Source organism: Acyrthosiphon pisum, chromosome X, assembly GCF_005508785.2.
Source record: "Acyrthosiphon pisum isolate AL4f chromosome X, pea_aphid_22Mar2018_4r6ur, whole genome shotgun sequence".
Lineage (NCBI taxonomy): Eukaryota > Metazoa > Arthropoda > Insecta > Hemiptera > Aphididae > Acyrthosiphon > Acyrthosiphon pisum.
This window is the reverse complement of record NC_042493.1, coordinates 15,579,564-15,651,652: the sequence shown is the minus strand read 5'-3', so window position 1 is coordinate 15,651,652 and position 72,089 is coordinate 15,579,564. Positions and strand designations below refer to the sequence as shown.

The following is a 72,089-nucleotide window of genomic DNA, read 5'->3' as shown; positions in this document are numbered from 1 at the left end:
GATATTGATGCGTTTAGCGTTAGATCTATATGCAGAATTAATAATTTTCAGATTGCTTGTTTATGAAAACCAAGCTCCTCTCAAAGTACTTTCAATTTTTAAAAATTCCAATGGTTCATTTCCAAATATTAATATGTTACGCTTCGGATACTTCTTACTATTCCTATCACTTCAGATAGCGCAGAGAGAAGTTTTTCAAAGCTAAAAATTATAAAAAATTATCTCCACAATAGGAGCAGCCAAGAAAACTATGTTGGCGTCTATATGGTATCTATTGAAAAGGCAATATCTGATAAAATAAATTATGATAAAAGTATAGATGACTTTGCTGCAGCAAAATCTAGGAAAAAATCATTTTAATTTCACTAACCTATGTATGTAGACATTTGACATTTTATGTAGGTATTTTATTTAAAACAAAATACGAATAACCTTTGATTATATTTATTTTATTATATTTAATTTACTCACTACTTACATTGATACATGAATATATAAATATATTTTTTTTTATGTAGCCAACTTTTTTTATTTTGTATGCATGTTTTAATTTTGATGATATATTAATATCTAATAAATTATATCTATCCTCTCATCAATTAAGAATAATAAAATATATCACTGCTGGTAATTGGCAAAGCTGGGCAAGTTAACGATTTTTTTAACTTGTTAAGTTAAGTTATTTTAAAATAATTAAGTTAAGTTAAGTTAAAAGTTACTTGCATTTTTTTTCGTTAACTCGTTAAATTAAAAGTTAACTTTGAAAAAAAGTAACTTAACTTAGTGTAAAGTTAAAATTTGCTTATTTGCAAAAAAAAAAGTTCCAGTCATATATTATATGGTTTATTAGATAATTTTTCTTTACGTCCAAGAAAATTACTGGGTACATTTAAAATGATACATCAAAGTAAAAACACATTAAAAAATTTGCGTTATTCTTCGGACGAAAATTAACTTAATTTAGATATTTTTGGAAAAAAATTAACTTTAAGTTAACACGTTAATCTTGAAAAAAGTAACTTATTAAGTTAAAAGTTAATTTGAAAAAAAAAAAGTAACGAGTTAATTAACTTTATTAAAATGAACTTAACATTTTAACTTAATTTTAATTTTTAACTCGTTAATGCCCAGCCTTGGTAATTGGTATCTGAAAAGTGTCTAAAGATTGTCAGCTCTTAAATAAAACAAAATATCAAATGTAAGTAGATACAATCTAGTTCCATAATCAACAAGGGCCCTACCAAAATATTGCCCAGGGTCCCAAAATATGTAGTGCCGTCACTGCCTATTGAAACTAGCGAACAAATATTTGCAATTTCGTACATGTGTAAGACGGAGACAACACATGTGGGTACGACGTGCATCTATTTCTTAAGTTATTATTATTTGAAATGAGTATAAGCAAAATCTATAAAAAAAAAATAGTTTATTGCCAGCTACGGGTAAGGAACCGTAAAACTGTAAAAGTAGTGCGAGGTAATTATATCTGTGACGTAACCAATAGACCTTTATCGGCTCCAACGAACTGTTATAATAATTACTCATCAACTATCGACAAATAACAATCTCCACTGCAGCTGGTCTCTTTTTTATGGTCTCTGCTCGCTCGAATGATGGATATATCATGCCAAAATAAAATATTTAATAAATAATTAAATGTATTGGTGGACTCATGGGATCTACATTCTACAGAGTACAAATTATTTTACCCGGGGCTGGCGTACGACCACCATAGTACTATGATAATATAGTTATACGTATTACTATAATATTATGTTATGGAAATATTTATTTTCAATAAAATATAAAATAAAGACGTAATTCAAACTTTCGAGATTTTGACGAAATTCGTCGAAATACAAAGAGTAATCATATATTCTGATTTCTGAATACATTCACTATACTTATATGCAGATTAATAAATTAGATCAGATTATGTTATAAACCAGTCGGGTCGAACTCAGGATTTTTTCAACCAATAATGGAACTTTTAAATTACTAAAGAACGAATTAATAATAATTTAGGTACCTAAGTATTATTAAATGTTAATTTTTTATTTATATAATACAATCTGTCCGTGCTTTTAATTTATATTTGCTAGTTACTATTGTTAATTAATAGTTCAAGTTGTCCAAGTTAGTAAGTATTAGTAGGTATATACCTAAGTAAGTATATTTAGCATATTATCATTATTTTTCGTTTTAATATCCAATTTTGTCAAAATTTTAACTTAATATTATGTACAATGTACATATATAAAAATAATTTTTCCCATGTATTTCACATAAGTACTTATACATTTTAGTTCTATATCACTTTTATCTATAATGCTTGGTAGTTGGTACTATCTACGCATGTGTGCTGTGTTTTTGTTATTTGCTTCGGTCTGATTTTAAAAGCAGCCCGATGGACCGGTGCCTGGTTGTTGCCGTTTAACCATTATTATATTTTATTGGTGCAAAACATGCCTATTTTTATAATATTTTCAGAAAATATTATACTGTGTACGTCAGAGACTGGAACCGAACTTAAAAGAACTATTTATTAAGTACTATTTTGTTATAGGTTTTTTGAAGTACATAATATGTACCTATATTATACTCAACAACCGAGTCGTCTGAACTCTAAAATATAATTGCATATTTTGTGTTATCGGTTTGAATTGGTATTTCAAAGTTCAAACATAACAAATTGGATTCTTGGAAAATAACTAATTAATTTAATTCAGTTATATGTTCATATTATTATATTATAGTATTATTATAAATGTGTTGTTTTGCCTACTATAATAAGGCAGCGATAAGACGGCGTGCATTTCGTAAGTTCATAACCCGTAAAAGTAAAATATAGTTATAATATTAATAATAATACCTAATTATACAAACATGAATGTAATTTTACAATCATTTTTATTTTGTTTTACGATTCTCTTCGTCTCGTAAATTCGCCCGGTCAACTATAAATCGATTTGTGATAATAGTGCGCTCATTATTTTTACTGTAAAATTCTATTAAATATAGTTAATACATCATTCATCGGAACATTACAAACACTCACGCATATACTACCAATAATTTCATACCAATGGCCAATCTATAGTATAGGTACCTAATTAATAGTACCTACCTAACTTGGTTTAATATAGAGACATACCTAGGCAATAATAATAGTTACCTATATTATTATAGACTCATTGTTCACGAGCTGTAATAATATTATTGTAATCGGAACTAACAATTCAGAAAACCCCATTGCTAATTTTTTTGATTATCAAAATTTGATCGACCGTCATTACCTATACATATTGTACCTTCAATATAAAAAAAATATACTATTATGTTTGGAACGTATAATATTATCTTGACATAATGTTCCTTGAATAAAATTGATCGTGTCCGGGTTGTATATAAGTATATTTTAACCCAGGGACTGGAACCGGACCAAAAAGAACTGGTTCTGAAACCGGAACCTTTATTTTAATAAATAAAGTACCGGAACTGAAGTGGAATTTTTAAATAAAATGGGTTCTTTTAGGTTCAAAAGTAAAATAATTTTATTTATTATAATTTAATGGTATTACTGTTTTGTGTATAAACTATGTATTATTATAATATGAGTTTTCTAATATTTCTCATACTATTAATTAAACCCGCATTCGGCATTTACGGATAGATATTTAAAATTATTATACTTTTCGGTAGGTGCCTAAATTATCTTTAACCGGTACCGAAGTCCGAAATTATTTGGAACCGTAACCTTTTATTTTTTTTTATCAAACCAGAACCGAACCGGAACAATATTTTCTAACAATTTCTGATATGTTTAATGCTAAATAAATAGACACAACTTGAACCAGTAAGTAAACAATATGTAATAAATAAAATATAATTTTAACTTGAAATAATAATATTAATTTATAAATATTACATTATATATAGGTAGGTACCTAAAGTGATGTATCGTGTTAAATTGATTTAGATAATGCAGTTGATATATTTTCAAAAATGAAAAAAAGAAGATATCCTTTAATAAGCTAATAATAAGTTGGTTAATCAATAAAAAATGTCATTATAGTTTGCCGAGTTTTAATGGGTATATAATATTATATACAATTGTTTTTATAAAATATATGCTCACTTTTATTTGATGCGTGTAGAATCATATCAGTCCAATCCACAAAAGTGTAACTGTGCAGGATGGGCATAGTTTTGAAATTATATTGTGTTAGGTTAGCTGCCCAAACAATTATATGCTGCTATCTAGCGGAATAATTTTTTTAGAGTTTGGCCAGTAACATATTTTCAAATAAAAACACAATTTGATTTCTTGTGGGATGGGGCCGATATGGTTCTACACGCCTCATTTGGAAATGATGTTGTTACCTAGTTCATAAAAAGGGTTGTACAAATTAGAGTACAATTTAAACTCTAAAATAATAGTGAGGCGGGAATGGTAATTTTATTAAAATGTAAGTAGATATGTGGATGTGAGCGAAGCGATCGGTTTTTTTTTAGCCATTCGGGCCGGTCAAAATATTTGCCCCCTCTATTGAAAACTGAAATGACGCCATGGCTCAGCGCCATTATAAGTGCAATTCGTATTTTTTTTTTATGATCATAATATATATATATGTATCTGAGTAACCTTCCCGTCCTCGACACTTCGCAAACCGGTTTAGACGACCGCCATATTTGCAGAATCTTCATTGGTGCAAAACCGCAGTGTTTGGAAAGATCGACTATTTTATGTGAGCGATTCATGAACGTGTTCAATCGAGGGACATTTGAACGTGTTCGATTATTACACGAACGCAAATGAATATTTTCGTTCATTTAACATTCATTAACTTTTTTTAAAGTAAAGGTAGGTAGTATATAGGTACGACGGAAATACGAAATCGGATTTAGGAAGTCGGCGTCGGCTGGTATTTATACACATATAATAATATAATATATTTTATTATATACAATGTATTATTGTGTTTTTGAAATCATCCACTTTCCACCCTCGTCCACGTCACTACTCCGTAGTCAGCCAAAGGCATTATAGATGGACAGATATATACTGTCGAATAACGATGTGAACACATTAAACAGTATATCATTAGCATATTTGAGGTTGGGGATTTGTTCATTGTCTCATTTTATGGAAGTTGATACTTGGCATTCTTTATGTGATATTATATTGAATACTAATAAGTAATAAATAATTAGACATCTCCAAGTTTTAATTTTTGGTTTTGAGATTATACAAATTTGATTTTAATAATCTATACAATTTTGCTTACTACACTGGCAATAGTGTCTACCTACTATACGAATATATGATAACGTCTATACTATACGAATATATGATAACGTCTATACTATACGAACAGAACAATTGTATGCATTGGAGATGTCTTGTTGTTGCTCCTTGCCCCCAAGTCTTAATTTGTTTAGTACAATATTTAGACGAGCGGTTCCATTTTCTTCCAAAAACAAGATACCGTTTTCCTCCACAAAAAAGGGTGGTTTCCATTTTCCTTCACATTATTTTAGACTGTAATTATATCTATTTTCCTTCAATATTTTGGCCTGTGTTGTAGTATTGCGTTCCGTATTATAAAGATAGAGTAAGGCTAGGATCCATGGCTTGCAAACATTATAATAACGTTATATTTGACAAAAAACGATTTAAATTTGTAAATATAATTATAATGGAAAACGATAATCAAAAATAATTACATACTGCAAAACAAAACATAACTATTAACAAAATAATATATTATATGTATATCATTAAACAAAACATAACGCAAGACGTAATTTATAAAATATCATTAAACGAAAAATAGGGCCATTATCTATCCGAATTAGTTATTATTTTTAAATTGTGTATTATGTATTAACACCATTTTAAATAACGATAAACGCAAAACTTGTATAACATTTTAGTTCTGAATAACGATAAACGCACAAGTTGAATAACATTTTAATTCTAAAATATAACGATAAACGCAAAAATTGCGTAATGTTTTAATTGTAATTAACATAAAACAGAATTTTTTTTCAAATGCAATTCTACTAGGATTACATTTTCGGTTGATACATTCTGGTATCGGCTATATCTATATCAGTATTTTATGTAATTGTACTTTGATTGCATTTAATTACATTCAATTAATAATATAATATTGTAAGTAAAAATTCAAAAATATTTTGTAGTATAATATGTAAATCTTTGTATTTAAAGAAAATTTATGATTTTTAGGCACGCGTGGCTTAAACGAGGATTCTAAGACACCGCGGGCCCGTCTCGTGGGCCCCGGTAACACCGGCCTTAGGGCGTCCCTGCGTGCAGTGACGTATTTACGGGGGTATCAAGGGGATCGATCCCCCTCCATAGGCTGTTTATAATATGCAAAAGTTTTCGTACTTCTAACTCAAGGCCTCTAAGTTTAAAGGCTGTGCTATTGCATACAATCATATCCCCCCCTCCACCAAGACAAATAAATAAATTCGCAACTGCCTGCGTGTGGATATACTATATAGTGAAGAATATTCAGTGTAGTGTGCCAGTGTATATATTTAAACCTTATTTTCCAACCTTTTCACCCCAGAAACTGTCGGACCGAACATAATATATTATTTGCAGCTGTCTGTTGCGAGGACAATAATAATATTGTATAGGTAGGTAGAAGGATATTATTTTCTACCCCCAAACCTTCAACACAAAAGAGACTGGCTTGTACAATATTATTGTCTGTATACTCAAACATCTGCCAGTGTTAGTGCGCATTAATGGTCGTAAACGGAGAACGACAAGTCCGAAAATCTGGTAAAATTCCGAATTCGTCATGGCTCGTATAGAGTCCACCAGTTGTACAATGTAGGTAATATTTTATTGTGTGGCACACTAAGGATCTTAGGTATTTTTAAAACGTGTCACATAGAATATACGAGTTCAAGAAAAATATCTGTGTAAATGCATAATATGTGTGTGTGTGTTCGCTGAACGAAAAGGACCTCACGCCCACAAAAGGTCTTAACCGAAATGATAATAGTTATAATATATGTTTGGCGTCGTATACTACCGTCGGATGTATACCACCTGCTGTAAAATATTATGGTTTTGATCGCATATTTTAGAGTTTGTAATTTATAATATTGTTTGGGCTGGGTGTATATAAATATATAATTATAATATATTAATTTGCTATACCGTGTGTTAGTAAGTGTGTAATATTATATGTAATAAATATATCACACAATAATTATTAAAGTAATTTATTTTAGTAATACAGTAGGTTTAATAATTTTTGATGAAAACATTACATTTGAAAATGTTATTATGTATATAGTATTATCTTTATAATACTGTATAAAATATTATAATACACTTTAAATTTTCAAGTACCTATGGGCTATGAATAATATTTTTATACTACAATAAAATAATAATTAAAATCTTTATTCTTCGTTTTATTATCAAATTCCGTCTTAATTTGAACTTTAAATATCTATAAAAAAAAAAATGTATTTATTAATTATTTGTATATATATTTTATTTAAACCAAACACTGAATGGTCTCTTTAAAATGTATATGCATGAACTTTAATTTTTTTAAGCCAATAGAATAGATACTTATTTAATCAGTCAAATATATTATATAATATTAACATTACCTTAACCAAAAGTACCTACTGCATTATTTATTATTATGAAACTGTCGTGTACTATATAATCATAAGTTTCCACGAACAATTAATAGGATTGAAGTATAGACATTAGAAATTAGACACACTAGAAATACCTTTATTCAATTATTTATATTTTGAAAAATTCATTGAATATAACTGAAATGAAATATATTTTTAAAAGACTATTCGACACAATGAAATAAAATAAGTAATAGAAAAAAACATTTCTGTGTATTTTTATAAATATCGAAATTTATTTGACAAAACTATATTTTTCTTTTATTAAATAACATATTATTCAACGCCATCTATTGATTTAATATAACATTAGTATCCATGTTGGACGTTGAAAGGTAAGCGATTAAAATTCATGTGATATATCTATTATAAGTCTTCAGATAGTACTGAATATTTTTAGTAATTAATTTATACCTATATAATATAAATGGATTAAATACACAGAGGACTTAAAAGTCCCGTTGTCAAATTCCGTCCTAATTTGAACATATATATACTATATAGGTATATAAAAAAACTGTGTACCTATATTTATTTATTAGATTTTTTGGCTATAGTATGAACTACAAAATAAAAACTTTGTCTTACATTTTCAATCCTCAGCTATGAAATTTGAATATTTTCTAGTTTTTAACTAAACACGATATTTGTCAAACTTTTGAGATTTCGATGAATTTTGTAAAAATTTTATCTTTAAATACTTTAAATACAAATCATGCTTATATATTTATCGGTCAAAATCGTTTTACGTATATAATGTTTTATTATTGGATTCAAATTGAACACATACCGATACCTACATTACAGGCTACTGCAGTTACTTACTGAATGACCCGGTAAATTCATATTGTTTTTCTCGGAACTTCCTATACATATATGGTGTAACTTTTAAAATATTTTGAATCTTTTTTTGCTATTTATTGATATTTAAAAAAAACTTTTAGTTTTTTTTTATAAATATCATTAAAAAATGTTCGCTCCGAGAAAAAATTGAGAAAACAGGAATTTTTTTTTGGTTTTTGGTGTAACTCTTTAAAATATTAACGTACATGTAATTTTAACTGAATGTTTATAATTTATATTAGCTAGTAATTTCTATGCGCCATAACATTTTAAAAATATTTTGACTCATATTGCTTTTTATAGGCACATGAAATGTTTGATTATTATTATAAATTTTTTTTTAAATTTATGATGACAATAAATTGTTCGCTCAGTCAAAAAACTTGCAAGTGTAATAAAAAGTTCCCTTGTAAAGTTAGTGGAAATTAAAAAAAATGTTGAGCGTAAATCCACAATTTTTTTTCATGAGCATCTAAATAGTTGTAAGGTTTGTTAAAGCCACGAAAATTTGGAAATTATTTCGAGTTAGAAATTCATAATAATTTTTGTTTTTATATCTGTGATTTCAAAATGCAATACAAGATTCCTCATTAATTTGTCTATCGTTATCAAAGAAACAGAAGACAATAAAAAAAAAAAAAAAATGTTTACTAGAATGTCAAATTAAATTTTTAATGAGCATTTGAAGTTCAATTTTTTACAACATTGGATAATATTGGTACCGAGGGGTTATATATATAAACGGTGTCGTTTTCGTTATAATAGAATTTAGTCTGTTAAAAAAACTCAAAACCCTGCACATTTTTGGGCGTACAATAACGTATTTGTTATCGCTTATAATGCTGCTTGCAGGACGTTGCTCACATTGTGTCTTTTTTTACATAAAAAGGGAATTTAATCTTATAAAATGCCTATCCTAACTATACCGTCGCGTTTCTTTGGGTGTGTCACCAATGTCTAGACACATTAAACAAGTGATTAACGTATAAAATACATGTATGTTGTATTAAGCACTATGATATATCCATTAGGGCTGATCATTATTATAGGTAGTTTAATGTTCAGACATTTACATACATTATAGATATTTGAAAAATGTAGTAAAATCCATTAGATTAGTATCCACATACAACATTTCGACAAAAACACTGTCGCCATGACGTCAATGTTATCTTGGCAGATATATATTATTATGTCTGCTGCGACCTTATCTGCAGGTTAAAAAGCATACTGGCGCTACCACTGACACATTTTAGGATACCTACACATATATTTATATTTATAAAATCATATCACATGTACACATAAGAAAGATGCTTTTTTTATGTGTAGTGTGTATGTACCTACATACCTATATATATATTATACAAACCGTAAAACCACGCGACGACCAATATCCCTGTAAAATGTAAATATTAAGTCTATAATATAATATTATATAATATTATCTTCTTGAATAACATCGTTTTTAAAACGTATAGGTATCTATAGTAAAAATAAGTAGACGGTTTTAGAACTACCTACCACTAGATACTATATAATAGCACGATTATATTCGTAATATTTACGACACGATAATATACTCGTAGTATTACGGCAACATTATAAATATGATATATAAAATTCATGAATGAGTTTCTTTTAACATTTGTGTTCGTGAATACTGAATAATTATAAATATATTATGTATAATAATAATTAAACGAAATATTCCTTATCATTCACATTTTCGTTGTGAAATATAAATATAAAAAAAAACCAAAGAACTCGCTCTGATGTTGTGGGTTCGAGTGTAACCACATCATTGAATAGATAACGGTAATATTATATTATAACGTGTTCAATTTGAATTAAATTATAAATCAGTTATTAGCGGAGACGATCTACATTAATTTGTTGACTGGGAAAGGGGAAAAACGCTGCTAGAGTGGATGACTAACTTTTTCTAAAGTATGAACTATATAAGCACTTTTAACTTATTATATTATCATCATATGAATTTGAAAATGTTAACCATCTGAAGTCTTTCATGTACAAATAAGGAATTGAGACTACCTATCATTTGGGTAATCTGATAGCTGGTCCTGAAGTCTAATAGCAGCTAATAGGTACTTACTAATGACTGACTTCTGTGTAATAAAATGTATTGTTATACAGGGGGACGACCGTTATATTCATTTAAGATTTTTAAATTTTTTATTGTTTATTTGGTACAATTGTACCCAGTCTCCCTAATTTTTAATACAAATTCAATTTGTTATATAATGTTGTTAATATGTATAAGCATGTACATTTTAATTACCCAATAAATAATATTATGTTATTGAAAATAATAATAAATAATTATATAATATATGGATAGTACCTATACTAGCCCATGGGATGTTGTACAAGTATACAACCATTAAATAAGATATAAATAATATGTTTAGGTACATACATTTTTTTTAATGTTTTAGTTCTGTTTTATTAAACTTTTATAATATTTTATTAAGTAGGTACCTATTGAAGTTTATTTATTTATCTTTAGATAATAAAAGCCAATAACTTCCTTGAATTTAAGTACATAATTTTAAAAAAGGTAATATTCTAATATTATTCTTTATATTAATTAATGAAAGTGTTTAAAATGTTTGCTCCTAAACTTATTTGATCGACAATACATTTTCTCGATTATGTTTACTCGATAATACATTTAAGATGCTTACCGACCATTGATTAACCACTAGAGTTAAACTCTAGAGTTATTATTGAAATTTACATTTTTACCATATTCATATTTAGTTTGCATAGTTTCTATAAACACTGGTACGTGTTTCAGATACCTATACATATATTGTAATTTAACGTTATTATTTATAAATTATAAATAATGTCTTCTCGCAGCCCATAAGCAATAGTTTTTTATAAAAATATTGTCGGCTGCATAATATTCAGCTATGATTTGTCAATACGACTGCAATGCTGTTGTAGTCGCGTTTTGTCGATTGTTGTTACGGCCACAGCAAACTAATTAGGTACCTATAGTTCGCGATATCTTTGGTGCTGTATACTTGGTTATTTATTTATTTATCCTAGTGAATGTGCGCAATTAATTTATAATTATTGATCATGAAACGTATATTATTTACTAAATTATATAGTAGTCTATTAATGATTATAATAAAGGTACATTTTATTCCATATTGCTAAAAGCTGCATAGGTGCCTATACCTACATTTTTTGGGGGGCCGCTTAAAAACTGATCCACGGGCGTTTGGTGTGCCAGGCTGACACTGATATAAGGATGGAAATCGGAATGTGCACATTGCATGATTCGAACGTTTCTGTGTATAAATTATGATCTGGCGACTTACATAATGTAGAGCATTTATGTCATACCATTGTGATAAGTAGGTACCTAACAACAGCGGCGCCAGTTGAAAAAATCCTATAGAAATTGGAAATTAATATTTTTATTTCGTCTGCAGTTCCGTCTTATTATCATTGATTTGAAACGACCGTTTAATTTCCACAGTTGCTAAACGGAGACGTCTGAGCTATGTAATAGAAATTGAATGTAGGTTCCTACCTTTTAGATTTTATCATTTAAGAGCATCATGCGATTAAGGATATAACGACACTCGATCGTATAAAATGTCAATATTCTAACTACCGGCGCGTTTCCATGGGTGTGTCTCCTATATAATTTCAATTAAGATTTTAACAATGATTGTTTCTTGTCTAGACGCATTACAAGTAATAAATGTATCAATTAGACACTATAGGATAAAAAATATATGGGTATTATTTTTGCCGCCTAGTGTGCAGTGTTCAGTGGCGTCGTGAAGACAGTTCTTTTGTCAACATTGACCATAGGTACCTGCAATGAATATTTTATAACAATATTACTTAAGTACCTATTTCGTCGTATGAAGTTTCCTGTGTGAAAAATAACCCATAATGGATTTAATATGATATATATATATTTATTTTCCTTATTCTTATCGACACATTTATCACTTGTAATGCGTTTATACGAGAGACTAGCATTGTTAAAAATTGAGTGCATACACACCCATGGAAACGTGACAGTAGGTTGTTAAGATATTATATTTTCAATTTATAGAATACATGGAATTTTTTCGACCGGCGCCGTTTTTGTCACAACGGTACGATGTTAATGTTCTATATTATGTGAGTCATCAGATCGGAATATTCGGAATTCATACACAGAAACGCTCGTAGCACATAAGTACCTATCCAATTTCTGTGGATATATATTTATAATGTACTTAGTATTTATTTATTCAACTCTTATAATATTCTAACGCACTAGAATTTTAGATGGACGAATATCATAAGAATATATTATATAAGTACTTTTTACCTCCATTCCTATATATGTGTTGCTGGAGTCATCTAAAACATATGCGTTCCAAATTATACGGTTGTGTGTTCGTTTTCATATTATTTCAACCTAATAATATATATAGTTCTTGTTTCGTATTTTTCATATAAAATATTTTTACTGGGTATAACCATTTTTATTTTTTAAGTTGGTAATCCACATCAGTGTAAAAAAAAATCGTGGTATGAATCGTAGGTAAATGTACGTATTTACAATGGACAATGTGCAGATTACTGACTCGTCGCTTATTTCGCACTCAGTGATTTTTCCAACTCAAGAGCATATTAGGTATATATTTATTTGCAGAGTGCTTAGTTCCAGTAGTCGAGTTTTTAATTGCGACGTGGAGACCAACAGTTTTAACAGACTGTTAAGTGTTAGTTTATGAACGCAGGTCATACGTTTCTAGCACCTGTACAATATGCATACATATTGTCAACTATGGTAAAGAAATATGTACCTATACAATCTACGACAAAACCTATGTCCGATATGATACATATTATATCAACTGCGGCAATTTATTTTATAGACATACGTAGGTACATACGTAGGTACATACTATAATATATTATATATACATACCAATACAGCAATACTATCAGTCCTGTTTAAGTATTTAAGTAAAAGTATTTGAGTAAAAGTATTCAGATACTTTTTTAAATATTGAATAACTTTTTAAATACTTTCAGCATGAAGTATTTTGAATAGTATTTTAAATACCTTTTTTTGTATTAAATACTTTTTGGTATTGAATACTTTGGTTTTTTATTTCGAACATTTTATTTTTATTCGAAATAATTGGTTGGAAAAATATTATTGTCAACTACAATAATAGAATAATAGTTTTATTTAGTATTCTGTATGTCTGTGTTAGCTGAAGCCCGAAGGTTTGTGAAAACCAGATTTTTGAAAATAGTTATTGAATAACAATGTTCCCTTTAAACTATTAGACAACCTACTAACTATGTGTTTATATTACGATAGTTAGAAACCCACTTTAAAAACCAAAAGTATTTGAAAAGTATTCCAAATATTTTTCTAAGTATTTGAGTAGTATTTGAAATACTATACAATTAAAGTATTTGAGTAGTATCTTAAATACTTTAAAAAAATGTATTTGAGTATTTACTCAAGTACTTTTTAAAAGTATTCTTTACAGGACTGAATACTATTACATATTATTTATATATTATGTACGTAAGTTTATCGTTTAATTAATAATGTTATGTTGCGTAAAAATTGGTAAGGTGAATTCAAATTTATTTTTAACGTAAAATACTAAATTGTCGTTTTTTACCTGTGAATTGAAATGATACCATTTATACCTACTACTTAGTACTTACTAGTATGTTAGATCTTAGATGTCGATAAAATAAGTAGTTTAATAAGTTCCGTTTCGTTTCACATTTAATTTAACATGACATTTACAACAATTCGCTATAGCCAAGGTAGCAGACAATTAATAATCTTAAATCATTTAAATTTAAAAAGGTAATAATAAAATATGTAAATGCTAAAATAAAAAATTGGCTAAATTGGTTTTATATTATTGCAGGTACAAGAAAAATAATTTTTGGTACATATAATCACGAACTATTATAATATGCATCATGCATAATATTTAAAAAAAAATTGTTTTATGAATAAACGACAAAATATTAAATAAATTAGAGTAATTACTTCTAAACAATTTTTAATTCATTTATTTTTTAAATTTGTATTCATCCGAAGCCCAATCAAGTCACCAAATTATAAAGAAAAAACATTACTTATGATTATTATACTATTTTCATATTGTTTAGATAGTATCATTTCTAAATTAAAAATAAAGAAATAAAACAATTTAATCTATTTTTTGGATTATACGATCACTATAAAAATTCCCTACAATCTATTATAATAATTTTTAAAATTAGTTAAATAACAATATTTTCTATTTCATAATTTTAAAATAGTTTCTTTTTTCTTTTTACGCTTTTAGTCTCTATTTCTTTAAGAGTCTAAGTGACTCCTATTGACTATGCATCATATGCACATCATAGACTTATATAACAATATATATTCATGATGCAAGATGGCGTACAAATTTTCTCGATCGTGAGGTAAGTCGTCAATCAAATGCTACGTATGTAGCTATGTCAAGTATACCTATAATTACAAATGGTATAGCATAATAATATAGTGGGTACAGGTCGACTGGTCGATCTTTACAGAAATATTTATCGATCGTATTAAAATTAATTATACAGATTGATCACGTGCGTAATCTTAAACACACGTTTATGCTTTATAAAATTTATAATATACAAAACAAAGTATTTATTAACGACGAAAATAATATAATTTTCCAATGGAGAAATAATAATAGAAGAGTATTATTATACATTTTATTATTATGCTGCATGTAATAATATAAATTATATACATAAATAAATAGTGGATGATTATCAGACAGGTAGGAACTTAACATTTTCAATGTAGCGAAAACCATTTTCGGAAAACCTTGGCGACCCCTGAATAGTAGGTATATAAAATAAATATTGCCACAGCTTTATAAAATGTATCCAATCGGTTTTATCGCAGGTTATATTATAATGTTAAATTTCTTTTGCGCAGCTTACAAATTGACTTAGAAAAATGGTAATTTTGCCGCAGTTTAACAGAATGTAACTTAGAGAATTTAATTTATACCAGATAATCGTCCCAACCACCTAGTTCTCAAGACCAGTTCGTAGTGTAGTGAGATCTGACATTTGAGAATAGCTAACTAACTAAACTGAACGTAATATAGGATAGTGCATAAAATATATCAAAAGCAACTTGGTTTGAAAGAACTAAGGAAATATGCATGAAAAATAATTTATACACGACATGCAACATAACTGGAAATTATCAAAACCATAATATTATAAATTGTACACACCACATAATATTCCTACCTATAATATGTTACCGTCAATGATTTAAATTGGGTAATATTACGTAAATTCCTAGCCAATATATAATAAATTCCTAACATTAATAGGTAGTCGATATCGTCAATGCCTAGGTATTAACTGATAACATTATAGTCAAGGTTGTAAAATTCGAATATTTTGTTAACACATTTACAACTATGACTAGGAAATTATTTGAATGTCTAATACTGCCATAAACAATGTTGATCATTTTGCTAAGCAAAATATTTAAATTGGGTCAGAAATTTAATAGGTAATACATATAAGATAAATAATTATACATTTATAGGTACTTACTTAATATTAATATTAGATAAAAAAAATAAATAGAATCATTTATTTTGACAATTTGATGTACCGTAAAATTTGAAAGTAGGTAGATATAGGTACTATAGATACATATTATGCGATGTGATAGAGTAGGCATGCATGTTTACAAATATTATAATTCAATTGATATAATTATGAATTAATTATTATAACAAATAAGTGATCGCAATTTATACTGTAAACCTACTATATAGATGACATATTATGTATATTTTACTTAAAATGTACCTAATGTACGACCATCGATATATTAGAGTAGGAAATTAAGTATTATTAAGTGTTAGTACTTAGTATCAATCATAGATAAATTGATATGTTATGGACTTTACGACACAAGGCCGTTTCTAGTTATTGAAATTTACAAAATACATTATTTAAACTTTTACATACATAACTGTTTACAACTTATAATAAATACCTACATACAATTAAAGTCCACCTAATAACCAGTTCACAATATTTTTTTGATTTGAATTGATTTAATATTTTTATCAATTATGTCCGAAAAAGTTCGGAGATATCGTCATTATACCTAGGAAATATTTCTAAATACTTCATTGCCTGAAAATAATGGACATATTAGCGTTATTTCATAGTCAATATAATATTATACTGTCTAATGTGATCGGAATATCGTTATCGGCTAGTCAATAACCTTAATTCTTTAATTTACGTCTTTGCCGGTAACATGTACTAAAAATCCGCTAAATTAGACAGGTTTAAAATTATTCCACATTATCCCGCACCGGGATAATGAACCATGTAATTGATATGGTCCAAACATCCCCATGAATAAATTATTTTTCACACCGGTTTAGTTTAGCGAATTTCTAGACACATTTATATTATTATCATCTATTGGATCAAATCGCGCGCTGATCACTTTGTATGCATATAATATTACACAGCTATTTTTTTTCGAGGTTCGTATATTTTGTAAGTGGCACGTTTTATAAGTAAATCCCTTGGTATACGACACAACATAATATTATTACTGCATTGTGTACCCAGTGACGAATTCTACCAGATGTTGGATTTTTCGTTGTACAATGTAACACAATACACACACACACGCACACTTATATAAACATTTAAGTATTATTAATTATTTTACACGCATCCACTTTGTGTTTAAGATTTTACAGCACAAAATATAACACTGAAGTATATTATCGTCTCCTCGGCAGACGCTGTACATGTCCGGTCCTGCAGCTCGAGAGCCAAGGGCAGCACCCAGGGTGGTCCAACCCGCAGCTCTCGAAGTCATTTTTTTTGTTCCTTGCCCTAGAAGACTTCTTTAAAAAAAAATAATTACAAAACGTAGGTATGCGTGCGATGAGCAACGTCCTACGTCCATGTTTTTATAATAGCCACAGCGAATCCGAATACTCGTGGAGAGATTTTTTTTTTTTGACAGCCCCCAGTGTATTTATTAAAGTGTAAATTGGCTCACAAATTATCGTATGTAAGGTAATTTTTTAGCTTTAAATATTAAAATATAATTTTTAATTCGAATGTTTTACTTGCAAAAACAAAACTGTTCAGAATAAAAACTTAAAGTTTGTTAGTTCAAAAAAAAAGTAGGTACTTCCTAATAAGGTACTAAGTTTAGTAATACACTCGGTTAAAAAAAAGAAGTCTGCGTCGCTAAAATGTTGGTTCCACTGTCGTAATATATACATTATAATTTATATTACATACAAAGTCCAGAATTATATATTTCACAATACCTACAGTGATTTTTGTACAGATAGCAAACTACAGTATAATTTTTCTGTACGACATCGATATAGGTTTTGTATAATATAAAGATAGATTAATTTTAACCCAGGCAAAGTCAGGCAATACCTACGTGCGGCTGTAATTGATAAATGCATCTAAAACATAAAATCAAAGGCTTAAACCAGATAATTGCTATGCGTTTCGACAGATTTCTATAAAATTGTTGTCAATAGATTCAGCAGATCCGTAGAATGTCATAGGCTACTTTTTACTTTTCAACACATAAATAGGGGAAGGTGAGGCAAAACGGGAACCATCAGGTATCAGCAGCTATAGTTAAAGGTCAAAATAGGTTTAAGTATGATTATTCCCGTTTTGCCCCATACCTAGGGCAAAATGGGGACGTCTCTTAAATATTATTTATTTCACATAAATATTATTTCATTTTACATAGATATAATTGCATTAATCAACATAAACTTGTTGTTTTTTTAAATATTTTGTATAACTTGCATATACATAATGTAATATATTATATTATATTTATAGGAATATATTTTAATATAATAATTGTACAATTACAAAAAATAATAAGTGCTTGTAAATTTAAACTTTGACATTTATTAAATAGGTACATTTTAATTGAATACTTATTATAGATGTAGTACCTACCCAAGTAGCTAAATCTAAAAATTAAATAAAAAAAATTAACGTCGTATCAAGAAAGGTACACAATTATGCACCAATGATTACATTTAACTTCAGCCATTGTTGGGAAACACAACAATTATTTTTTTTAATAATTAATATTATAAGTAAATCATAAAAATATTTTGAAATAAAATAACAGTTTATTATATCAATCAATTGATAAGAGACACGTGTAATGATTTTAATTTATTACTGATAAAATAATTGATATGGAAACATGACATTTTTATTACATGTTATTGTTAGCCCCAGGAATATATATATTACGTTTTTAAATCAGTATGAACATTGTAAGACATAAATATTAGAATGTCCCTGTTTTGTCCCATGGCCCCAGTTCGGCCCCACCTTCTCCTATGTTAATTTAGACTCACAAAAGTGATTGAATAAAAGGTTTTTTATTATAATTATTATATTATAAGTATTGGTTACAGAAAATTAAATATTTATCATGAATGTATACAGTTTTAGACCTATACTTATATGATCAAAGCAACCCAAAATATCTGTTCTTAAAAATATTCGCTGTTTACATTTAACGGAGTTTAAGAAATGGGAAATTCACGGATTTAATTTGTTACAGGCAATGAGCTAGTATGTAATATCGACCGAATCGCTAATAATATAATATATAACGTTATACGAATTAAATTCGCAAATATTTCCACAAAACTACAGTACATATTACAATGTATCATCAGACGTTGAAAGTTGAACTTAGAAAAATACTTTAAAGTATACCTAATAATGTACCTGGGCATTAACATTTATCGAGCAACCATTTATATTATTAAATATATTTTTCACAAAGATATACGGACCTACAGCGTCGATACTATTGAAATAGGGCTCAACAAATAGTCTATACAAATATTTAATCCTAAATTTACTTGTTATAGAAATTTCTCGAGTCGCCACTCACCAATAATGTTATTGTATCTATATTTTTCACAACAATAATACGGACCTACAGCATCGACATTTCTGAATTCCTTATATACAATACATATAATAGGAGGAAAAGGGACGATATAAATAGCATGTGACAGACGGACCTGAACACATATAGAGATTATCTACCTACACATCCATTTTATGGTTCTTTCCGGACCCGAAGGTATTTATATTGTCTGTTCGGTCGTATATTATATAAAATATAAAGGTATAGCCAGGACGATATTGAAAGCAGACTTATGATCTGCGGGACGTCGGCGTCGGCCGGGCCGGTTACTATACATATAATACATGTACCTACAATATTATATATAAAATAATGTGTTTGAAATCGGCTACTTTCCACCCTCGCTTATCCCACGACCCGGATTTCGTTTATACATTGTTATATTGTATATAAGTAAACGGAATGAAGATAATAAAAAAAAAAAAAATTCAAAAAAAAGGTACCTATACGGTTCCCATGCAGCGTCAAACAGTGGAACAGCACCGTCGCATCAGGCTGGTAGTGACGCTAGACGCCGCTGTTCAGACCTTAAGAATATATACCTTAAATCAAAAATAAATTCACAGTTTGCTAAACATTTCAGCACACAAAGATTATTATTTATCAGAGTCATTATATTAATAATAGCAATGAATATGTTTTTTTGAAAAGTATGTAGGAATATTTTTATATTATAAAACTACATAGGTATGTATTACCGAAAAAAATATAATATAAATTCAACCTAGCTTGTGGAAATTATATTACCAGCGCGAGAAAGTTATTGTTTATTCTATAATTATCAAGATACGTTTTTGTACGAATACATATTTTATTAGTAAATATAATTATTTGTATAAACTACCTATTTAAACATTATTTCATATTCAATATCACATACAAATATATGTATAGGTATTAGTTACTTAGGTAGGTACTATCGGAGAGTACAGCGAGAGTTGCATAATACATTTTTCTTATGATATAATATGTGTAGATACATTTATATTTAAATCATCTCCGGATACAAAAAAATATTTCAAAAAACCTTGTCCTTAAAACATTGATTTTTTCTTATTTGCAGTTCTTTGTGAAATATTATCAATGGATATATCGTTTATAAATTAACTAAACAAATTGCAATTTTTTTATGAATTTGACGAATTTTATCAAAATATAAACTCTAAATGCTCAAAACATGCCAATATACATTTAATATTTTTTAAAATGGCTATAACAAAAACCTTTTTTAATACTTACCTTGTATTAAATTTTCAAGCTTTTTGGTTTTGATTGACAGTTTTTTTTTATCGATATTTATATAGAAAAAAAACAAAAAAAAGTCGTTTAATCTTCACGAAAAGCTCAAAAAGAGTCAAAATATTTTAAAAATTAAACCATATTCCATAGAAAATTATGATAAAAATGTCAACCTACTTTGTCATTCAACAAGTAACAATATGCATAGTTACCTATGATGTTAAATTTGAATCCAATGACAAATCATTGCATATACTAAAAACGATTTTGAGCTAAGATTTATATTACTAAATAGGTAGTATATTTATATTAGGTATATTTTATGATACTATTATTTTAATTTTTTTATAATTAATACAATAATACGGTAGGTCAGTCTCTAGGTTGAATTACTTTTGGCCAAAAACATTGCATTTACTATATTATTTAATAATTCAATTGTTATGACTTATGATAGTATATTTTATAATGAATATCATATATTATTTTTCATTTTTATTAATTTTCGAATGTATACCGACTATAATATTATAAAATAATATTATCATTTCTTAAATTGGTATTTAAACACTACCAGGGCCGGCTGAAGGTAATTCGAGCTATGCAGTGACACAGGGCCCTAAGCATTCGAAAGGCATCGTAGGCCGCGGTCTGTTGCAAAAATAAATTATTGGATATTAATTTAATACGAATGTGTTTGGTCACCATATTACTATTCGTAAAAAACGTATACCAAGGTATATCAATACATCTTGGTTTTCACCCGTCCTTCTTAAGCGGATCGGTACCTATAGGGTGGGCAGTGTGGCTCGACTCATTTATTCGTACCCGTGAAAACGACACGTATGACATAGACAAAACGCGTTTACGCAGTAAACGTTATTCAAGTTTACCAATCACATTTAGGATTTATAACAATGACGTAAGCAGATTAATGGACAAACTATATTGTTTTCGTTCTGTCCCGCCAAACTGTGATGATGTGTCTATTTTGCTTATAATATTATACCTTTACTTTTTATGTAAATATTATGTCATTTTTTGGGTAAAAATTGTGTGTTAATATTATAACCCACAATATGAATTGGGTTATACACCCTGGCTATTATAATTTATAATGACGAATTGTAAGCTTTATATTGCATTATTTAGCTACCTAAACGATTTTATACATAATAATTATATTTCATTATATAGGAAAATATAAATATTTATTTTCTTTTATTGATATTTGAGTTATGAGGGAAAAATGTGAGTATTGTAGTTATATTTAATTGTATCAACTATTTAAGTGTGAACTCTTGTGGGCTACCACATGAACATGTTTTTTGGAGTCCATTATCTTGAATACAAATAAATAAGTAAATAAGTATATAATATACAACTATGCGGTAGGTATGTTATATTATTTATCACGCATGGACGCATGGTAATAATATAATAAAAACGCGTTTTCGTCGAAAAAAATCTTTTACTGAACGTCTCTGACACTGGTATTTATTTATGGGTAGTACCGACCTACCTTTATGTTGATTGGTAACACACACACACACACACACACACACATGTATATTGTATAGATTATTATCGTATAGGTACCGACAAAAAATAAGGATTACCGACCCAGCACTAACCACCACACCCCAATGCACACCACAGTACTCAGATAACAAAATTCTTGGTTAACGACTTTCATCTACCTGATTTATCGAGTAATGGATTTACCCGGCGGGTTGTCGTTTATTTAATACCTACATTTATTTGACGGTCCGATTATCTGTTGTAAAGATGCATCTTCCCCGCCGTCGCCACTGCACCCTGGTGCTACATAGGTATGGTATATAGGTAGGTACATGATAAATGCGCCAAGCCGACGCCGAAGTCGTCACTGTTGCATTATATTATACTTTTGTGTACAACTACATCGTATAGGCTGGGCTCCGGGTCTTCGTGTGGCGGGTGGTGGGGTCGAGGGTGGAATGTGGCCGGTCTGAAACGCATTATATTATATTTTATACCCAGGTATAAGTACCTACCCGACCGACGCCGACGTCCTGCAGGTAATATGACTAGCTTCGTTATAGTGCACACGTCATGTAGGTTTCTACATTAATATAAAATATACGATCGAACAGACAAAGATTAACATCTTAGGGTCTGTACAGCACAGAATTCCTTTATAATTGACTTTAGATGTACTTATATGTCCGTCTTCGACTGAAGTTAATAATTTATATTTCCTATTAAATTGTACGAGTTTCTACCAGAACAAACCTTTTAAATTATAAGCCAACACGCCTTAAAGCATTGCTTTTTTATTGCGTGAACACACAGTTCGGTATTGAAGTTTATGATGCTTCTTCTCTTTTTATTAATTCTATGAATGTTTTCTATGGGAAAAATAGGTATCTATTTCAGTTATGTGATTATCCAATATAATTTTCATTATATGGTTATCGAGTTATTGACATGTGTATGCGCGTACGAGAGAAGTAAGTTTCCGTCGTCGGCTTCACCCCGTGCGTGGCAATAACTTACTGCTGATACCCGCATTTAATTCCACTCACACTAATAATTATTTGCAACTAACACATAGCTGATCCCGGGCGACTATGACAAGATTAGAAATTGCCTAAATGTTGCCCCTTAATTTTGAATATTCCTATTGTCCAGAAAAATATTTTGTTTATTACGGATTTTCGGTTTATAATAATTATTATAAGTTTGCAGAAAATAGAAAATATTACCAGAAAAAGAATAGGATATATTATTTACAAAGAATATTCATATTTAAGTTTAACTATAAAAACTAATATATTGTATTAAGGGGCCTCGCCATCACATTGATTTAAGGAGAATAATTTAGGCAATTTCTAATCTCGTTGTCGCCACCCGAGATTTATGTGTTAGTCGTAAATGATTATTAGTGTGTGTGGCATCCATGCGGGTCAATTGTAGCGGTACAGAGGGCTCTCACACGCACTCGCACAAATATGTCAGTATGTAATATTGTGATCATGAAAAAATGTTTATTTTTCACTCAAACACACGATTCTAATTCCAATATGTCGCAACAATTAACTCGATTTGCATTCTGAAAAAATATTCTTTTTTTCCACAACATCTATGAGGCAACGGTCGAGGTACATTTTTAAAATTGTATTTAGTTAATTAAATATTGATGCTTGAAATTCTGAATTTTTTACAATTTTTATTGCATTTTAAATTACAAAAATTAAAAATATGGCTCGACCGTTTTTTTGAATATTTTTTCAGAATAAAAATCGTGATAATTGTCGGCACGTACCGTTGGAATTAGAGACAGTAGTTTTTGACAAAAAAAAAGATGTGGTGGCAAGGCCCCTTAATCAGTTACTTATAAATATTAATATAGGGGTAGGTAACATTAGTCGCCCGTATGAAAACATCGATGCCACGAATTATATCCATAAACCATAATATCTAGTAATTACTCATTAGTTATTAATTATTTTTTTAAAGTACAATAATGATTACCATAGATTGTTTGAATAGTAATATATACCTATGAATGACGATTACTATTCAAGTGATTATCACTCATTTTATTAAATAATAGATCATAAATGCATTTTTTTTAGATTCTGAGTGGAACGATGAATGTATTGATTTTACAATGATGTGTGTTTTTTTATTTTTTTTATTTTTGTGTCTGTCATCACCTTTTAGGACGGTAAAAATGCATAGATTTTCTTTGACAGTATTTTTTCTGATAGGAAATTGAATCTATTTGGTACTTTGGGGGGTCAAATTTCCCAGTAGTTTTCAAAAGCGCCGTGAAAAACAAAAGAAAATTTAAGGAAAAACGGGAATTTTTACGCAAATTCTGTTTTCAAGAAAATTGATTTTGGTTTTTGGTTGCAGTTTTTGGTTTTTGGTTCAGGTACATGAAATTTTTACTGAATGTTTACATTAGCATTTTCTATACACCATAACATTTTCCAAATAGTTTGACTTATTTTGAGCTCTTTACGGATATTTTCAGTTTCCATTTCTATTTGTTGGTTAAAAAAGCTTGACAATTTAATAAAAGACTCCTAGTATATTGTTTCAAAGACAGATGAAAAAAATTAAAAATCCAATCACAATTTTTTTTTATAAGCATTAAAGTTTAAATATTGACAAAATACGTAAAAATTACGAAAATTTGCAAATTATTTTGAGTTAGAAATCCATAAAAATTTTTCTTTTTAAATCTAATATTTGAAAATGTAATACAAAATTCCTTATAAGTTTGTCTATCATTATAAAAAAAAAAATTTCTTCAAGCAAATCAAATTAAATTTTTATGAGCGTTTGAATTTCATATTTTTACAAGATTGAATATGCACTATATTTAATAACATAACGGATTTTGTTACTTCCTTGTAATTCAAAAACGAATAACTGTTCAATAACTGGCAATTTCACTGAATGTTCATATTTTTATTTTCCATACACCATAACATTTTCCAAATAGTTTGACTTATTTAGAGCTCTTTACGGACATTGTCAGTTTTCATTTTTTTTTTGTTTTTTTTCTATAAATATCAATAAAAATTTATTTGTTGGATAAAAATCATGAAAATTTAATGCAAGGATCCTGATATATTGTTAAAATAACAGTTGAAAAACATTGAAAATACATAGGCACAATATTTTTTTATAAGCATTTAATTTTGACAAAATATATCAAATTTAAAATTTAATAATTATTTTTAGTTAAAAATGTATAAAATGTTCAACTTTAATAGCTAAGGATTGAAAATGTATAACAAGGTTCCATGTAAATAGGTTACATATAAATTACTTTGTTTATAATAATATCATCAAATATACTTAGCAATATCATACGCTGTCTGACCGTCCTTGCTCAGAATCGTTTTTCTTATACAATTATATGATATCATTGAATTCAAATTTAACACCATCCATTATAGTGACTCACTTGTAACCTTCTGTACAGCAGAGCAACACCTACTTACCCACTTTTTTTTATTAATAACTCAAAATATTAATTGAAGTTTAGTTAAGTTAACCGTATTTGTTCACATTATGATATATTAATATAATATTATTATCTATTGTACACAAACTCGAAGTAATTTGTCTGACTTAATATACTTTGAACATTACAATGGACGTCATATATTATACGTTTAATATTAACGTAAATGGTGGGAGGATGTCAGAACAATATTTGTTTTCTCTCTCTGACACACGCACATCATAGACAAGACACATTAACGCAGAATCATTTTTTCTATGTTTATGAGTAGTCTTAGAGTAAAATCACCCATTAACAAAATGATAGATAATAGTATATTTGAGGGAATGATATATCAATTTTATATTTTATTGTTATTTTATTTAATTTGTATTTGACTTTCAAAATAAACAAAAAAATGTTGTACATTTAAATTATGTTTAAATTGTTTTGAGACAATATTTAGACACATTGATATGATATTTCTTAAAAAATATTATTCTTTATCTTTTTTGAAATGGGCGATTTTACTCTTAAAGATTACTTAAAAACATAGAAAAATGATTCTGCGTAAATTCGTTTTGTCTATGTTGCGCGTGGGCCAGAGACAATAAACAAATAGTGCGCTGACATCTTCTTAATAAAATATTAAAACTATAGAACCGAACCAATGTTTTTATAATTTTCATGTCTTACATTAATTTTACACCATATATATTCTGAGAAAATGTACTATTTATATATGAAAACTGTAAAAAACTTGGTTTAAGTTATTGGTTACGCCACTGACCAAACCTACATATTATATACAAATTACGGAGTGATCCAGAAAATCACTAATAGTAATTAAATTGTTTTTTTTTTAAATATTATATACGATACTATTTCATATTATTATGTATAAATGTACTATTCATATTTCTTATTAACCAAGAGTTGATTGTGATAATATTATATAAGAAAATGTTCATCAAACAAAGACTCAGAATAGAATATCATTACTACATTATATCAAAAATCAAAATGATTATAATAATGAATAATTCATTTTCTCGTTTTTATTTTTTTAAATAAATAGAAAGTATAGATACTAATTAAATCTAACTTCGAGTTATCGCATTCACCGACGATGACACTTTTTATATACAAAAAAAATAAAATATTATTCCCCACCGTTGCACTGAGAATGTGTCAGGTCGCGTTTTCGTGTTTCTAAAGTACTATATAAAATAATATGTGTTTATTTGTGTTTGTGGGCCCATGTTTTTAAAATTGGAATTTAACCTTGAGTTACGATACCGACGAGGCGTACAGTTTTTTCCTCCGTCATTTTGTCGAGGGGTGAACGTCAAATAGGCACCGACTCTTAAATTATCGCCGGGAATCAGAGGAACACACGACCGGTTTTATGGTGCCGAGTGCGTATTATTTAAGTAATTTATGGTGCACGTGCAGCTGCATCGAACGCATGGATGACCCGAATAATAAACATGTTGGCCTAGGGATAACGTGGAGTCGGTTTCCCGGTCCAAACTCGAAAATGAGACGCCCGACATCACTGTCGTTGTCGTATTTTATGATGATAATGATAATAATAATAATAATAACTTTAATCCCAATGCGAAGGTCTATCCGACAGCGATGCGGGATAAAAAAAAAAAAAAGTTGTAACCAAGTAATTTATTGACCTACGTATAAAGAAAATAATTTATTTTATAATAATATGATACGACCGAAGTTTCCCACGATAAAATAATTTTACGTTTCGTGTGTTAGGGCCTTATTTATAATAACAATTACATACGGTATAAATGTAATGGGTATTATATTAGATTCATTAATTAAAAAATAAAAATTTGTATCATTGTTTTTGTTTGCGGCCGGATCTACCTTTTAAATGATTATAATGTATAATTAGGGCTCTTTTGAGTCGCAAAAGCTATAAACAATCAACTATTCCCTAAAAATTCCTATTCGATGTTATAATAGGTACTCTTAAAAATTACATTTTGTAACGCAACTGCGCAATACTATGTAGCAATAGAAAAATGAAAAATGTTCTTTCAGCACTTTTGAAGCTTTTTTATCTAACTTAACCAAAAATTATACAAAAACAAAATACCAAACTTAGGTACGCAAAATAAATAAACCGTTTACTGGTAATAAATGCGATCGAAATGTATCTAAATGCAATGTATAATGTATATTAATAAAATTACCAGAAAATTCTAAAAACTACAAGGTAAAAGTTTCAGCTTTGAAAAGTACCAACCTGTTACATAAAACAAATTATGTACTTTGAATTAATTGTCCTAGAGCACTGTATATCTATTTGATTATATTATTATTATTGTTTGTAGCTGTTTATCGGTGATTGGTATGTTAAGACTAGTCTTAAATGTATAGATAAATATTATATAGGTCATTGGCTGACAGCGGCCTATGTCTATGATAGACCAGTGTAACACACGCACAATAGGTCATTTATAATAATATTTGGTTGCCGTGAATTATTTTTATATTAAATTGAAAATATCGAGATCATTATTATCATGATAATAATTACATTTTATACAAGTACCTAGGTAGGTACTACTGTACTTTTAAAAAAAGCAGTTTGCCTATGTATATTTTATAAGCTTTTTCTTTATCGTTTATAATTTATTTTCCATATTCGAATCAATCTCGTTTAGTGAAAAAAATTTAAAATTGAATATGTGCATTTGATTCAGTAAATGCAATTAATATATAAATAAAAAATATTACAAATTTGGAAGAAATTTTATTTTTATTTGTACATCGTTTAGAGTTTAGACTATGATTTTATAGTGTGTCTAGGACGCACTTCCTATACAATATTATCACAATCAACTGTTGGTTAATAAAAGATACGAATCATAAATTTATACATAATATGAAATAGTATATATTTAAAAAAAAAAATGTATTATTATTGCCTATTGGTGATTTTATGGATCACTCCGTAATGCGTTTATAACATGTATGGCCAGTGGCGTAACTATAATAACTTAAACGAAGTTTTCTTAATAATTTTTGTATTTAAATATTACATTTTTTTCCAATATATATGGTGTTAAATTAATGTAAAATATAAAAATTATAAAAATATTGGTTTGGTTCTATAGTTTTAATATTTTTTAACAACTACCACCATTTTCGATATCGTCAATATTAAACGTATAATAAGTACACGTATAAATAGACATTTATACGGTGGTATTATAGGAAGGTACTTTAAATTCTAGTCTTATAGTTAAACTAACAAACGTTAAATAAGTTAATTTCCTATAGACTCGCATGCAGCTCGTATTAGTGTCCGTCAGTTTTACAATATGCGTATAATATTATCATGTATCATATTATAATATGATAATAACCAAAACAAATAAATAAATTAGATTTTATATGCTATTCGGTTCTTATCAATGGCAAAAGTATAAGACTTCTTATAAGAATAAGGTCGACCATTTTCTAGGCTTTACATCATTATCATTACATTGCAGGAAGTTATATGGTCGTATATATGGTTGTATTATACGTAAATCAATGTTATGAACTAACACGTTGACATTATTAAAAAAACTATATTGTTAGTTTCTAAATGATTTTTGTAAATGCGTGCTCGTTTCGTGGAGGATCAGAGAAGTGCGTATTTATGCATACAGTCGAACCCGAGACCCCTGCATTGGTATTAATTAAATAATTAAAAATATAATAACTATGTTAATTATTAATATAGGTAATTCATGTTTTAAATTAACAAAAACATAAAATTAATGTGAATAATTAGTTTACATGTGAATATTCGACGTTGAACAAATGTAAATTTAAAACGCCCATAAAAATGTATTTGACTTTCCGGTTAGCTTTTTTTTTTTTAAGTAGACAGACATGATGAATCTTATATTCAATTTCCAAATGTTAGCTATGAAAAGAAAAATTGTTTTTATAATAAAACCTTGCTCTGTCTATTGAATAATGAGCGATAAAATAAGAAAATACTAGTGCCATCTATCTTATGAAATTAAATTTTTAAATTAAAAAAATAATTGGTAGGTATATACTAGCCTACCAAGCAACTATAATGATCAATTTTGACGAAAGTTTCATAGATTGTTCTTAGAATTATCGGGAAAGTTTAGAGAGTAGTTTGAACTACATTCCAAAATATAACAAATAATATAATCAATAATACTCCACAGGGAGATTGAAAATTGCCTTTTCGATTGAATATATTGGTTCACAAAGAGAAATATCTACATCGTAGATGCCGATCATTGTTTTACTAATGGTTAGTTTTCTGTTGCTTGCTCACATGTAAGCTCAAAAATATATATATATTTATACTCCAGAACAAAAAACTAATAATATTGTTTACAAAGATAAAGAAAGTCAATAAAATAAAATATTTAATATTAATCATTGTTATAGGTATCTACTTTTTAACAGAAAAATCCACGTAAAAAAAAAAAATATTTAACTTTGTACTCAATCAAATTATTTATAGAGAGCACTATTCTATTTGATGCAAATTACTTTTAGGTATATAATTATTTATCTGAAAGCAATAAGTGCTCTTTGGTTCAAAAAGGCTAGCAAACGTTATAATAACGTTACGATTATAACGTTATATTTTACAAAATACGATTGAAATTTGTAAACGTAATTATAATAGAAAGTGATATTCAAAAATAATTAAATACCGCAAAAGAAAACATAACTATTAACAAAATATATTATATACCATTAAATAAAACATAACACAAAATGTAATTTATAGAATATCACTGAACGAAAAATAACGCAAAACGAAATAATTTAAAATAAATTTATTTAAAAGGTATATTGGTTTCGTTAAAACATTTATTTCGTGCAAACAATCTATGAATCGATTATATTATATTCCGCATCCGGGCCATTACCTACCCCATTAGTTATTATTTTTAAATTTAATAGGTATTAACACTATTTTAAATAAACGCAAAAATTGTGTAACGTTTTAATTGTAAATAACATACGACGGAATTTTTTTTCAAACGCAAGCCCTGATTATAAGAAAAAACTATACGGTGACCCTCCGTGCATTTATTGGAGGTGTGTTTGCTTGGCTGGTTGCAAGTGGGTGGGTAGAGGAGCTATGGGGATGTAGGTGGGAGAAAGTGCAGTTCCACCAATAGAATTGTCGTTCGTCAGATGCTCCCTTGATGGTAACTATCCACTTGACCACCGTATCAGTCTACCTGTGACTGTAGTTCGGTCGCGACACGGCTAGCACCAGACAGAAGTCCGGAAGATCTAATAAAAAGGCACACAGAGTACGTCTCTCCATCATGGTTTATTAACGCATCGACATACGCGAGTCGATAAATTTTCTCAATCACTGGATTAGTAATTTCAGCATTCAACGTTACAATCAATCAAAATTCAATTGCAAGATATCTGGCAAAGGATTTGTTAATTATTCACAAGTTTTTGGTAAGTACCATAATATATTTATTTACAAACAAATAAGTAGGTAGGTACTTGCTTATAAATTATAATAGAACACTCGTCGCTCGCTGGGTTAGAAAAACTACATAAGTACCTGACTAAAATATTTCAATTGTATCCTTCTTCGTATTACGTTTACTCATCTCATTCACCAGCGAGTATATTACATTATATTGTGATAGATAAATCGTAGCTAACGGAATGAATAATTTTTTGGTATAGCTAACATGTTCGGACAGGTCGTTTTATTCAAGAATTTGTGGTTAGTCTTTTTTCTAGTTTCGGGGGGGGGGGGGGGGGGGGGTGTCAAGTATCTATAATTCATCTTACCTCTTATTGTTAATAACTACATATATTACAACTATTAGGTTCTTTTGCATAAAAAATCATTGGACATTCACTAAATTATATAGAATAATATATGGATAAATTCGATTTATAGTTACATTTTAACAAATTATAACTGCTGATGTATTGGTGACTAATTTATTAGGAATAATTGTGTAAATATATTTTAATGCAATCAATATTACAACTCTAAAATAGTTAAATGAATATATAATATACTGTTATAGTTAATAATTATACATTTTGTAATATGATTACAGTTTATAATATTAGCAGAATGGGTATTGTACTGAATTTTGTACGGCTGTTCATTTGTACGGTGGCATTCGTACCGTTGTGCTGTAGAGGATTATTAATAGATCCTTGTTTGTCTAACGATCGTCAAATTCTTGATTTGTGCGAACAAGGTATAAAATATAATAACTTAAAGGTTTAGTTTTGTTATTTTTAAAACAAATTGGTTGTAATGATTAAATTACCTATATTTTATAGCACTGGAGATAAACTCAACAAACTGGTACAAAAATCTCAGGATCCCTGAAGTAAACGAAGAAATTGTAGACGTTATCGATGAACATGAAAAATATTATCGTTCGGAGGATGTACTATCGGAGATCAGTCGTTTTTCTGCTGGAAGCCCAAATCATGGACAGCTGATTGATTCTCAGGCAACCAAAGTCAGTGTTTCAAGTTCTCGAAATGCTGAAGTTATTTTTGATGTTACACGCAATCTAAAGAATACCTATTGTAAAAAGTAAAGTATAATATAAATATTTAAATAAAAAAAATATATATATTTTATTATAATAATATGCATAAATGAAACCATAATTTCAGACACGGGTTAAGTGATATACAATGTGTCAAAGACTTATCGAAGGTGAAAATAACAAGGACAAGTTTGAGTGACTTGTGTTTGCCCGAGTATTACAACGAAACTATGTGCATCTGGAAGAACTTAGATTATCCTAGTATTGACGGTTCTTGTAACAACTTGAAACGTTCCTCATTGGGAAAGGCAACCATGCCATATAAACGTTTGCTGTTTCCAGCCTACGCCGATGGTAATACATTTCTTAATTATTTATCGGTATACTTTTTTTATTATAAAAATATTAAATAAAATAGCACTCCTTCTTTCACGATATTATTTTTTATATATGACATATTGTAATTTAAAATCTCGTGGATCTAATGCTGTTATTTTATTACTCGTTCATACAGGTATTTACAATATGTCAGAAGAACTACCCAATCCTAGATCATTGAGCATAAACCTTGTCAACGATGAGGACTCTATTGACCAAGCAAAAACGATGATGATGGCGTACTGGACGATTTTCATAGGCCATGATCTATCGCAGACTGTAGCTTCTAGCATGGGTAAACACATTAAACTCATAACGGTTTATATAAATATATATATTTATCAATTGATCGTAACTAATGCAAACTGACGTATATTATATTCATATAGGGAATAATAACGCACCTGTGAAATGTTGTTATAATGAAAGCAGTATTCAATTTATCATGAATAAAACCGTAAAGTCCTGTAAGCCCATATCGATACCAAAAGACGACAAAGGTTTTCCACAGGAACCGTGCATGAACTACGTGCGTTCGCAGTCAGCGATGCGTCCCGATTGTTCATTTGGACCCAGGGAACAAGTAACAACCATATTTTATTGTATCATATCTATTCTATAAACTTATATTTTATTTGTACTATAAGAATCAAAATTAGCTAGTAATTACACGCAATTAGGCCATTTTAGGGGAATGCAGTGACTAGGATAGGCTCTATTATAACAGAAAAACGCGTATGTTAAATGAGTAATTGTACATTTTGTCCATTTGGTTGATTTATAATGCTTTCTTCATAATAATTATTAAAAAAAAGTTCACTTTTATAAACGTTACTCGATATTTTCCACTTCAAAGAAAATTTATGAATAATAAATATGTATTAATAAGTAACCATTAATTGTATATTTACCTAATGAGAATTAGCCATTAGGTATTTTTTACATTTCTTTCTTTTCTATGGTGATATACAAAGCGTTACGATAAATCGGTTATAAAATAAAAATGTCTGTACCCAGCTCAAAAATATATTTATGTTAAGACAGGGTTAAATTACAAAAAAACAGTGGTCGTGGGGTGGTGTAAATATTTCCAGTATTTCGGTGTTTAGAATTTTTGCAAAATCACAAAAACTACAGAAATGAACACAATATTTAAAAATTCTTAGTCACTATTGAACACGTGTTTATATATATTCCACAGATGAACCAAGTTACCCATTATTTAGACGCGTCGATGATATACGGTTCGTCAGAAGAACAGATGTTGTCGTTGAGGACAATGGTAGGCGGCGAACTGTCGTCTTACAAAATGAATATCACCAACATGTCGTATATGCCGCTGGAAACCAACGAAACAAAAGCGTGCCAGCACGGTAATGGTACGTGCTTCAGGGCTGGAGACATCCGGGCAAACGCGCTTCCCCAACTGACTCTCCTTCACACACTGTGGATGAGGCAACACAACAGGATAGCCCAAGAACTAAGTGTCTTCAACCCGCAGTGGACCGACGAACAAATTTTCCTTGAGACCAAGAAGGTCGTGACCGGATTCATACAACACATCACGTACAACGAGTGGCTGCCGGCGCTTCTTGGCGTAAACTATACCAAGGAAAATGGTCTTGGACTGTCAGAGAACACGTACGACGATACCGCCGACCCGACTGTCAGCAACAGCTTCGCGACCGCAATACTGCCGTTCGCCAATTCCATGATCAGCGAAAATATCAGGTTCGGGATACCGGCTAATATATATAATATAACTGTTATCATTATTATTATGTTATATGCGGGTAGTTCATTTCGTGGCAACAGTTTTTTATAATAGTTTTATAGTATTGAAAAATGTTTCTTTGGAAAATTTAAGACTCATGTGAACAAACAACAATAATATCACATTATTACACTCCGGTAAATCTGTCATTAGCTTTTGATTTTCCAACGAAGACTTTACATTATAATTATTATCTTAAAATTCCAATGTAGGTATATTGGATTCAATGTGTATTCAACGAATCGTTTTTGACATTTAGGAGGGGACCAATAATCATTTAATGTAATGGTAGTTACAAAATTTACAAATTTAGGGGAGTATGCTCTTGTTTATAATTATTCTTACAAATAAATATAGTATTATCACATCAATATTTGATATTCAATTTGTATAATATTGAAATATGTTTATGTATATAGTATGTGTGCAACATTCTTCTGCGTAAAAATTTAAAATGATACATAAACAAATAATAATATTAACGTTTGGAAAATGTAAAAAATAAATCTTTATTTAGATATACCTACGATGTTACTTCTACATTTTCTGCATGTTTTTGTTTAGTTTATACTCAGAAGACCGCGTTTTCAACGGAAGCCTTTCACTAAAAGAACATTACAACCGACCAGTTGATATACTGACGAACTATACGGATGAACTTGTTAGAGGACTAATCACGCAGAATACACAAAACATCGATATGCTGTTTACAAAAACGGTGGGTTTATGAAACACAATCAAAATATTAAATTTATTTTTTAACCTCATCAATAATGATATGTCGTATTTCATAATATATGTTAATATTTGTATTTTGTAATACTTGTTTTTGAATTTTTTTTTTAGCTTACAAACTATTTATATAGTTTTGGTCCAAATTATTCGTTTGGCATGGACATTGTCAGTTTGGATATACAGCGAAGCCGCGATCACGGTATTCCAAGCTATACCCAATTTAGAAAATATTGTGGTCTAAAAGAAATTGAAACTGTAGAAGATTTGTCTGAGATCATGGTGGAAGGTGTAAGTTTGGAAAAAAAACACGAATTTGTTCAATAATAATTTAGCTACTGTACTGATGACTTTTTTTCTGCGTGTTGTATTTAGGCAGCTGATAGATTACTGAAACAATACCAAAATTGGAATGATATAGATCTTATGGTGGGTGCATTGTCTGAGAAACACGCCGATGACGCAATGGTTGGCCCTACGATGAGGTGTATCATCAGGGAACAATTTGTAAGAACTAGAAAGGCAGATAGATATTTTTATGACGCACCAGGAGTGTTCAACAAATGTTAGTATAACTGAATTATTTTTAATGATTGAACATAATATTACCTAACCTATCTTGATTTCAGATCAACTGGCAGAAATCAGAAAATTCACTCTTGCCAAATTAATTTGTCTTAACGCCAATAATGTTACAACAGTTCAGGAACAAGTATTTTTGAAACCGGCTTCAACTGCTGAATTAAAACTTTGTAATGATGAAAAAGCAATTCCGCGCATCTTCGTTAGTCGTTGGGCAGAATTGGCGCAAACAATTTCAGAATAATCTCGTACAAAACATTGATAAATTTATTTATAATTTATTAATGTCAAAAAATCAAAAAAAAATCAATTTTTAATAACTATACTTTTTTTAATTTAATAATCGCTTAAAAATTAGTCGAATCTTTTCGCACAGTATATGTAATGCTTTTTAATAATTATATTTAATATCAATTATAAGTTTATAATATTATCTAATATTTTATATTATATTCTTAATTTTTTTTAATACATTTTATATGGTAATAAACTTATAATACATATGATTATCAACACATTTATTTTAGCATCAATATTTCAAGATATTATACAAATGTTTAAATGTTTTTAAATGTTTTTAAATATAAATTTCTTAATGTTGAAAAAATAGTAATATTATTTTCTTATAAATAATAATTTTTTATAAATTAACTATTAATTGAACATTTGCATAATATTTGTAATGCATTTTAATAAATATTTTTTACATTATTATTATAAGTTTATATACCAATAATATTTTTACTTTTTTTAAATAAATTTTTTTATTTATAATAAATATGATTATTACATTTATTTAAGATTTTATCACTATTTTAAGTTTGATATTTACCTATTAGAAAACGAAAACGAATTTTAGTGTTGTTAATTAATATTCCTAAAAATTAAACAACAAAAATATTCTACTATAGGTAGGTTAGGCCTATATCAAACTAATATAGGTTGATTAAAAATGTTAGCCTTAAAGAGCGATTGATGAATGCAGGTAACCTACTGTTGTGATAAACTAACAACTCTTATAGTTAGTAAAAAATAAATAATATATTACATGTTCTGCAATGACAAATTTATTATTATATGTTAGTGTTATATCATCCCATACCTATATAGACTATATGATAATCACAAGTGATCAAACATAATAGTCTAATATAATAATAAATAACCAACATAAATAATTAAAAATAATATACATCGGGTCTTGAATGATAATCATACGAGTGGACAAGTAATGCAATGGGAAAAAAACAATTCGCTTATACATTGATGTGATATCCTAATATGCGATGACTACCCGACGAGGATCATATTTATTTACGGAAAGGCGATATACAATAATTGCAAAGCTATAAAAAATAAATTTTATTAAAATAATGAATGTCATACATGTATTTTTTATAACATAAATCCATCTTGAATCAGACAATATTGTTAATAAATTGTATACATTTTTGTCAGGATTAGAGATTTGAGGAATAGGTATCTGATATAAGTAAGACATGATACTTACCAACTTATTAATGTTAAAAATAATTAGAAATAAATTGCACATTTGCCTACGAATTACAAGTATCTATAAGATTAAGTTACTGATTTACTTAAAGTCTTAAACTAATAATTAATACTTAATATTAATACTTTTAATTTAATACAAGACGTTACTGTAACAATAACACAAATAAACAATTAGGTACACAACATCGTACACCCGACATGCTACTTTATTATACTCTCTTGAAGTCTGATTGTTATTAATATATTAATAACAATATACTTATTATGTACAATGTTGTTATTATTTTTTTTTTAATAAATAGTATAATTATTAATCTTAAATATTTCTCACCGGGGTGTAACTGTGGTTTACCCAAAACGAAATACAATTTTTAACGTACATGTCCCCACCCCCACCCATTTTCATTTTTCAACTTTTTCCGACGCCAATATTTAGTGCTCGATTTCTGCCAATTCCTGCCACCACTTCCGGAATTCCTGCTCAATTACCGCCCCCGCAAAAACCAAAAAACTATGGGTGGGGCTGGGGACATATGTCTCCCATCCCAACCATGATCGGAAATTGACTGTTTCAACTTTTTCCGACGCCAATATTTAGTGCTCAATTCCTGCCACCACTTCCGGAATTCCTGCTCAGAAATACACCCCGCAAAAATTAAAAAACCCTGGGGGCAGAGGAAACGTTTCTCCAGCCCCACGCATTGTCCGAAGTTGACTTTATCAACTTTTTTCAACGCCAATATTTAGTGCTCAATTCCTGCCAATTCCTGCTCAATTACCGCCCCCGCAAAAACCAAAAAACTTTGGGTGGGGCTGGGGACATATTGTGTCTCCACAGATGATAAAAAATCAGTATTTAATAAAAAAATATGTACATTTATGAAAAAAATTTAATTTGTTTAAAAAGTCAATATTAAATATAATATAGTAGATAAAAATCAGTGTTAAAAAAAATAATTTATATTTGATAAAAAAAAACTTATATGCCTAGATTTATAAAATAAAATCAATTACAACTATTTGACAAAACAATTTATTTTCAAAAAACAAATGTACATTAATATAAATAATAGTCTTTAATAAAAATAATATATATTTGATAAAAAAAAATTAATTCCTTAAAAAATCAATATTAAATATGTAGCTGATAAAAATTCAGTATTTAATAATCAATTTTAAAATTATATTTGATTAAAATTAGTATTGATAAAAAATCCGTATTTAATGATAAAATCTGTATTTGATAAAACATGTATTCAAAAAAATCTAAATTTAGTAAAAAAACACTCATATTTAATAAAACAATTTATATTTATTTCTTAACATAAATTAAAAATATCAAATATACACTATGTGAATATAGATTTTTTTGAATATACGTTTTATCAAATATAGATTTTATCATTAAATATAGATTTTTTATCAAATATAGATTCTTTAAAAACTAATTTTTATCAAATATACCTTTGAAGATTGATTCTATTTTATAAATCTATATAGGGTTTTTATCAAATATAAATTATTTTTTTAAATACTGATTTTTATCATCTTAATTTATTAAAAAAACACTTATATTTGATAAAACAATTTATATTTATTTTTTAATACAAATTAAAAATATTAGATATACACTATTAATTGAACATAGATTTTTTTGAATATGTTTTATCAAATATATCTTTGTAATTGATTTTATTTTATAAATCTAGGCATATAAGTTTTTTTTTATCAAATATAAATTATTTTTTTTAACACTGATTTTTATCTACTATATTATATTTAATATTGACTTTTTAAACAAATTAAATTTTTTTCATAAATGTACATATTTTTTATTAAATACTGATTTTTTATCATCTGTGGAGACACAATATGTCCCCAGCCCCACCCAAAGTTTTTTGGTTTTTGCGGGGGCGGTAATTGAGCAGGAATTGGCAGGAATTGAGCACTAAATATTGGCGTTGAAAAAAGTTGATAAAGTCAACTTCGGACAATGCGTGGGGCTGGAGAAACGTTTCCTCTGCCCCCAGGGTTTTTTAATTTTTGCGGGGTGTATTTCTGAGCAGGAATTCCGGAAGTGGTGGCAGGAATTGAGCACTAAATATTGGCGTCGGAAAAAGTTGAAACAGTCAATTTCCGATCATGGTTGGGATGGGAGACATATGTCCCCAGCCCCACCCATAGTTTTTTGGATTTTGCGAGGGTTGTAATTGAGCAGGAATTCCGGAAGTGATGGCAGGAATTGCAGGAATCGAGCACTAAATATTGGCGTTGAAAAAAGTTGAAAAATTAAAATGGGTTGGGGTGGGGACATGTACGTTTATTATTATTACTATTAATACTAGTAAATATGATCAAAATAGATTTATAAGTTAAAAAATATTATTTGAATCTAGAGATCACCAGCATGAATTATTTTTTTCTAAAATATAAAATAAAATAAATGTATACCTACACATTATATTATTAATTTTTATTATAATATATTTTGGAACAACTACGTTCAAGTTGTCAGTCCTTAGTCTGAATAAATTTTCGTGTGGGAACTTACGTACGGGTGTATTTTTTTCCGTGAGGGAACTTACATATGTACTCGCTTACCTGCTATGTTTCGTGTGGGAACTTACTAAGCCCCAATTGGCTATAGTTCGTAACAGATTACCCGCCTTGCCGTCCAGTATTATAATAATATTCTATGAATGGTTGGATGTGGATGGGCGATTGTAATCTCCAACAGTTTTATTTTCTTACCTGTAATGGGCAGTCTTGTAAAAGATTCTTTTAAAAAGTATTCAGTTACGAATACAGGTACTTATTTTCAAAAGTATTTAAAATACGTATCTGATTACGTGGAAAAAAAATATTACAGATACTTTCAAATACTTTTTTTTTTAAATTTCGTTTTACTTTTTATACCTATATGACCTTATAGATAAATTGAATCATTAGATAAATATAATAATAAGGATATTTGTCTAGGTAACGGCAACCGGATACATATTTTCTGACTACCGGGTAATATTTGTTAGGGCCTCATATTTGTACAATTTAGTACCGGGTCTGAAGTCAGGGGGGGGGCTCAACATACAGCACAGACGAGGGCCTACAGAAAAATCCCAATTCCCCGGTGAGCATATTCTCCCATGACCGGATATACTAAATTTATTCGTATACGATTTCTAACTTAATTACTGCTGTGGCGTCTTGTTGAATGAGTCACCTATGCGTAGACGCATTAATAAGTAATTAACGTACCTATCAAATATTGTAGTAAACAGGCACGGCACTAATTATTTTTAAAAAACGATAATTGTCTTCTACAATTTCAACAAACTATATTTTGTCATTTGTAAAAAAATAATACATATTTAAATAGTTTACTATTGCATTTAGTAAATACTAAGAATACTAAGGACTAATACTTATTGAATGTAAAGAGGCTAGGTGAAGTTACAAAATACAAATGCTCGGCTGTTGTGGGTTATTATAATAATATGTATAATGTGTAAAAAATACATTAATATTTGTGTAAAATTATAGTAAACAATACACGCTAAAATGGAATATTCGATTTTATAACTACCTACTTTAAAAACAATATATTAAAATGTACACTGCGGACTTGTACTATAGAGTACAGAGAATTACTATGTATTCAATAATTTAGTATAGGCACCTACTGGTTGTAGGTACCTAATCATAATAGTTAATTCTATCATACCTACCTCCATTTATATATTTTTAAGCGCAATTTTTTTTTTTACTTTGGGTTTCTGTACAACAGCAGATACTAATATTACGTATAAGCATTTTACTTTATTTTAATTACAAGTTTACAAATTTAGAGAAGTAATCTTATCCACAGACCACAATAATTTTTACAACATTATAAACCTATATTGTTTCAATACTTGCCATTTAATTTATATAATAGAACAGTATGTATTTTATATAGGTACAGTTTATTTAAAATGATACATAAACATATAATAATATTGGCGTTTGAAAAAAAATCTTTATTTAGTAATACTATTTTGTATACTTAGAATTTTTTAGCAAGTAGGTACTACAATGAGACCGCGATCACGATATCCCAAGCTACACTGAATTTAGAAATATTGTGGCCTAAAAGATATAGAAAATTGTGATTACAAATTAATTCCGGATAATACATTGGGTAAAAAAAAAAGGCATTGAATAGTTATTCAAAAACATGTTAAATAGAATATAAATTATAATTAATTAATCAATCGATATTTTAGATAGAGTACTTCAAAAATAATCTCATATAAAACATTACGATTTATTAATTATTAAAAATCCATATAAGTTTTAGTTTTTAATAATTAATACTTTTTTACATTTAATTATTTATAATTAAATAAATAATATAATAATTATTATAATATTTATTATTATAATTTATTTCAACTAATCAATAAAGTTGATTAGTTGAAACTTTTTACATCATAATGACATAATTTAATATATTATGTAATACTTTTTAATAAATATTTTAAATATTAACTATATGTTTATATTATAAATATTTAATACATTTTTAAACTATTAATTTTTTATATTCTAAGCGGAGCAATGAATGTATAGATTTTACAATGATGTGTGTTTCTTTTTATATTTTTTATTGTGTCTCTTATCAGTGTTATAAAATTTTAGGACAGTAAAGGAAAAACGGGAATTTTTTATGCAAAATTGATTTTCAACCAAATCTGCAAATTAACTTAGCACATGAAATTTTTACGGAATGTTAATATTAGCATTTTCTATACATCACAACGTTTTCAAAATATTTTGACTTATTTTGAGCTGTTTACTGACATTTTAAGTTTCCAATTTTTTTAGTTATTTTATATAAATATCAATAAAATTTTATTTGTTGAATAAAAAAGCGTGACAATTTAATACAAGGCTTCTGATATATTGCTACAATAGCAGTTGAAAAAAATTAAAAATACATAGGCACAATTTTTTTTAGAACCATTTAAAGTTCGAATTTTGAAAAAATATATCAAATTTAAAATTTAATAATTATTTTGTAGTTAAAAATTTATAAAATGTCCAACTTTCATAGCTAAAAATTGAAATCTTAAAAAAATGTTCCACGTACATAGGTTATATATAAATTACTTTATTCAAAATAATATCATCAAATATAGTTAGTTATATCATAGGCTGACTGACCGTCTTCGCTCAGTATCGTTTTTCTTATACAATGATATTATATCATTGGATTCAAATTTAACACCATCCATTACAGTGACCCACTAACCTTTTGTACAGCAGAACAACACCTACTTAGGTACCCACCTTTTTTTAATATATTTATGATTATCATATTTATTGAAAATACCATCATTATTTTAAGTTTGATATTTATTAGAAAATTAATTGAAATTTCCTTATTTTGTTAAATCTATATAATATATATTAAAGACAAAAAATGTATGTACCTTCGTCCTATACGCCGTATTTCCAGTGCAACAGTTTGGTACAGTATACAATATAATACTATGTTTTTTTCAGATTGGTGGTGAATGCAATAACTCGAAATTAGATAGGTACTCATACTCTTCATTGGAAAAAATTAAAAACATTAATTTTTCATTATTATAGTTAATTTTATGTAACGAATAACATTTTATAATAGTAATTAAATTACAAAATATTAAAAAAAATTTCAACTATGAAAATGTCGCAATAATTTACCATAGGGACAATAGAAACTCATGATCCGTTGTGATTATTATCAATTAATACATATTTATAGACAAAAATAATAAAATTAATATACAACAGTAGGTTCGTTTTTTTATTTAGAATTATGACGAAATTAATAATAATAAAACTAAATACTTATCTATTGCGTGCTGAGAATGTTTGTATAAATATTGAAATGTATTTATCAAATATAAACTGTTCAAACTTCAAACGCTATAAGATATTTGAAATTTAGAACAAATATACAATACCAATAACTTATTTTTCACATTTTTTACGAATTTTTAATCACAATTTTAAAGTGGCTACTCAATAAATCAACAAATATTGTTTAACGATAAATTATATTTAACTTTTGTTTTTAGCTATATTTGCAGTCCTTGTTATAGTGTGCATCGTTTAATCACAGGTATTTTGAGGTATTTTATAGTATACACTTAGCTTTAAGATACTGCACATAATTTGAATAGTTGACTGGATAAAATTTAAATATAATAATAAATATTAATAATACGTTATAAAATGAATACTCATTTGTTCGTGACTTATATGGACTCCTCCACCGCTGAGCCGTTCTGATGATATTTATATTTAATAATCGTTATAGATACCTACAAAAGTGAGTAATATATATTATTATAGGCTACTTTTTATCCCGAAATTCAATCCCTTTAACATATCAAAAATTGATAATTTTTTTTTGGTCAATTTAATACCTATAATAAGTACCTATATGGTGGCATTTGGATACAAAAATTAAAATATATATTTTGTTTTTCACGGAAACTTGAAACAAATATAGTTGCTGTGGATGAATACTATCAATTTTTGATGAACTAATTATTTACCTAGAGTAAGCATTTCCAGTTTGATACAAATGAGTTTTAAGCTTATAGTTTTATATACAATTCAAAATATTTTGTGTTATTCATAGAAGTTATTTTAAATTTTTTAAGATTTCTTACAGCAATAAAGATAATCAAAATAATTAATTCAATTTTTTTTTAAATTTTTATATTCATAAAAAAAACAGAAAAATCCAATAATTATATAATAATATATTATGATGAACGGTCATGCATTTGCTTGTCTATTTGTTTGTACGGTTGGTGGGTGAGTAGAACAGTTATCAGGATGTAATAGGGGGGGGGGGGGTGTGAGATAGCGCAGTTCCACCAATAAGATTGTCGTTCGTCCGATGCTCCCGTGATGATTACTATCCCCTTGACCACCGATGTCAGTCTACCGTCGACTGTAATTCAATGCGACACCGCTAACACCAGACAGAAGTCCGAAATATCAAATAAAAAAGCAACGCAGAGTGAGCGGTTAATTTATCTCAATCATTGGATAAGGAACGTTGGCACAAAACAATACAATAAACACTGGTTCAATCGCCTTATAGATGTCAAAAGGATAAGGATCTGTTAATTATTCAAAATAAACAATTTATCGGAGAGTAAGTACCTAACGATAATTTACAAAAAATAACTGAAATTATTAGGTTCTTACAAATAAGTTATGACGACACTTGTCACTCGTCAGTTTAAAGAATCTGCACATTACTGTTTCAATTTTATTCTTCACCGTAATATGTTTACTAAAACGCTCTCGACCATATTATATTTGTTATAATGGTTGATAAATAGTGAGCTCCCGGAATTAAAATTAATCTTTGTACGTAGCCACAGTAGGGATGGCGGTATTTTCGGTATTTTATAATGCTTGAATACCATGAATCGGTAATTACTGTTGATACCAAAAATACTGTATACCTACAATTATTATTTGTATATCTATACTATTATACTATTATGCTATTAAAATGAGAGCCTGCTGTACAAAATAGTACTGGTTGGACCTCTCTTTCTCACAACAATACGACCGATAACGTTGTCTCGTTTTAACACAAAGACGTGTATGTGCACGACTTACCAGTGCAGCCAACTGTGTTTTTAACTGCTTACATTTTATCTCGCAAAGAAATATCGGGCTGTAAGAATAAGTACAATGTGCATCGTACAACGTCAGTCTAATAATCACGAACTACATGTAGTAGCCACGATTTAAGATATACAGGTTGCGTATCGAACTCCCATAATTTGACCGGTGAACTAACTATCTGAATCAGCTGTTCCCACCACTACTAGCGCACCGAGAGGACAAGTTTATAGATTCAATAATATTATATACTGTAGGTATTATTGGTATCAAAAGCAGACAACCGTGGTAAGTTGTTATGGCGTTATGATATTATATATATATTTAACATATTTAAACCACAACGAGCGCTAGTGGTCGGGGGTATCAGCTGTTTCAGATAGTTAGTTCACCAGTCATCATAAAGCACTATTCGTTATAGGCCGATGTTTAACCTGTATATCTTAAATCGTGGTAGTAGCATGTTCTAATGATATTATAGTTATTGGTTGTTTGTAAGCTCCTTGACATCGTTCGTAGGTGCATAATGCGTTTCCATATAGAAGCTAAAAAAAATAATCTTTGGCACGGGCAACGCTGGGGGGGGGGACATTTATAGTAATCAATATGACATAATATGATAGGTAAAAGAGCATTCACAGGAGGTACCGGTAATACCGTAGATACCGGTATAGTAAACAAATACCGGATACCGGTATAAAAATATTCGAAATACCACCAGCACTAAGCCACAGCCTGCTCACACGCGCGCCACCATAAGACCCCTAACTAGTTGTTACTTTACATCAAAAATAAATATATTATTTTTATATGTTCAGGATCTAAAAGTTTTCATCTAGTGCCGAGATTCACTATACATAAACTAATTTGTGGAATATGAACATAATTTATTATAATAGTTAATATTTTTACACAAATTATACCAGCTGACATTTTGTTGCTTAATTTGTGAGAAGTAATTGTTTAAATATACTTTAATTCAATCAATATTACAATTCTAAAAATTGTTGAATTAATAAAGTTAAAGTTATATCTAATATTTATTTATTTTGAAATATGATTACAGTTGATAAAAATGATCAGCATGAGTACTCCGATAGTTATAATACGATTGTTGATTTGTACGGTGATATTCATACTACCATGTTGCAAAGCACATCGTGGTTATATTGAATGGTACCGTGATCTCAAGACTTCCAGATTAGACGAAGCAATCAAAATAGGTGTTGAAAAAGTTGAAAACAGGTATCGTTCAGAGGATATTATATTATCGAATGTCAGTCGTCTGACAATGGGAAGCCCGGCTCATGGACAACTGATTGAATCTATGCCTTCCAAAAACGGACATTCAGCGTCTCGAACTGCTGAAATTTTAATTGAAGCTTCAAAACATTTAAGGAATAGGTATTCACTGTCTACTGTCTAAGCATATAATAAATATCTCAATAAAAAAAAATATACATGATTTACTATAATTATATGCACAAATTAAATTATCATTTCAGTTACGGGGTTTTTGATGAAAGACAATGTGGCATAGATTTAAGTATAGTGAATCTGACTGGGACAATATTGGGTGCGATGTGTATGTCTGAGTATAACAACAGCAATTTGTGCACCGGGAAGAACTTAGATTATCGTAGTGCTGACGGATCTTGTAACAACCTGAAACGTAATTATTTGGGAAAGGCAAACACGGCTTATAAACGTTTGCTGTTTCCAGAATACACAGATGGTAATATTTCTTAATTTTTATGTGATGTAAATCATCCGAAACCTATATGTATATATTTATTTCTTATTAAAAATATTAAGATATTCAAACTCTTCCAATTAGCACGTAATTTCTGATAAATATATAAATTATGTATTTTAATTTAAATTCTTGCGGTTCTAATGCTTTGATTTTATTAATCGATCATTCAGGTATTTCCGAAATGCCAAATTTTTACGAAAAAAAGCTGCCTGATCCTAGATTAGTGAGCACAACTTTGGTAAAAGACGAGGACTCGCCTGACCACACAAAAACTATGATGATGGCGTACTGGGCGATGTTTATAGGTCACGATCTATCACACACGGCGGTTTCTACAATGGGTATGCACATTAAACACTTAACAGTAAATAAATTGATTGATTTTAATTAATGCAAGCGTACGTATATTAAACCCAAAGGGACAGACAATAGATTTGTGAGTTGTTGTGATAAGGACAAAAATGCTCAATATATTATGATGAAACACATAAAGTCCTGCAAGCCCATATATATACCAGTTGAAGATAAATTATGTAAACCTGATCCGCTTAATTGCCTGAAGTGCATGAACTACGTTCGTTCACGGCCAGCGATGCGTACTAATTGTACATTTGGACCCATGGAACAAGTAACATCCATATTAAATAATAAAATATTGAACAAATTTTACTATATATTTATTATAGTAAAAATAATAAAACTTATCGAAGCCACTTTAATGATGGCTCTGATGGTGGCTTGTGTAGGCCAAGTCCATATAAAAACATACATAAAAAATCGCGAAAGTTAAATAAATAATTGCACATTTCGTCCGTTTGGATAATTTAATACGTTAACTAAGATACTAATTTAAAAAAAGTGGGTAAGTGGAAGTCACTCTGTAGGTTACAAGTTGGTCACTGTATAATGGATTGTATTAAATTTGAACTCAATGATATCATATCATTGTATACGAAAAACGATTCTGAGCGGAGATAGTTTGTCAGTCTAGATATTTTATATTGTTATTATATTTTATTATAGCCTGTAAGTTGAATAATATTATAAATTTCAACAATAACTAAAATAGCTAAAATAACTAAAATCATTATTTTTATTTATATTTTTATTCGTTTCTATGGTGATAAACAAAGGGTTAGAAATTAAAATAGTGTTTTCTTGTAATTTGTCGGTAGATTTTCCTGTGTCATTAAATAAATATTGAGAAAAATATCGAAAAATAACCTCTTTAAAGTACCATCTTGATACAATTTTCTAAAAGAAAATAGATACTATATGTTAAAATCGAAGAACTCCTACTGGTAGAAATTTTGTATACAGGATAAAAAAAAAAATGGTGGTGCGAATATTTCCAGCATTTCAGTCTTTAGCACTGCAGACACTGCGAATTCGCATAAACCACAGAAACTAATAGAATATTTAAAAATTCGTGTCACTATTTATTAAGACTTAAAAGACGTATTTATGTTTCACAGATGAACCAAGCTACCCATTATTTAGACGCATCGATGATATACGGTACGTCGGAAGAACAGACATTGTCGTTGAGACAAATGTCGTTCGGCCTACTTTCGGTAGAAAAAAGATGGTTTTTCGATCCTAGTTCGGATCTCATGCCGCTGGAAACCAACGATACGAACGTTTGTCAGAACGGCCCAGGCACGTGCTATAGGGCTGGTGACACTCGAGCAAACGCGTATCCACAACTAAATGCCGTGTACACAATGTGGGTAAGGGAACACAACCGGATAGCCCGCGAATTGTATAAAGAAAATCTCTTCTGGAGTGACGAAGAACTTTTCCGTGAGGCCAAGAAAATCACGACGGCTTTCATACAGCACATCACGTACAACGAATGGCTGCCAGCACTGCTTGGCGTTAACTACACCAAGGAAAACGGTTTGGGACTAGAATACAGAACCAAGTACGACGAGACTGCCGACCCGAGTGTTAGCAACAGCTTCGCGACCGCGATACTACCATTCGCCAATTCCATGATTGGCGATTCAATTAGGTTCGGACATATACCGCATATAATATTATTATTGTCATTATTATAATTGTCATGTATACGGGTAGGTCATTTCATGGTAACAGTATTTGAAATAGACGTGAACAACCGTCGTACTTCAAAAATATTCCTTTTAAAATTTAAGATCAACACCTGTATAGGTACTTACACAATATTGTCACATTATTTCACCCCTGTCAACTTGTTAGCAGTTTTTTTATTATTAAACAGTGACTTATTGATATTACAATGAATTCTATAATAAAATTTCCTACCGTAAACAATAAAAAAAAAATCCCTGAAAGAAAATTAAATTTTTATATTTTTATGAGCTTTTGAATTTAAAATGTTTAGGTTTTGGATTGCGTTTGAATTTTCATCGGAAATTGAACGAATTTTTATCTATAAATTTTTGATATAGGTACTGTATGTCCCAGAAGTCCCGTATCGCCCTTAGTATTTCCGTTGAAAATCAATATATTTAAATTCAGTTTTATTTTACAATAATAAATATGGAAATTCTGATTGAATAGCATATTATTCGATTTTTTTCAAAATTTTTTTTTAGGAAAATACGTTTTTTAAATTTCCAAGATAGCCATCTTGTTGATCGTATTTTTTAAAACAGTTCAAAAAAGAAATATATTAGAATTTAATAAAAATCACCCAAGTTAGAGCTAATTATTATTTTGAATTTCTAAGAATAATAGTTTCGTTACCTATGCATACGGCATTAGCACTTAGCAGGATACGAATCGTGTACTTTAATCAGAAATTGGAACGCTGATATTTTTTATGACAATCTTATCTAATTATTATTGAAAGCTTTCAGATATAAGATTAAAAACTTCAATTTTTACTTACTGATATTTTGTATGTCAAAATTCATAATTATTAAAAAAAAAATTAATTTTTTTATTTTAATAATAAAATATCTATTTAATACTGACAAAACTAATACATACCTAATTAAAGTTTTTATTTTAATACAAATAATAAAATAACAATAGCTGTGTCTTATCGTTTACTGAACAGTGAATAGTGAAACTGGTTATCTATTTTTAAGTATTTTAACTATCATGAAGTGAACCTAATATTACGGATGGTCTATGATTTTATCTTACAGTTATTAATTTAAATTTTAATAATAATGATATTTAAGCATATCCCAGTTTTAGTATTAAAAATATTCACTAAGTGTGAACTTAAGGTGTGTCACACAGCTATTGTTAATTTATTATTTGTATTAAAATAAAAACTTTAATTAGGTATATATTAGTTTTGTCAGATTTAAATAGATATTTTATTACTAAAATAAAAAAAAACAATTATTTTTTTTTGGAATTATTATGAATTTTGACATACAAAATATCAGTTATTAAAAATTTAAGTTTTTAATCTTATATCTGAAAGCTTTCACTAATAATTAAATAAGATTGTCATAAAAAATATCAGCGTTCCAATTTCTGATTAAAGTATACGAATCGTATCTTTCTTATGCCGTATGCATAAGTAACGAAACTATTATTCTTAGAAATTCACAATAATAATTAGCTTTAACTTGGGTGATTTTTATTAAATTTTAATATATATATATTTGAGCTGTTTTAAAAAATACGATCAACAAGATGGCTATCTTGGAAATTAAAAAAAACGGATTTGCCTAAAAAAAATGTTTGAAAAAAAAATTGAATATTATGCTATTCAATTAGAACTTCCATATTTATTGTTGTAAAATAAAACTGAATTTAAATATATTGATTTTCCACGGAAATACTAAGGGTGATACGGGACTTCTGGGACATACTGTAAGTATATTGTAATTCAAAACTAATAACTAGACAAACTTTAGAAATGCATAAAAGATTTTCTTTTAATAGCTAACATAAAAAAATTTAGTTGAAGGTTCCCAACTAGTTTTTGTACCTACCTGTTTCAAAAAGGAAAAGTTTACAGGAAAACTACCCTCCAGCTGAGTGGTATACCCACTTGTTCGCCTTTTTAATTATTTTATTAAAATGAAATGTATACAATATAGTAACGTATTGAACGTATAGGTTTAGATCAGGGCTTGCAAACGCTATAATAATGTCATGATTGTAATATTATATTTGACGATTAAAATTTGTAAACGTATAATTATAACGGAAAGCGATAATCAAAAATAATTAAATACAGTAAAATAAAACATAATGGCTAACAAAATATATTATATTTAATTAATCAAAACGTATGGCAAAACGTAATTTATAGAATACCATAAAACAAAAAATATCACAAAACGTAATAATTTAAAATCCATTGATTTAAAAATTATATTGGTTTCGTCTTTATGTCATACATACCATTATAACTGGACCATTATAACTGATTAAACCTAATATATTCCATATCCGGGTCATTACCTGCTCGCATATGTTATTACTTATTGTTAATACGTCATATTTTAATAGGTGGTATTAACACTATTCTACATAACGATAAACACAAAACTTGTATAAAGTTTTAATTCTGACTAACAATATAGGTACCCAAAACTTTGATTGTTTTAATTGTAAATAACATAAAACGAATTTTTATTATTCAAATGCCAGCCCTCGTTTAAATAGTTAGATACTTATATAGTTATATCCAGGACTCGGAAGTTGTAGCAAATGCATATTTTTCTTGGTTTGTCCTAGAACATCCAAAGTAAGATACAAATATATATCATACTTCTCTGATGTCATACACGAAATTTTATTTTGCTATTTTTTTGAATATTTACGGTTTTTATTGCTATTTTGCTATTTTAGGGTTTATAGAGCTATTTTTAGGCATATTTTCTTAATATACATAATATATACCTATATATTATACAAAATATAGGAAATTATCACATTATGTTAAAAATAATGATTAATTTGGTTAGAAAATAGGAAATAAATAGATCTTATAAGTACCTACACTTTTACAAACATATTTAAGTAATTTAATATATATTTTGTTAACGGTTTATAATTCAACTAGTCCAGACAGTCCCTGATGTCTATGAGCCCAACAATTTTATAAAATTGTATAATTACATTTAACTTTTTAAAATAAGTTTAATTTTTTCAATTTAAATGCATATTTTTTGATTTTTTGTGCTCTTTATAACGCATATTTTGGAGTTTTTAAGTGCATATTTAAGAGCTAAAAAGTAACATTTTTAGTGCTACAACTTCCGAGCCCTGGTTATATCGCTTTAATACATAATATTTCATTAATATCTTCGATAAGATTATGCTTAACAATATTGTACACTTAATTGATTTAAGATAACAAATATACAATTATATATATTAAGAATTGTAGTTTGAAAAAAATAAAATAAGAAAGTTGTATTTTGTTATACGTAAGATGCTAATTATAATTTTTGTGTATGTATTTGTTTAGTGGCTACCAATATATAGACGGACCATCGAAGGTACGAACACATCCAGGAGGGCAGTATGGCACCTTAAAGGGAAATTACAACCAACCGCTTACAATGAACAAGTCTTTGCATAATATGCTACTAGGACTAACTGTGCAGCCTACACAAAAAGTCGATATGCTGTTTACAGAATCAGTAATTTTTTGAAACACAATCAATATATAAATTTTGTTTTTTTACAACATTAATGATGATGACTTCCAGATTATAGACAATATTACGCATATTATGTTTTTTTTTAAATATTTTTTATAGATTACAAATTACCTATATGTTATGGAAGCAAATTATTATTCGTTTGGGATGGACATTGTCAGTTTGGATATACAGCGAAGCCGCGATCACGGTCTTCCAAGCTACACCCAATTTAGAAATTATTGTGGACTAAAAGAAATTGAAACTGTGGAAGATTTGTCTGAGATCATGGTGGAAGGTGTAAGTTTGAAAAAAAAAACATGAAATTGTTAAATAATACTACTGAGCTACTGTACTCATTACTTTTTTTCTGTATGTTGTTTTTAGTCACCTGATAAATTATTGAAGCTATACAAAACTTGGAATGATATAGATTTATTGGTAGGTGCATTGTTGGAGAAACACGTCGATGACGCAATGGTTGGCCCCACGATGAGGTGTATCATCAGGGAACAATTTGTAAGAACTAGAATTGCAGATAGATATTTTTATGACGTTCCAGGAGTATTCACTGATTGTTAGTTACCTAAATTATTTTTAATGAATGAACATAATATGAACTAACCTATATTTTTAATTTAAGATCAACTGGAGAATATTAAGAGCGTGACGATTGCCAGAATTTTATGTGATAGCGGTGAAATCAAAACGATTCCACCACAGTCCTTTTCGAGAGCGGCGGATTATCATGATTCTAATCATCATTGTGTTCTTACGCATTTAATTCCAAAATTTAACTTTAGTGGTTGGTTCGATACACCACGAGACAATTTTTTTGGGGATAAATAACTCTAAAAATTAACTGTACGCATTTGAATATGAAAATGTTTTTTGATAATATCGTTCTGATATAAATACGTTTTTTCATCATTCTTTTATTTTTTGTATGGACAACATAATTTAATATGCACTGGCTTACAAGATAATGATGTAACCAGTATCATCCAGTGACTATATTTTCCAGTCACCCCCATTACTTCCAGAAAAAACTCTTTAAAAAATATTGTAATATGATATATTTGATTATAAGTTTATCCTTTTTTTTAATTTAATAATAAATAAACATTAATTACTTAACTATTTTTTGGACTTTTTTGGTATGTATTATGTAATATTTAATTATAAATATTTTAAATATTATAAATATTAATTATAAGTTAAATTTAAATATTTATTAAATTATTATTTAAATTATAATTTTATACTGAGGTTTATTTGAAAACAAATGGATAATATTCTAACTTTGTTAATAAATATTATTTAACAAGAGTATTCTAATAAGGTCTTAATTCAATTAGTGTTAAGTGTTTAACGTATATTATATATAAATAGTACGATTGACAAATTATGAATGATCGGAACAAAATGTTTTGAATTATGTACTAATTAAGTTTAATATAAAAATGTATATCATGTATAAATGTGAACCTACTAAAAATCAACAAAATTAACTAAACATTACAACAAGAATTGCTCTAAAAACACCAAAACTGATAAAAATTCAAAATAGAAGTTTAAGTTTTCAATTCTTTGATGTATGAATGGATTTTGTATTTGAAAAGCATTGCCTGCGACTTTCTAAAAAAGAATGCATTTTGCATTAAAATGTAGGCCCTTTATAGTTATAAGTATTTACAGTTTAGTTAAGCGGAGTAGATTGTGTTGGTCTACTACCAAGGTATTCTAAATAGAAGATTTTCTAAATCGTCTACACTAATAATATTATACCAGCAGTGCCGCAACTTGGTACATATTGATAAGTGTGCGACCAAAAATATAAAGCGTCCCCGCTCCCCGACTACAATTCAGACCCCTTCAAAAAATATTACTCATTTATTTAGATATAAGCTGTTTATGGGTTTTTTTTAAATTAATAGTTTTGTTAGGTGGGCTGTAGCCCCCAGAACTTTTACCCTAGTTGCGACTATGCTCATGTACCAATAGGTCATTAAATAGTAAATACGTAGTTAATTACGTAAGTTAAGCAGTTAATATACCTAATATACACTGCTATACTGCTTACGACCAATCAGTGCACTTTTAAACTCTACAGTAGGCAGGGCTGAAAAATTGCACAGTATAATATTATATTATGTAATAACCAAAGGTGGGCAAGTTAATGAAAATAATTAACTCAAGTTAAGTTAAGTTAAGAAGAAACAAGATCGATAAGTTAAAAGTTAATACAGAAAAAAATATTAACTTAACTCAGTTTAAAAAAGTTAATCTATTTTTTTTAAAATTAGTATGTAAATCACATAAAGATTAAATGTGTACCTATTTTCTAGTTTCTTATTTATAAACTTTAAAAAATAATTTTATTGAACTTTTATCATAATGTACATTGTATACCATTTTACTTTTACTTTACTATAATTTAATAATTTAAGCTATACTCATCTCAAATTAATAATTTAGCACATATATTTTTTTATATTGTATAGCAATTGAATGTCATAATACATGAAGATGAGTACATGACCTTCATATATATTATAACTTATAATATTTAATATAATATAATACTTATAATTTATAAGTTATATAACATTAAAACATAACAATTGTCAATTTGTAATTTAAAATTATTAATTTTCTTAAAAACATTTATAATTGAAACTCGCATGGTATATAATTCACAACTTAATAAAATATATTAACATTAAATACATATACACAAAATTATGTTATCAAGAAATAGAACAGAAATGTTTGTGTTTTTGTATTGAATTATTTTTATTTTATACTGATATAGTAATATTTACGTATAAACGAAAAATTTCAAAATGTTTTTATTTTGATGGATTTGTTTAAAATCAACCGAGAAAAGCTAAATTATTTCAACTGTAAATTAAACTATTTAAGTTCATAAGTGGAGTAAAAAAAAAGCTAACTAGCTAAGTTAAAAAGTTAAAAAAAATTAACTTTTTAACTAGTTAATTCCCATCTTTGGTAATAACCCGGGGGTTATTTGCATCCCTATCACCGTCGGTTGTTGCGGCTCTGTATACCAGGTGGATTAATTTGTACCAGCCTGGGGGACATAATATGGCACCGGCCCACTGTGCAATTTTTCAATTGCACAGTGGCCCAGTCCACCCCTGCCTACTATAGAGTTTAAAAGTGTACCGATTGGATGTAATATAGCATAGGTTCACCCGATGTTGTAAAGTACTTGATTAAAAGTACATACATGTAAACATTGTAAAAATCTACTCATATTATCGGGTGCCCGACACCTGAGACACAATAAACTTTTTTTCAAATAGGTATACGATAATTTGACCTTTAAAATTTTACATTTATAGCAGATAGACCTAATTGGTCCAGTATATTTAAATACATTTTAGACTTAAATAAAATAACATAATATATAATAATATGCAGCAGTGCACGCGAAACTTTACTCGAAGTGACGGCGTGCTTTAAGGTAATAAATTATCCAATATTATATGGTACATAATTACCAGAGGGTTACAAAAATGTTGAAACACCGCTAATGATTATAATTTATTGTAAACTATAATATCGTCGTTTAGATTTGTATGCAATGGGTATACTCTTATAAGAGTAAAATGTAGGTAGGTATTTCTTAATTTTTTTTTTTTTGGTTAAGGCTTCAACTGCTAAGGTAATTAGCCTGTGGTCAGGGTAGGGCAGTATCTCCGATACAAGTATCTAAGATACGTATCTTAGATACAATTGTATCTTGTATCTTTTATCTCGATACAATTATATGAAGTATCGAGTATCTTGTATCGCGATAAATTTTTAGATCATGTATCGAGTATTTCACAAAATAATTTTGTCAAAAAATACTCGATACTTTAATGCGATACTTTGAAAAATTAATTTTATAGGATTATTTGTACTCACCCATCTACCAACCGCGACTGTTTGACTATGTTTTAGTATAATCCTATAATATGCGTAAAATAATATGCACGCTGAATTTAATTTTATAAATCCATAATTTAATTATTGCAGTACAATTTGTACGAAATTATTTTTCAACTTATTAGCCATATTAAGTTATATCTGTGTACCTACTGTAACGCACCACACATACACGTTGAATGGGACTTTACGTCTTTACCGTACGTCCGTACCTATATTAGATTATCTTGTATCTAGTATCTCGATACTGCTCTTTTAGTATCTTGCCCTTGGAAATTATTTTTCTCTACCGATAAATCATAAAATATAGTTATATATGTGATATATATTTATCTTTGTTTCTTAATTATTAAAAAATTAATGACGTTATGTACAATGTACTATTTAAATTAAATTCAGACTGACTTATACTATTATTTATTATATATTAGGATTTAGGACATTATGTTCTATCTACAATTATTTTTATTATGTACCTATTTAGATAATTTTTAATGTAGAAATATTATTGATATAATTATTATTATTTAATTGTTCTGTAATTGTATTGTGGTTATTATTGCATTGTTGACAACAACGAGATAAATTCATGTCATAATCGATTTGTTTTATTATTACTGAATAAGTGTCAATTGTTATTATTTTATTTGCCATATTTAACGAAGTGGTCATCCTCATAATGATAAACATATTTTTTAAAAAAAACCAGCGACTAATTTTATTAAAATGTATCGAGTATTTAGTATCAAATATCTAGTGTCACGATACTCCAAAACAATATATCTTGTATCTAGTATCTCGATACTGCTTTTTGAGTATCTTGCCCAACGCTGCCTGTGGTACTGTAGGGGAGGAAACTATAGTTTGTTTACACGTGTGTGTTGGTTTTGGCAGAATTTTCGATTTGGGCACCCGTAAGTATCTGCCAGCCCGGGTGAGGGATGGTGGCACTTGTTGTCCGGACACCGTGACTTGCCAAAAGAAAAATGCCGCCCAGTGGCTGAGAATCGAACCAGCGACAACAGCGCCGCAACCGACGCCTTAGACCGCTCGGCCACCCCATCCCCCGTATTTCTTAATTATTTCAATAGAAGTAAAGAAAAATTAATAGTTATTGATTTTTAATATTGTTGAAATTATATAGGCACTGTAATTAATACATTTTATATTTTCTTATATTTTGCGTTATATATCTGTGGTCCAATACCCGCTGGTAATTCACTGTAAACAATATTATTTTATATGAAGCCGGTAAGTACCATAAATAATTGTGACCCAATATAATTTATCAACAATACTACACAATATGTATTAATTCTATGATTATATCAATTCATTGCCTCTACGTCATGTGCCTAAAGAAAAAAATCAAAAAAATTACTATCATGGTTGTAGCAATGAAGAAGACAAAGAATATTATTATATATTTATGTTCTATATAAGACCCATTGCGATCCATCGCAGGGACTCTGCGGCTAATGGGTATATCCTCACGGGTGCTGTATACGCACATTCCGGTGGCGTACATAATAGACAGATACGTAACTGCACGTACCTATAATACAGCTAATAGTCAGCTATACCTATTAATTATTACATCACTTACCGACAATCACGGTCCGTCTATAACTTATAAATTATCATAATATTTGATGCAACATATGTATCGACGTAGAGTCCCGCGTTTACATGCGATAATGTTTTCGGCGGACAACCGGTTGTAATATGAAATACCACCTGCCACCCTCTTTGTGGCAACCTTGTCTTTAATTTTTCAGTTCACATTTACTCACGCTCCCTACGCAGACGTTTTTCATATCCATTGTAGACTTCTCTCGTGTGCGCGTCGCAATCGTTTTTATTTTATTCTGTCAGTATAAATTCATTTTTTACGACTTAATGTTCACATTTGATCGACAAACCTACAAAACGATGGCGTCTATGGCATGTATATTGATGTTACTTACCATCACTTCCCTCAAGGTGGTAGCATTCCGGGACGAAAGAGGAAATAAGATAAATAATATGACAGCACAAAAACATGCTGAATGTGAGTATACATAAATGTTACATTACAGTAGAGATATAATTTTCGTGTTTTTAAATAAAATTATGGACGAAGTGATGAATGTATTGATTTTTCAATGATGTGTCTGTCATCGCATTAAGGAGCGTTAAAAATGCTTTGATTTTCTATTTCGTCATCTTCTCTGGTAGGAAAATTAATCTAGTTGGTATTTTAGAGGTCAAAATAAAAATGCCTAGTAGTTTTCAAGTGACGGGAAAACACCTCAAAAAATTAAGGAAAGACGAGGATTATTACGCAAAATCAGTTATTGACGAAATCGATTTAATTTTATTGGTGTATATTAAAAAAACTATAATAAACGTAAATAATTAAAATTTTCACCAAATGTTCATAGGACAATATTTCATATAATTTGATAAAATGTTGAAAATATTTTCAATATTTTTGAGCTATTTATCAACATTTTCAAATTTCAATTTTTTTTTGTTTTTTTTGTTTTTTTTGATTAAACTGCATATTTAAAATTTACTAAGGAATTTTAACTCATCAAAAGTTTCTTCACACTCAATATATATTTCACATTTGAAAAAATCTTGTGTAGTATGATCAGCTGAAGTGAATCCAGATGTTTTCACCAGAATAAGAGAACATCCAGAGAGTCAGTAAGTTTCTTATTAATAATATGATGCATATGTGATATAAGAACTGAAGTGATGAAGTTTAAATAAAAGTATTCAAATAATACAATTTTACTTCATACTAATTCAGGGCTTAAATTAAAAATAATAATACCGTTTACCGTTATATGGATATTAAACGTTACGATCGAATGACTTTTTAACGTTATATAGAATTTAAACGTTATTCAACTTAAGCGTTTAAACGTTTTAAAAATTTAAACGTTATGAAGCGTTTAGCGTTATCAGATGGATATAGCTTGTTTACCACATAAAACAGAGTGATTGAAAAATATAATATTACAAAAATAACCATAATATTATATATTTTACTGAGAGTTATAATTTTATAAATATTTTTTTTTTAGGCAATTATATGTGTCAATCGTTTATCGTTTCTGTTTCGTTATCCGTTATCGGTTTGCAATCGTTTATCGTTTACTGATATGTTATCCGTTAACCCGTTTCAATCGTTTTTTGATATGTTTAACGTTATACTCATAACGTTATAAAAACGTTTTGAAGCCCTGTACTAATTACTTTAGAATTAAATTTGTTAGAGATAGCAGCATTTTCTTGGTAATACAATCACTATACCGTGGTTATACTTTTAGATTTTAGTGGAGTTGCGACGCGAGGTAAATTTAAATCAGGGTTAACCAGATTTAACAGTAAAGTTCTACATGATGTTATTTATTTATATAGTAATTAGTATAATATTGTGATTGCACAACTACACCTGGATCCCTTTCGAAAGTTTCGATTAATAATTATAGGGTATGTTTTTGCGTCTTTCGACATGCGCAAGGTCGTGTGAGTCTGACGCCGAATCAACCCCGTCGAAATATCTACCTAGAGTTACCTGGTAGGGTAAATAAATAATACCTTAAATAATTGTATATACAATCAACAGGCTTGCAATGTAATGACAGTAGTTATGTTATTTCATATTTTTCTTGCCTTGTGTGTGTGTGTTGCAGATTTGGAAAGAATCAATGGCGTATACTGTCCGCCACTTGGCCTAACGGATAGGTTTAATGTTTCGGTAATTGATGTTGAGTGGTCGCGGATAAGCGGATGTGCTTATATTCAACGTTACCCTTCCGTAAGCCCTTCACAATTGTTTCATTTGTGGCTGCGACGACGCTATCAAAACGGAAGCATTGGAAATTGTGGTGACCTGACGAGTACGAAATAATTAATAATTATTACTATAACAGTATATACAGTACAGCATGGGGGTCATGATCCTATTCAGAGCCGTGTTAAGATGGAGGCAAATGGGGCTCTGATCCTATTAAATATATATCCCTAGTCTACTTATATTGAATAATGATATATTGTATTACAAGGAAAATTACCATTCTAATATCACCGCTAGACTCAAGGTTGGGAATCAAAGAGTTTCTTTAACGATTTACATTTTTCCCATGTTATACAGTAACTTATGAGTTAATTAATTTTATTGTTGAGTTAAGTTAGTTTTTTGTCCTAATATAAAATATGCACCATGGATTTAAAATATATTTTTTTTTTGTAATAATCACAAATATCAAATGTTATTTAGGCATCTACTAAATTTGACTGCCAAAGTGGTTTATGCTATTTCTGAAGTCTATAATAGTGATACAAATAACATATATAAATTCAAATGTATACAAAATAAGTGAAATGAGTAAAGGTGGGATCACACGGAGCTAGGAGTGTGGAGCGTGATATATACCGCGCACAGTAAAACCGACGCGCCGTTAGATTGGATAAGACGCGCCGCACCAATTTTCCTTTGGCGGGATACAGAGACCGACAATTGTCGGGAAGAGACGCGCCGCGTGCCGCGCACAGAAATTTTGCCGCGCAACACTAATCAGACGGCGCCTGTACCACGCTATACCACTCCACGCTCCACGCGACGCGCAACGCGCCGTGTGATCCCACCTTAAACAAGGTACATATAGGTAATAACTAATTACTATAATAATTAATAAATAATAATATATAATAATATTGTAATTGCATATTCACAGAATTTAATATAATATAATAGGTACCTATATAGATTATGCATATTAAAGAATAAATATAACAGTTAGTTGGTGGTAGCGGTAAAATTAGTCCAGACACAATTATTTACCGCCAAGAGAAAATAATAATTATTACCAACCATTATTTAGGAAAGAACAATATAACTAATTTACCCAGTATCCCAAACACGTTGGTATACTATTTATTAATTAATAGTTATGATTATGTAATATATTTTTAATAATAAAAATAATAATTTTAATATTATTATTATTAAAAAAGTAACTTATTTTTAACTAAGTTATAGTACTTTTTAGATTCTGAGCGGAGCGAGGAAGCTATTGTTTTTACAATGGTGTTTTTTTTTTTTTTTTTTTATTCTTTTTATATCCTGTATACAAAATTTCTTCCAGAAGGAGTGTTTCGATTTCAACATATAGTACCTTATCTTTTAGCAAATTGGATCAAAATGGTACTTTAGAGAAGTAATTTTCTAAATAGTTATTTAATGCCACGGGAAAAACCACCGGAAAATTACGAAAAAACGCTAAAAATGGGATTTTAATTTCTAACGCTTTGTTTATCACCATAGAAACGAATAAAAAATTATAATATTTTAATATTAATTCAACTTACATGATAAAATAAATAATAACAAAATATAAAATATCCAGACTGACAAACCATCTCCGCTCAGAATCGTTTTTCTTATACAATGATATTATATCACTGAATTCAAGTCTAATACAATCATTATACAATGACCCACTTGTAATCTACTTTTTTTTCTTATTAACTTTTAAAAAAATAAAAAAGATAATGAACTTTGAACTTTAAACTTGACTTATATTTTTCAAAATTAACCTAACTTAACAAATTAAAGAAATTAGGTAACTTTCCCAGCTTGGCCACTAGTACGCTAGTCTATACAGATAATCGAGTCCGATTAGTTAGTTTCCATATTTACGAATATATACACACTAACATGGCTACTATGAATACAAAATTTTTATTTTGTAATTTTTAATTTGTATTACAAATCATAATATTATGCATTATGTATACTGATTTAATATCGGCTGACTAAAAAAAATTGTATTACACCTATGTAGCGTGATTTAAGAATAGTTTTAATATGTTGTTTATTATTAAACTATTATAGTAGCTATACGAACTTATCACTATTTGTGTAGCTAAAATAAATTAAACATATTATAGGTATTTGGGTAGTCAGTACTCGGTATTTATAAAATATGTCGATAATCGGTTCTTAACCGGTTAAAACATATTGAATATTATTATAACGTTTTATGTCAACTGAAATATTGTCACGGCAACCTGGAATAAAAATAGGTTTAAAATAACGGTAAACGATTTTAGGGAAATTCTGGGAAATGACCGGTTTTACCGATTTCAAGCTCTGGTTAAAATAATATTGTTGTTTGTCAGATATGGACCACTTCATGTTCGAGTGCTTATCAAAAACCCGCCTGGCCGTTGATGAAGAGGTGGTTGGCAAGGGCTGGCAGTATGCATCGCTATACCAACATTCACTATTCGAACATTACACGCGAGCCGTAAAAAATGAATCCAGACTAGGCTACAGGTGTGCCGTGAGTATTCTTTGTCCATGTGTTATTTCATTTCCTACATTAACGCAGTAGACGATTATAATTCCGACGTTAACCTTTAATTTGATTAATCAATTGGTAGAGAGGGTGACTCCCATATGACGCGATTTACGGTGATATTACCAAGCCTGGACAAGTGAACGATAATTGTTTTCACGAGAGCAGTTGGTGATATTATAATACTGTTATATTGGTGCACTTAGACCATTATTAAATATTTCGTACCTATAATTATTGTCAGCGAGTTAAACATATTCACTGTAAAAACTAAAAACGATGAATAGGACTAATCAATATCTCTGCCCACGCCCCACACCACCACTCAACTTAACTTAGGTATCATTTTGTATAATAAAGGCCCTCGTGTTGTATGAATACAAATTATTTACCATATACGCTGTCAGGGGACGGAAATTACACTGTATAACGGTCCAGATAATTTGAAAAAAAAAATAAGGCCAGAAAAAACTTAAATAGCATCTATTTAATAGTTAATGTATTTATTTGTGTGTTAAAAGTAATAGTTTCAGATATTTAAAGCAAACTAATTAATATAACAGGACATATATATATAATGTTCGTCAGTTTTTTTAAATTTGGTACCTGCTCTTGAAGAACAATTAATACGCAGAGTGTTTTCAAGATGAAGAATAGAGATAAATTCAAATTGAACGATATTTATTCTTTAAAAACGTAATTTTAAATACATCATAAAAATAAATCAAATATCTATTATGAGCGGAATGGCAGCGTTAAAAAAATAATATTTTTGGCTGTTCAGTTACTTCTTAATGGCGACTCCTGCGCTATGTAATGGTTTGATCGTACGCATTTTATATAATATATTACATAATATTAAATGCATAAGATAATGTATATATATATTACTTTGGTATAATAAACAAATATAATGTATTATGCTGTGTCTAACATTCCGTCTAATAATGATTAAACAATTGTCAACAAACACTATAATCACCAACTAATATCCACACACGTTTAAAAAAAGTAATTTTTAACGTTTTAAAATTTATATTACTATAACTATGTCCTATATATCGTTGATTGATCTTACTATAAAATATCTTATCCTATGTATCTTACTGTGGATTCTCCAGGTATAAAACGCAATTAAATCGATGTGGATGTGGTGGGTATCAGTTAAGGGGTGTAAACCTACTTATGTTAAGGGGGTGGAGTCAGTGCATTTTTTGGTACAAAATCATGACTTACAGAAAAAACTCTCACACTTTGTAGAATAGTCGGATTTCGTTAATTTTTTTTTTTTTATTTAAAAGTAGGGAACATTTCGTAGGATCAAAGCCCGATTTTGAAAATTATAATTATAGAAGCTGGAGTATGCATTTGAATAATGCAAAATATTTGTTCTTTTTCAAAGTATTTTTCTATGAGTAAAATAAAAATGCGAGCTTTGATCCAACCTGCAAGAATTTGTCATCTTTCAGATAAAAAAAAATTACCAAAATCCGACATATCAACGAGGCGTGAGAATTTTTCCTGTAAAAGCATTGTTGTTCATCATAATAGTGCTTTGATAATAGTCATCCAAGTCAATCACTGACTTGTGCATGCGTGTGCGTAAATATCTTTATCTGCCCGTGTAATTATAGCTCACTCATACTAATATCGATTTACATACTCACACATATGCACGTTCTGCGTGAAACCGATACAACATGTGAATTGAATTGCCTAAATTGTACTCCTTAATAAATAGCCGGCACCGACACCCTTAACATATATTATATGGATGAATAATTGTCTATATGTCAATGGTCTCTGTTTCCGATCGGCACACAGTTGTACAATACGGTCCCCGACATACCGGATGTAATAATGATGGTCATCGGCCAGAACATAAATGAGAATCAACATACGAAGTGTGCTGATCTATGGAACAGGCTGGAATATGGACCCAACGTCCCCGAGTGGCTACCACAATGGCCCGATGGAACGATGATTCTTATTTTGGATAGAGAAGAGATTGAAATTCCGTCGAGGAAGCGGTCAGTGTTACAGGACGGCGGCTGCAGGTTAGTATCATACAAGTGACCACTCATATCATTATACCTATGATAAAATCGTATTCGGTAGATTTTCAGTTTGTTTGTTAAGACGATGTCACTGTTTATTTTATCTCTCTGGCAGATTTGCAACAAAGATAAAACGCATGTACGCAGAATCATTTTTTTTATGTTTTTGAGTTATCTTAGAAATTACCCATTACACAAATGATAGAGAACAATATTTTTGTGGGTATAATATATCGGTTTGTCTATATTATTGTCTCAAACCAATTTAAACATAAATTCAATTCACAAATATTTTTTTTATTTTTAAAGTCAAATATAATTATACAAAATAGAACTGATATGTCAAATCTTCAAAAATATTGTCCTTTATAATTTTTTAATAGACGATTTTACTCTAAGATTGATTACTTAAAAATCATAAAAAATGATTTTAGGTAAAAGTGTTTTATCTATATTATTATCTATTTCTAGAGAGAAAACAAATATTGTGCTGACATTCTCTTAAGAATGTTTATTTTACCCCAACCACCAATACTCAAAAGTGTTAATTCGATCTCCGGTATTATCTTGTATTTACTTCATAACTGACTGATAAACATGTTTTATGTGGGCAAAAAAGTTACAAAATATGTATATAATAAATATAAAATATAGTTAGTGGGATTATTTAATATTAGTATTTAGTATTATAGTTTAATTAATAGTTTTAAAATAATGTTTTGGCAATTATGTACTTACTTAGGTAGGTACTCAAATAATAATTGTCAAAATTATATTTTACAAACCTGATGTTTGATAATAATATCTAACAAGATCTAGAATCTATTATCACACATGTGTTACACTTACAATATTGTAATTTTATTACAATAATTTAGTATAAAGCGTCAACGATATTGTAAGTGCATAACTTGACTCAAATTTAGCATAACGGGAAACACATTTTCTGTTAATAATATTTAATATAAAAATATATTATAACTAATTAATTTCACTACGTTAGTATGATTAATTAATATTTTTTTAATATTACAGTCAATTTACTTATATTATTTAAGTTAAAGTTATGTATAATATTACCAACGGACATAGTGTGACACGCCGGTTTTTTATAACTTTTAACTTTCAAGCATGTTATGAACTATTTAAAATTATAATTATTATTTTTTTTTACTAGACTTAAAGTTAATGAATATGATAAGCATTGACGATGACAACAATCACGACAATAATAATAATATTACATTAATTAAGGTTATTCTATAGAATAATGTATTATTTTTTATCATTTAGGTATATCTGGCTAAAATTAATAGAACCAGATACAAATAGTATGCAAGTATTTAAATATCTGCAACGAAAATAAATATAATTTATTGTTAAGTTGGTTAGGTCATTAAAGGTCACTGTATAAGATCTATATAAAATCCAATAATTATAAATTATCGTTTACTAGCTTACGATAAAAATACGATTCTGAGCGGAGTCTGTTTGTCTATATTTCTAATGATATTAATTTATTTTTATATTATTAATACAGTAGGTTGAATTCATTTTTGCCCAAAATAATTGACATATTATATTATAATATTATAATTATTATTACCTATTATAAAAACTGGACATTATAACGAGGTAGAAAGTTGAGTTAAGTTAAAAAGTTAATATGGTTTTAACTTTTTTACTTAGTTTACTTAGTTTAAACAATTCAAAATTACACGCGTTTTTTAAATTATCTGGGAAGTACACTATATTATGTTAAATTTAATTTGTAGTTAGTATCCGAAAAACAGTCCAAATCTATAAATCACCTTAGTTATCATCTGACATTACTGGTCTAAGTAAACAATCACCCGATCAACTACCTATAATATACGATTGATTAAAAGTGTAAACTATCTTATATAAAATAGTATTTTACAGTTGGGGACATTTATTATTAGTATGTGTTTAGCATCTATTACTAGAATATTATTGCCTTCGTGAAAGATTGTGGCAATTATACAATTTTCTAGTATTAGATCTCCTGTGCACGGTGAGCCATTTTACATTTTTATTTTTATGATGAAATGAGATTTTCTTTGTATAGCGAAAAATTTAACGTCAAAGTTATGTTTAGGTTTCCAAATTGGTCACAAGGGCTCTGGTCAAACATACAAGTATACGGAAATGTGGCGTATTATACTGACGTCTTCCACGAGGGTGATGACGTTGAAGGTACTCGTGAAAATAGCTCTGCAGAGTCAGCCACGATGGATAGTTACTATCAAAATGGCCAGGCCAACAATTCTTTTAATTACGGTACAACCCAGGAAAATATCCAATGTATGACACACGATTCCACACTGCAGAACCAAAAACAACGTGAAAAGACGAAATATAAATGGCGTTGTATTATGTCTGTTGATAATGATGAAAAACAACTTCAACGCCACGAAACTGGGGTGAAGTTCCTAACTTACGGTGGCCGTATTATGGAAAAAAATTTACTGAATATCAATGATAAAAAGTGAGTTAATGTTTAACAACGTTCTCTGAAATTACAAACTATAGACATTTTTAATGAATACTATATAAGTAATGTCTACATTTATATAATTGTTTTAATAGTAACGAACAAAAGACAGATACGTTAGTTGACATTAATGAAAACACAACAATGCCGTACGGATGTTTGTGGTTGGAGTCTAGAGGCCGAAACATTTTTTATTCCATCATAAGTAAACATTAATTATTTTAGTAATTTATTTTAATATTAGTACCCAATACAAAATAAACTATAAATAGGCAATAGCGTAAAATGTATCTGAATGTTATGAAAATGTCATATTTTATATAGAATATAATAATATAGGATATTATATAGGAAGGCAAGTAAAAGTTTCAAATCCCCACGAAAAATATATTTTAATTAGGTACAACAAAATAACTAAAATTGTAATTCTTCATATAAATATCTAATTCCATCAACATTTTAACTTCAAATATCAAAAAAAAAAAATCATGTTTACTTATACCTATATCTTTAGATTTTTAGTTTTGGTATGAACTACGAGTATACTTATAAGTGAGTTATAACTTATAAGAAATAATGCATTAAATTTTAAAGTCATAAAGGGCCTGCACAGTGCACATGACTTATTTTTTTGCTCAGATACTTTACAGAAAAAAACTCTCATGCCTCGTAGTATTCCGATTTCGATATTTTTTTTCTATAGAAACACTTCTTACTTAGATTTTGAAAATTATATTTTAACCTAACCATAGAATATGATATTTAAATATGACGAATTTCCACAATCTTCTTTTAATTATTTTAAATTATTTTATATTATTAAAAGAAAATCATCCTTCTTGTAACTTTAACAGAAAATATTGAAATCAGACCACTCTACGAGACGTGAGAACTTTTGTTATAAGCTGTGTTTTCATTTTTAGACAGGATTGCCGCACACTGACACTAATCATAATTTACTACTATCTCAACGCTATTTTACAGGAGAGACGAAATTACATATTGCCTAAACATTGGCCATTATTCAAGACACACGAAAAGATCTCTTAACTATAAATTTGAACATTTTATACACTTTTAACTACAAAATTATTTGAAAATGATTGGGAAGTTGATTAATTTTGTCAAAATTTGAACTTCCAATACTTATAAAAAAAATGTACTTATGTATCTTTAATATTTTTAAATGGCTATAGTAGCAATTAATGAAGAGTCATGTATTGAATATTCAAGCTTTTTAACTGAGCAAAAAAATGCTTAAGTAAATTTTTTTTTAGTTTACATCGAACAAACATTCACATTAAAAAATACATACACACTGTAAAAAATAAATACTTTCATTTTAAGGCTCTGAATCTAAAAGTTTAATACAAATATTATTTTTAAATGTTCAGGAACAGGCATGCCAGATAAAAATCAGGATATTGAAAGTTTTGCGCGGCAACTTTGTACGGAAAAAAGATCTGGCGGAGATGGCAATGTGTGGATGAAGAGAAAAATTCGTTGTGCACGTCGTCCACACATATCAATGTAAACATGTTCAGTGTTTATAACTTGTTAAATATTTCTTAGAATACTAATAAAAAATAAAAAATTGAAACAGTATGTTTTTTTTTGTTCAAAAATTATTCATAAAAAATTAAAAAAACATTGTTCTAGTAGTTAAGTGTTATTTTAACAGTACGTTGGTTCATCTAACGATTCAATGTATTTTAAACATACAAAAAAATAGGTATTTTATTGAATAATAAAAACGTTTATTTTCTTATAAATATTATCTCAATATGAAAATGCATTGTTTCAATATTTTATAAAGATAGGTATAATAATTGTAAGAATTTTTAAGAACGATAGATATTAGAAAAATTATGATTTTAATAATATTATGTTCCAACAAATTCTGGTAGTTATTACCTTGATATTGGCTCAGCAATCATTCAGAACTGTAGACCGTTGAATTTTTCAAAGTTTTCATAGAAGAATATTTTCAACATGATAGCATCTAACCACTAACCAAACATAGATCCAGCTTACAATAATGTTGGGGGAGGGGGTATAAATAAGTATACATATTTATTGTAATAATTCCTTATTAACTATTATGAATTCTTTTTTTCATAAACTACATTAGATGTCTTTATTGAATTGTAGCAATGAATAGATAACCAATAAATATAGATATGTTTCAGACTGTACGCGGAGTCCGTCACAATAATCATATTGTTATCGATAATCTATAAATTTACGTAACAAAAATAAAATACGAAGTTTTGTGACTGAATAATGTAAGGAATACATTTACATGGTGAACACAAAATATTAAATTTAAATAAATTAAATAGGTAATACATTTTTTACGATCAACGTTAGAGGGGGAGCGGCCCGCCCTAACGCCCACACTGGATTCATGCCTGCATTTAAATATTTAGTATTTTAAGGAGTAAACATCGCTCCCTCCACCTCTAAAAAATTTAAACTGTTGTAATTCCGTACAGTCGAATAAAATTGACGAACGAGTTCTGTTTCATGACGATCCGATAGGGCTGCGTGGCGACAAAGTTGGCGGATGAGACTAATTTATGTTCACAGGAAAGAATTTTTAGGATCCATATTTAAAATTGCCCATATTGGGCAATGGACCCTTTTCTGCAATTGACAAAATATGATAATTTATGACATTATTTTCATAATAGTATATTATATTTTGTTATATAATATGGTAATATTAGGAGTGGAGTTGTGACTGTGTGGGTTTATATGGTTACATATCATACACTGGTGTAAAATTGTACATGGTACAAAATGATTGTATAGAAGTTGTACATAAAAATAAAAATAAAAATGAGAAAGTAGGTGTCACTCTGCTGTACATTAGGTTACAAGTGGGTCACTGTAATGGATGGTGTTACATTTTAATTCAATGATATAATATCATTGTATAAGATAACGATTCTGAGCGAAAACGGTCAGTCAACCAATGATAATATATTGATATTACTAAGTACATTTGAAGATATTATTGTAAACAACGTAATTTATATATAACCAATTTACGTGGAACCTTGTTTTAAATTTTTAATTCTTAGCTATAAAAGTTAGACATTTTATGAATATTTAACTACAAAATAGTTATTAAATTTTAATTTGATACATTTTGTCAAAATTTGAACTTTAAATAGTATTTTTTAAATGTTTAACTGCTTTTTAACAATATATCAGGAGCTGTGTATTATATGTTTACGCTTTTTTATCCAAAAAATAAAATGTTATTAAAATGTATAGAAAAAAAACTAAAAAATGGAATATTTTCTAAATTGTATGGTGAATAGAAAAAAAAATAAAAAACATTCAGTGAAATTGTCATGTGTCTTGTGTCTACAGTTATTCGTTTTTGAATTACAACAAAACAAGAAAATCTTTACTTGAGAAATTGAGTGAATATCCAATAAAAATATCAATTTCAAATGATCATAAAAAATTTAATTTAAAATGCTTGTAAACATTTTTGTTTTTGATAAAGGTAGACAAACATATGAGGAATCTCGTATTAAATTTTTATACATTTTAACTCTAAATAATTTGCTAATTTTCATGATTTTTTCGAACTTTTTTGTCAAGATTTAAACTTTAAAATCTCATAAAAAAAACTGTGACTAAAGATTTTTCAATATTTTTCATACATTATTGTAACAATATAGTTGGAACCTTGTATTACATTTTCAAGCTTTTCTACAGAAGAAATAAAATTTTATTGACATTCATGGAAAAAAAAAATAATAAAATTGAAAACTGAAAATTTTCCTAAACAGTTCAAAACAAATCAAAATTTTTTCAAAATTGTATTGTGTATAGAAATTGCTAATATAAACAACCAGTGAAAATGTCATGTACATACGATCATTTTTTTTTTAGATTTACATCAAAAACCAAAATCGGATTTTGTCAAAAACCTTTTTGGGTGAAAATTCCCGTTTTTCTTTAATTTTTTTTTTGTTTTTCTCGGTGCTTTCAAAAATAACCTAGAATTTTGACCGGCTCAGTGCATCAAGTAGATTCACTTTTCCATCGAACAAGATACTATTGAGGAAAATCGAAGAAGTTTTACTGCCTCAAACGATGGTGACATACACAAAAATAAAAATATATAAGTAAATAAAAATAAAAAAAGGTGGGCAAGTGGGTATCACTTTGCTGTACAGTAGGTTACAAGTGGGTCACGGTAACGGATTGTGTTACATTTGGATTCAATGATATAATATTATTGTATAAGAAAAACGATTCTGAGCGAAGATGGTCAGGCAACATATGATATTACTAAGTTATACTAAGTATATTTATGATATTATTGTGAATAAAATAATTTTTATATAACCTATATACGTGGAACTTTGTTTTAAATGTTCAATCTTTAGATATAAAAATTGAATATTTTATAAAATGAAAATAATATTCAATTTATACCTAATGATAGATAAATTCTTTTACCATTACAAAATATCTACTCGCTACTCGTAGCTACTCGCTCAACGGCCATCACGATTGTGAAACATCACAATGTTTTCCACAACGTTTCTGCGATATTTATGCTTGCTGAGTGACTGAGTGACAAACCGTCGCGCGTCGTTGTCGTTTTTAGCAACTTTTATCAACCAAATAACGCTCATTATGGATCATCTTAGGTGTGATAAAAATTAATAATTTATTTGTACACCAATATTAATAATCACGGAATTCACCGAAGGCACAAATTTGC

General features: G+C 28.6%; 3 protein-coding genes across 3 annotated transcripts; all 3 read left to right on the top strand.

Annotated features, from left to right (window-relative positions):
* Window positions 1–31,998: 31,998 nt before the first annotated feature.
* LOC100167402 (peroxidase-like) lies at window positions 31,999–35,313 on the top strand. The gene is made up of 7 exons (XM_029492853.1): window positions 31,999–32,128; window positions 32,214–32,475; window positions 32,559–32,785; window positions 32,946–33,104; window positions 33,199–33,392; window positions 34,011–34,540; window positions 35,148–35,313. Exons 1-7 carry the CDS (start codon window positions 31,999–32,001, stop codon window positions 35,311–35,313), a joined length of 1,668 nt encoding a protein of 555 aa, XP_029348713.1.
* A 127-nt stretch (window positions 35,314–35,440) lies between these two features.
* LOC115033278 (peroxidase mlt-7-like) lies at window positions 35,441–36,283 on the top strand. The gene is made up of 3 exons (XM_029485574.1): window positions 35,441–35,606; window positions 35,691–35,880; window positions 35,945–36,283. Exons 1-3 carry the CDS (start codon window positions 35,475–35,477, stop codon window positions 36,139–36,141), a joined length of 519 nt encoding a protein of 172 aa, XP_029341434.1. The 5' UTR covers window positions 35,441–35,474; the 3' UTR covers window positions 36,142–36,283.
* A 9,893-nt stretch (window positions 36,284–46,176) lies between these two features.
* On the top strand, window positions 46,177–52,463 carry LOC107884926 (peroxidasin-like). The gene is made up of 5 exons (XM_029492852.1): window positions 46,177–46,496; window positions 46,598–46,827; window positions 47,019–47,212; window positions 48,324–48,862; window positions 52,277–52,463. The coding sequence occupies exons 1-5, from the start codon at window positions 46,177–46,179 to the stop codon at window positions 52,461–52,463; spliced, it is 1,470 nt and encodes a 489-aa protein (XP_029348712.1).
* The last annotated feature ends 19,626 nt before the right edge of the window (window positions 52,464–72,089 follow it).

Coding starts and splice junctions, on each gene's coding strand:
- LOC107884926 (XM_029492852.1), top strand. CDS start 46,177: ATGAGTACTCCGATAGTTATAATACGATTGTTGATTTGTACGGTGATA. Junction 47,213..48,323: donor TGCACATTAAACACTTAACA/GTAAATAAATTG, acceptor TATGTTTCACAG/ATGAACCAAGCTACCCATTA. Junction 48,863..52,276: donor ATGATTGGCGATTCAATTAG/GTTCGGACATAT, acceptor GTATTTGTTTAG/TGGCTACCAATATATAGACG.
- LOC115033278 (XM_029485574.1), top strand. CDS start 35,475: ATGGACATTGTCAGTTTGGATATACAGCGAAGCCGCGATCACGGTATT. Junction 35,607..35,690: donor CTGAGATCATGGTGGAAGGT/GTAAGTTTGGAA, acceptor TGTTGTATTTAG/GCAGCTGATAGATTACTGAA. Junction 35,881..35,944: donor ACCAGGAGTGTTCAACAAAT/GTTAGTATAACT, acceptor TCTTGATTTCAG/ATCAACTGGCAGAAATCAGA.
- LOC100167402 (XM_029492853.1), top strand. CDS start 31,999: ATGGGTATTGTACTGAATTTTGTACGGCTGTTCATTTGTACGGTGGCA. Junction 32,476..32,558: donor AAGAATACCTATTGTAAAAA/GTAAAGTATAAT, acceptor CCATAATTTCAG/ACACGGGTTAAGTGATATAC. Junction 33,393..34,010: donor CATTTGGACCCAGGGAACAA/GTAACAACCATA, acceptor TATATTCCACAG/ATGAACCAAGTTACCCATTA.